Source organism: Schistocerca serialis, chromosome 6, assembly GCF_023864345.2.
Source record: "Schistocerca serialis cubense isolate TAMUIC-IGC-003099 chromosome 6, iqSchSeri2.2, whole genome shotgun sequence".
NCBI classification, from domain to species: domain Eukaryota; kingdom Metazoa; phylum Arthropoda; class Insecta; order Orthoptera; family Acrididae; genus Schistocerca; species Schistocerca serialis.
Window position 1 is genome coordinate 389,203,999 of NC_064643.1, and position 72,089 is coordinate 389,276,087.

General features: G+C 40.6%; 1 protein-coding gene across 1 annotated transcript; it reads left to right on the plus strand.

Annotated features, from left to right (window-relative positions):
* Positions 1-9,573: 9,573 nt before the first annotated feature.
* On the plus strand, positions 9,574-60,236 carry LOC126483799 (farnesyl pyrophosphate synthase-like). Its single transcript, XM_050106977.1, has 8 exons — positions 9,574-9,923; positions 10,965-11,136; positions 20,220-20,360; positions 43,641-43,844; positions 48,735-48,899; positions 53,088-53,165; positions 53,278-53,412; positions 58,986-60,236. The coding sequence occupies exons 1-8, from the start codon at positions 9,727-9,729 to the stop codon at positions 59,184-59,186; spliced, it is 1,293 nt and encodes a 430-aa protein (XP_049962934.1). The 5' UTR covers positions 9,574-9,726; the 3' UTR covers positions 59,187-60,236.
* Positions 60,237-72,089: the final 11,853 nt, after the last annotated feature.

Genomic DNA, 72,089 nt, shown 5'->3' on the forward strand with positions numbered 1-72,089 from the left:
CACTATACCCCAATGTCCTTGGTGAAGAAGCCGTAAAACAGAGGACTGTAACGAACGTGGGACCACGACTCTGGACTGATCATTATCAGAACGCAACAACAAAACACCACGTCGAACAAAAAGTCTCTCCTTGTGAGCAAAAAATCGGCGAACCAACGGATCCTCGATCCGAGACTTTGACAAAGGCCATTGCGTAGCAACAAAACGTAAAACAGTAGCAAGGACAGGGTCAGCAGCTGTGGCTGTAGCGACACGACGAAAATCAATCGGAAACGATTCGACCACTTCATCGGTTTCCGTATCAATGAACATGCAAGCAAGTTCGGAAGAATCGAATGCTTTATCCTCAGCAACAGGCAAACGGGACAACGCATTGGCGTTTCCGTGCTTAGCAGTGGACCGATACAAGATATCGTAGCGGTACTGCGAGAGGAAAATAGACCAGCGAATGAATTTCTGCGCTGTACGTGGAGGTACAGGCTTGGTCGGATGAAAAAGCGATGTCAAAGGTTTGTGGTCTGTGATGATGGTAAAGTGACGACCATACAAGAAATCATGGAACTTAGTAACACCAAACACAAGCGAACGTGCTTCTTTCTCTATCTGTGAATAATTTCTTTGCGCAGACGAGAGCAATTTGGACGCAAAGGCAATAGGGCGATCAGGCGAGCCAACTTTGTGCGCAAGCACAGCACCGATCCCGAAATCCGAGGCATCTACCATCAACAAAAGGGGTTTCCGGGGATCGAATGGCGTAAGGCAAGTATTAGAAAGCAACGCCGATTTCAACTGGCGAAAGGCGCGTTCGCATTCCGTCGTCCAGACGAACGGAACACCTGGACGGCGTACGCGATGAAGCGGAGCTGAAAGAGAAGAGGCATTGCGCACATTCACTCACACCTTGTGATTCTACATTGTGCAATGTTCTTGCGACCTCCTGACGCAATGCGTGGGGAACATTGCGCGCTCTGAAAAATTTCGGTTGCGCGTTTACTTGCAGTCCCAAATGTGCTTCATAGTTTGTAGCGCAACCTAAGCCCGGTGCAAAAATGTCTGCAAATTCTTCACAGACACTAGGAACACTGTCTGAAGGCACAGTCTGATTCACTGAGAGGACCTGATTTACAATAGACATGTTAAACAACTTAAATAAATCGAGACCAAACAAGTTCACTGCAGAAGAAGAACGAAGAACGTAAAATGACACAAGTTTTGTTTGTCCCTTGTATGTTGCAAGAAGGCTGCACTGTCCTAACACAGGAATTGTCTGTCCGGAATATGTAGTTAGCTTAACATTTGCTGAACGCAACGGAGGTTTGCCCAGTTGTTTGTACGTGTCGTGATTGAGCAATGAAACTGCAGCTCCGGTATCGAGCTGGAATGGTATCACTTTGCCTTCAAAGTCTAAGTCCACAAAAAGTTTATTGTCCTGCTGACGACAAGAGCGACTGTTTTGTGCAATGGGAACAGACACTGGTACAGAATCACTTGCTAATTGACGTGATTTCCGGCGACGTCGACGCACAGTTTTTGTGGGACGAACACAGTTACTGTTAGAGAAAGTGTCACTGGACGAAGTGGAATTAACGACATGAATGTCCATAGGCGAAGGTCCACGAGCCTGAGTGTCCTTGGTTCGATTCCGGCGCGAAGCAAAGGGCCTGGAATGATTGTGATTGTCTGATCTGAGCTTTTTCTGGCAAACACTTTGAACATGTCCTTTCTTATTGCAGAAAAAGCAAATAGCTTGGCGTGACGGGCAATGTTCACGCGAATGTCTAGTAGCACACCTCGGGGACGATTTCACTACATTTGTGGGCTGGCGCGGCACACGTGGCTTAGCGCGCGGCGGCAGCTGCGTTTGTTTGTGCGATGGCAGTTGTGCGGACGTGCGCGAGGCCCGGTTACCGGGCCGCGCAGCGCGTCCAGCGGGCCGGTTAATGTTACACACGGCTGGCGAAGTTTCAAAAGATTCCTGAGCACAGTCAAGTGTGTCCTGTCTATCCAATATGTCTATCACTTGTTGAAGGGAGGGATTAACTAGTTTCAAAATTTGCTCCCGTATGCGAACATCAGAAACGTTCTGTGCTATTGCATCACGCACCATTGTATCTGAATAAGAAAGACCACAGTCACAGTCAAAGGCACAGTCCCTAGTAAGTCCTTGCAATGTTGCTACTCACTCCCTATTAGTTTGACCGGCCGTACGTTTTGTACGAAAGAACGTATACCGTTTTGCAACCACATTAACTGTTTCTTTGAAATAGGCATCTAATGCAGACAAAATTTCCTCGTAGGACAGAGTTTCTACGTCGCGTCGGGGAAACAATTTCACTATCACACGGTATGTGGACACACCGACACAAGAAAGCAAAAACGGCTGCCGCTCATTACCTTGAATTCTGTAGGCAGCGAGGTGAAAGTTGAACTGGCGAGACCACTCGTGCCAGGTCTCATCGGCTGCCACGTATGGTCGAAAGGGAGGTGCAACAGCGTTTAGTGGCAGCGGTAGCGAAGAAGCGGCGGCGGCCGCATCGGTTGGAATGGTACGTTGACCCTGGACGAGCTGTCCAAGGGCATCCAGTAACGCCTGCGTCTGCTGATTCTGCAAGCGATAAAATTCGGACAGTACATCTGGAGAATGTGGCGAAGCCATGACACAATTAAATGTAAGCAATCAGAACACTTTAAATCGTCGCCAATGTTGTGTCGGTAGCTGGGCCGACACCGTGAAGTTGAGATGGCTGAAAATGCACGCAAGACTAAAGCAGACGGGCGTGAAGTCTGGAACATGAGAACTTATAAATGAATAAGAAGAAAAGTATGTAGATGCTTATTACTTATCTTTTTATTAGTCCTTGGAATACATCTCTCTTGAATACTCGTAAGCTATAGGCACTGATACAAATGGCGCCTTGCTAGTTCGTAGCCATTAACTTAGCTGATGGCTATTCTGTCTCTCGGCTAATGAGAGAGAAAGGCTTCGTACATCTGGTCGGTAGCTAGGTTCTCGTACAACTGGGCGGTAGCTAGGTTCTCGTACAACTGGGGCGAGTGCTCTCTCGTATCACGAGACCTGCCTTGGTGGTGGCGCTAGGTCTGCGATTACACAATGGCGACACGCGGGTCCGACATGTACTAAATGGACCGCGGCCGATTTAAGCTACCACCTAGCAAGTGTGGTGTCTGGCGGTGACACCACACTGACAATGTCTTTTTTCCGAATTTCCTGTTCCATTTGCATGCTTCACTTTCTGAATTTTATATATATCTTCTCCTTTTGTCAGTTAAATTTACTATCTCATGTGTTATCCAAGGATTTCTACTGGGCTCTGCCTGTTTGTCTATCTATTCCTCTTCGGCCGTCAATGTATCATCTCTCGAAGCTAACCATTCGTCTTATATTGTGTTCCTTTCTCTTTTTTCGGCAATAGGTGTCCAACGCTCCCTTTGAAACCCCAACAACCTCTAGTTCTTTCAACTTGGACTGGCCCATCTCCTTCATTTATTACCTTTCTGCAATTTCCTCAGTTTTAATCTGCATTTCAGAACTGAACAGCTGTAGTCAAAGTTCACATATACCCCTGAAGGTATTTTGCATTTTACAGTCTGTTTTTCCATCTGAACGACCGTAGAAATCTAAAATAAGACGATGAAGAGCTTGCCCCAGACCAGATTTTTCTTTCTGTAGTTCCATCTTGTGTAAGTGGAACGGGACTGCAGCTGGTCGATGACTTAAAGAAAAAAGATAGCGACAGACGTACCTTTGTTTAATAATTTTATTGAGCAACGCGTTTCGGTGCCTCATTGGCGCCATTTCAGGACTCTGTACACGAAACTAGGTTATTCAAATGGATCAAATGTCCCTGAGCACTATGAGACTTAACATCTGAGGTCATCAGTCCCCTAGACGTAGAACTACTTAAACCTAACTAACCTAAGGATATCACACACATCCATGCCCGAGGCAGGATTCGAACCTGCGACCGTAGCAGCAGCGCGGTTCCGGACTGAAGCGCCTAGAACCGTTCGGCCACAACGGCCGGCCTAGGTTACTCCATGTAGTCGTTTGTGCTATTATAACAAGTAGTATATCCAACTGGATTCCACAATGTCTAAAAGCCTCTTCACACCTCTAATGACAGTTGTCGTCGATAGAAGTGTGGAGGGTCCACGTCAAATGAGAATTTTTTAAAATCTACGGAATCCAGTTGGATGAGGTACCCTACAATAGCACAAACGGCTAAATGAGTTACAGAGTTTCGTGTACAGGGGTCTGAAGGTGGTGCCAATGAGGCAGCTAAATAAAACTATTAAATAAGTTACGGCTGTTGGTACCTACAAACATCAAAAAAAGTTTTGCATCATCTCGGTTCCGAGAGTTCTGGAACGTGTACACAAAATTGGAATAGAGATCAACATGAACATCATTCCATTTATTGCTCATGAAAACCACGCACTGCATGCTGTACCATCATACAGCGAGACCTTCAGAGGTGGTAGTTCAGATTGCTGTACACACCGGTACCTCTGATACCCAGTAGCACGTCCTCTTGCATTGATGCATGCCTGTATTCATCGTGGCATACTATTCACAAGTTCATCAAGGCACTGCTGGTCCAGTTTGTCCCACTCCTCACCAGCGAATCGACGTAGATACCTCAGAGTGGTTGGTGGGTCACGTCGTCCATAAACAGCCCTTTTCAGTCTATCCCAGGCATGTTCGATAGGGTTCATGTCTGGAGAACATTCTGGCCACTCTAGTCAAGCGATGTCTTTATGCTGAAGAAAGTTCTTCACAAGACGTGCACAATGGGGGCGCGGATTGTCGTCCATGAAGACGAATGCCTCGCCAATATGCTGCCGATATGGTTGCACTATCGGTCGGAGGATGACATTCACGTATCGTACAGCCATTACGGCGCCTTCCATGACCACCAGCGGCGTACGTCGGCCCCACATAATGCCACCCCAAAACAGCAGGGAAACTCTACCTAGCTGCAGTCGCTGGACAGTGTGTCTAAGGCGTTCAGCCTGACCGGGTTGCCTCCAAACACGTCTCCGACGATTTTCTGGTTGAAGGCACACGCGACACTTATCGGTGAAGAGAACGTGATGTCAATCCTGAGCGGTACATTCGGTATGTTGTTGGGCCCATCTGTACCCCTCTGCATGGCGTAGTCATGTAGTGTTTGCAAAGATAGACCCCGTCATGGACATCGGGAGTGAAATTGCGCTTCATGTAGCCTACGGCACACAGTTTGAGTCGCAACACGACGTCCTGTGGCTCCACGAAAAGCGTTATTCAACATGGTGGCGTTGCTCTCAGGGTTCCTCCTAGCCATAATCCGTAGGTACCGGTCATCCACTGTAGTGGTAGCCCTTGAGCGGCCTGAGCGAGGCATGTAATCGATAGTTCCTGTCTCTCTGTATCTCCTCCATGCCTGAACAACATCGCTTTGGTTGACTCCGAGACGCCTGGACACTTCCCTTGTTGAGAGCTCTTCCTGCCACAAAGTAACAATGCGGACGCGATCGAACCGCGGTATTGACCGTCTAGACACGGTTGAACTACAGACAACACGAGCCGTGTACCTCCTTCCTGGTGGAATGACTGGAACTGATTGGTTGTCGGACCCCCTCCGTCTAATAGGCGCTGCTGATGCATGGTTGTTTACATCTTTGCGCGGGTTTAGTGACATCTCTGAACAGTCAAAGGGACTGTGTCTGTGATAGAATATCCACAACGTCTGTCTTCAGAAGTGACTGGGGTGATGCAAAACTTTTTTTGGTCTCAAGTCTATGCACTTTGATCGGGAAGGATAACGGGAGGGGGTGCGGGGCTTTTGTTATTTTCACGGTGAATGACGAAATAGTTGTGAGATTTCACGGAGTAACTATGGGTGCACGTGCTTCTGGCTTTTTTTTTGACACTAATTCTGAATTGATTCGTCTGTCTGTTCGGTGGGGACAGATACGAGTTTGGTTTGCAAAGTGTTGTTTCAAAAAGGGGGCAGGAGGGAAAATTACTTGCCAGAGGCAAGGAAAACTTTGGTACAGCTCTATGAAATCCTTGAAAAATTCATGAGTCCAGTGTCGTAAGTTCGCCATTTTCTTTCGCCACTACACACAATAAAATAACAGTTCTCACATCCTAGTGACCGAGAGTGCTATTTGTCCACGACAACTTGATGATTTTGCTGGTGCTGCGAGAAGTGGAGCAAATCAGCACTAGTTGAAAGACGCTCAATTGTCTCCGAGCGCTGCGAACTTAAGCCGCCCGTAGACGCGTAGTATTAACTGTACACATTGAAAGACTTGTATCCACTAGCAAATAACTTTTGCATGCGTTTGCAGAGGTGTTTACATCAAAAAGACTTACTCAGATTTACTTCTTGAAACCGTTGGAGCAAATTAATTTCAGGAACTTGCAGTAAGTACTAGTTGCAGAAGTGCTTCCACTACAGTCGTGTTGTCAGATAGACAAGTGGAAGTTTACATTGTCGTGCTTAAAAACCATAGTAATCGCCAACGTTGTTGCATTATTATTAAGGAATAAAAATCGTTATGAAACACAAAAATAAAGAGACAGAAGAAAAGAAACGTTAGGTTGATGAAAATGATGCAGTGGAGTACATGTTGATGTTATCAAGAAATGCTGTTGAATAAATTAAAATCAGAGGACTTTACTTATATTAAAAACTTTCAGAGACTGTCGTATGCAAATTTCGAACATATCTTGTCTATTGTACAGTCACATATTCGATAACAGTAGACTTTCCCTTCTGGTGAAACAAATCTATTGGTAAATTCATGCCACACTTCCGTGGTTGGCGATGCCAATTATACGTGTTTAGGGGTTCCAGTGGTACATTTGTTTATCGTGGACAAATAGTAGACTGACAGTGGAGCTAGATTTGAACGATACGACTGACGTGCGCCAGTATGCACTGAGTGGTCGGCAGTCTTGCATGTCCACAAAACTCCAGCCCATCAATCTTTCAAGCTTCATTGAGTTCATGCAAGACTGTCAAACTTCCGTCTACACGTAACGTTTTATTTCACAAATCTGGCATGATCATGCAAAACTGACGACAAAACGGTGCGTGTGGATAATGCTTTACGTCCAGATGTTTAAAAGACCTGACTGTCAAGCAGGACATTGGGAATGCTGTATCCGAACATTACAGGTTTGATCTTCCTGTTCATCTGCATCTTACATTTTTCCACCTTCTTCACACGAACTAGAAATTTTGTCTATGTCGTCTTGTATCTTCATACAGTCACTCAATTTCGACACGTTGCTGTACACCACGGCATCATCAGCAAACAACCGCAAATTGCTGCCCATCCTGTTGGCGAAATCATTCATGTGCGTAGAGAACAACAGTGGTCCTAGCACAGATCCCTGAGGCACTCCTGACGATACCCTTCTCTCTGATGAGGACTCGCCATCGAGGACAACATCCTCGGATCTATTATTTAAGAAGTCTTCGAGCCACTCACATATCTGTGAACTTATTCCACATGCTCGTAACCGCCTGCAATGGGGCACCATGTCAAATGCTTTCCGGAAATATAGAATGTGGAATCCGCCCCTTGCTCTTCGTCCATAGTTCTCAGTAAATCATATGAGAAAATGGAAAGCCGATTTTCGCACAAGCTATGCTTTCTAGAACCATGTTGACTTGTAGATATAAGCTTTTCAGTCTCAAGAAAGTTTATTATATTCGAACTGAGAATATGTTCAAGGATTCTGCAACAAACAGAAGTTACGGATATTGGCATGTAATTTTGCAAGTCCGTTCTTTTATGTTTGTTGCAAGAGAGTTGCCCAGAAAGTAATGGACCGAATTTTTTTTCTCAGCTGTAAACACTGCTACGAATGCGAAAAGTTACGTATGTAACTATGTCATTTCAAGTCTCCTGAGTGCGCAAGCCAAGTTTCCGTCACTTCCGAGTGATAGCGTAGCTGTAGAACAGTTTCAAAATGGCTTCTGTAGGTGATGTACGCTAGAAGCAACGTGCAGTTACTAAATTTCTCACTGCAGAGAAAGAAACTGTGGGGAATATTCACAAACGATTGAGTAAAATCTATGGAGCATCTGCTGTCGACGAAAATACTGTACAGTTAGTCCCTGGGCACGGAGGGTGAGGTCATCAGAAGGAGGTTTGGCAGAGCTCCACGATTTGCAGCGGTCGGGGAGACCATCCACGGTTGTCACACCTGACATCCCTGACCTAGCCCCCTCGGACTCTCACTTGTTTGGGTCATTAAAGAATGCCATTCGTGGAAGACATTTTGAGGACGATGAGGCGAGGTTTCACACAGTGAAGCACTAACTCCGCCACCAGGACAAGGATTGGTACCGACAGGGCATGCACGCCCTTGTTCCGCACTGGAGAAAGGCCATAGAACGGGATGGAGATTACGTGGAAAAATATGGTGTGTGGATAAAAATACCATTCTTCCGTGTGTGTAATTCTTATTATGTTCAATAAAGAATTGTCGAAGAAAAAAATGCAGTGCATTATTTTCTGGGCAACCCTCGATTAATGGAGTCGCCTGCGCTTTTTCCAAACGCTTGGGACTTTGTGCTGGGCGAGAGATTCACGGTAAATGCAGGATAGGTAAGGGGCTAATGCCGTGGAGTACTCTTTGTAAAATCGAACTGGGATTCCATCCGGACCTGCTTATTTGCTTTCAAATCTTTCATGTGTTTGTCTGCGCCAGGTATGCGTGTATGCACATAACGCTGCAGTGAGCTAATAAAATAAAAGGAAGCTGCTCATAGGGGACCTGAATCTTTTGTAATATTTATTTGCAGCTGAGTAACGGTCTGGCAATTACATCCGATATAGTCAGACCCAATAAACTAGGTGCAGTTATCAGTGTTGTCTGTTTGTTAAGAGCCAGGGCCTTATTACCGCAGAATTATCGACTTTCAGTGGTCTCGGCAACTTTCTAAATAAATTGTTTCTGTCCTGAGGGCGTACAGTTCCTGATTTTGGGAAAAGTGAGTAGCTGAGAGTAAGTGACCATAATTACGCAACAGAATATGTGGAGAACCTTCCAACGCTGTTTTACCAAGAGCATTAATTGCACAAAGGGGTGGCGATGATATTTGTGGCAAAATGGTAACCTCTGTCATTAAAAAGTACCGTTTCGTATAAAGATAGACAGTGAAATGTGCCAAGGGAATGACTTTCACAAAATTGATGAAAATAAAGAAATGAATTGAATGATAATAAGTAAAAAAGCTGGCTGGGTGCGAGTAGGACTTGTACTCTAAAGGTTCCGTACAAACTTGAGTATGTATATACGACACAGTTCATCCATCCCAGAAGTCGAGAATTTCGACGATATTGGCATGTTATCGACATTGATACTGGCACAGTAACTGTTTCAATCGTCAACGTAGTTGTTGCTTCCACCTGTGACGTTGCTTTGATCGATTTGAAAGGCCGCGCTGAAACACAGGAATGGCTGGTTACATCTGTGACGTTCGTACACGCCCATTGGCTGAGCAGCCGGTCTCCACCCAACCGGTGGGTTCATCTTGTAAACAAATGTGCGACAGAGCTAAGCGTCCCTTCAGTCGAGGCGGAGGCGTTTGTTGTGTTGGATGCTAAAGCAGCAGTACTCGCTTATATTAAAACAGTCCGTGCCTTTGTTTATGGTCATTTAAATGCACTCAAATAGTGTGTTAAATTAGTTAGGCCAATATGCTTGGTACATTGCGAAGAAGCTGTGCAGCCTTGTTTAAACAACAAAGCCCAGAAATTGGACGAGGGTTTAGACAGTCTTGCGCTTTCAGAAGTGACGATGGACTTACAGGAAAAGACAGTAGTGGTTATACCTACGGTGCAAGACAGCAAAATGGCTTTCGCCGTAAAACGGAGATTTTGAGAAGGCATCCAAGGTACGTAATTCAGAAAGTGTATGAAGGATGATTTACTATTATTGAAAGAAGGAGCCAACTACACAATGTTTCAAATTTTAGTCACTATATAATGACGGCACTTGAACACACAGGACTTACATTTTTTAGCAGTTTTAAAGATTTAAAATTCCTCATATTTTTTTGCATTGCCGGTACCTACTTTTTATGCATTAATCTGTTTAACTGCAAAGAGAACCTGGCAATGTTGAAGCTGCATCGTCTCATGAAAAACCAGCAGCCGCCAAAACACAAATTTCACTTGCCGAAGTCATTACAGTGAATTAGCAAAAATTCTGTCGTGTGTGTAGCCCCCCCTCCCTACGCAACGGTGCGACGTATATAAACTGCATGGTTATTCCGGCACAAGAATGCAGTGACGCAGATGTTTCGATAACGTTACGCACAGTGTGTGCTTACTCTATAATGTGATATAATGTGAATAAAAGTCTCCCCATTTCCAAACGTTACGGTAGGCATTGCTTTGCGGATGCATTAATGGTGAAACATTGGGCATTCGACTGCACAGCAAGAAAACCTAGTGATAAGTGATTAGGGTGACGAAAGCCACCGAGTATGATGCCTAAATTTACAATCCAACCCGCAATGTGTTTTCGAAAAGACCAAGTGCGATGTTCACCTGCTGTGATTTAAAATCGGTTTCGATTTCAAGAAACCAGGTCATAGGTATTATAATATGATCACTATACAAATCAAGTACGACGAAACAAAATAATTCTGCAGTCTGCACTTTGCAGAACATATAGATACTGACAAAGCTGAGAGCTTTGTTACGTATCTACTTTCTACCAACATTCTGGTGTTCACTGTATGAAAGAACAATAGTTTTCATAGGTTTATAATATTTTGTGATTTAGTGTTCTTTGATTACATCATTCATATAGTGGCTTGCCTCCATATTAAAACTGTAGATTCAATTTGTTAATGTATGTTACAGAACTTTATCCAAATTAACACAGGGAATCCAGTTTCGCACACTCCATCTTTAATACTTAATTTCAGAGGACTATCCACTGCACACTCTTCAACTGCAGTCCCACTTGCAGCTTGTGCAACTGCTGTTACCAAAGATGAAAGCAGGGAGTTCATGGCCCTCTTTCCGGATGTTGTCCGGGATTTGACGGATGCTGGAAGACACTTAGATGTTCCGGAAGTTACAAAATGGTTTGCCAAGGTACAATCATTTTAACTTCAAAATCTTGTTATTTCTCACACTTTGTAACTTAACACTATATGCTGAATTTAAGAGAAGACCATATACTCAGATCCTGTAGAAGTGCCTAACTTCGGAGTTAAGGAGATATCTTTCTCCTAGTCATGTCCTGTTGTTTTGTAAATATGCTGATTGTGCAGGGCACAGACTGCTGTTAGTTACCACTGATACTGAGAGGCCTTGAGTGCTGCTGTAATTTTTTATCTGACTGAGCCAATGTAGTAGACAAAGCCAACAGCCTGAATTACTGTACATTCATCGTCATTCCAATACTGCTGGGAGATTTCATGGTGACTCATGTTACATTTTGAAATCAGTGTTTTATCATGTTGACCTGTTATCAATCTATAAACCCATATTTTCTTTTGTAAATCTTCGTCATAAATTGTGTTATTTGGGCAAAGATCGTGAACTGTTATTTAAGCAGGGACGAGCATTAAAATTAAAGAACAAGAATGTAATTTATGTTGTGACTCATATTACAAATTTGGGACATCCTATTCCTAATGTGCATTTTAGGTCAAAAGTGTCCTCAAACTATAACGAGTATGAATCTGGTTTTTATCACAGAAAATGCGTATTAGGTAGGCATTCGAATGACAGAGTTACAGATTTCTAAAAATATTTATACCATGTGAAATATTGTAATATATTGAAAAAGGTGCGTGACTAATATTACGTGACTCATGTTACTTGCTACTTCTTGTTGGAAAACTTTTATCCTGCAAGCAGAGAAATGAAAATATGGCATTATGTGCCAAATAATATAAACTTGACATTAACATTTCACTTTTCAAACACTATGAAAAATTATAAGAGCATGACATATGGGAAAATGAATTGTAAATTCAAGTCAGAGAACTGGAAATATCCTCTTGCATTGACATCATCATTTATAATTTCATCACATTTTACAGGTCATTTCCAATAGTGACCAGCACATTCAGTTGTACTGATTAAGTAAGAATTTCGAGAAACTGCATGTACTTCTCCAGCATTGAATTTACTGTCATATTCTACTTTGTACCAGTCTCCAATATTCACACTTTCTGTAGTTTCTTCAGTATGATGATCTGCAGCAGCAAAATTCTTTAGAGACAGCAGATATGTTTGTAGTACCCCGTTCTTGCACTGAAAGCAGTGAATGCATTTTATGTTTGGTACTGATGGTGCTGAAGGAAATATTTGAGCCAGATTAAGTTTCACATTGATTCGTCGAATTCCATCAATAGATACATGAAAAACGTGCATAGTTGTGATACTTGCAGCTATCGGAGTGAAAATTGATGCATCACCTACTATGAATTTTCGCTTTTTTACTGCATTCCGCACTAACTATTCTGCAATTGCACCAATTCCATCTACGGAGCTCCTTGACCATGGGATGTCGCAAGTAAGTTCCAATTTTCCACATTATGAAATGATTGAAATTGAGGTACAGCAGTAGTAATATATTTGTTTTTAAACTGTGAGGCACATCCATCTGACCAAATTTAAACTACCTTCAAATTTCCAGGTATAGTTGACAGTACCTTGCTTATGTTGCCTATGTTTTCTAACACTCCCAATTTTTAGCTCTTCTTTCTTCTAATAACAGTCCTTGCTTAAGTTGACTCAACTGTAGAAACTTTTGTTTCTGCTTCTGCTGGGTTTTTTTAACTTCTTAAATTCTTCATATTTTCCTTCACTCTTTAACTTTTCACTGCAAGAAATTATGTACAGATTGATCGAGGAGAACAGAGTGCTAGCTGATAAGCTGGGAAATTAAAAATGTTAACAAAGAGGTAAGTGCCCTAGATTTTATCAAACCAGGTGCTCCCATTGACCAAGTACTTTAACAGTAACAGGTACTTCTCAAAAAATAACCAGGGAAGAGTACATTGTGATCTGTGCTGTGTCAATGGACACTGCACAAATGAAGGTTTGTATGCTGCTAATGTGTTTAGAACAGCTCTAAATCACCTGAAGCATTCTAACGGCATTGTAGTTGTTCTTCAACACATGCATGACTTAATACAATTCTCATGTGTAAGTAAGCAGGAATGGCTAAAAATAGGCATTAAGCAGAAATATGCAGCAGTTTTGCAAATATTCATAGGATTAAAGCTCAGAAATTTGTAGAGAACTTTACACCACTCATGAACTTCACCTCAACTGGTGTGGGAAAAATCATGTAGCTACAATAATTTAGTGATGTAAGTGCAAATGCAAGGAACAAAGGACTATCAGATTTGAATGAGGAGTGTGCCACTACACAAGAAAATTGTAGGACTGGGTATAGGCAGACTATTTTGGACAACTGACTGGTAAAAAAAGAAAAGAAAAGGTAAACATGCTTCTTCCAGTCTTATCAGTGCGTGGAAACAGACCAAATTGGAGAAATGGGCAGTGGAAAATACCGTGCACAGGCCTTCAACTGAAACTTATTTTTTAGAGAAAACGATGTAACTGCTGCTGCTACACAAAAACTGGCAATTTATCACCAGAACATTAGAGTTCTCTGCAGTAAGATCAATGGACTTATAATCAATATCCATAAGCCATGAGGTATAGATTATACCCATGTTCTGTGCTTTAGTGAGCACCATAATAATTCTAGTATAGAAAAACTTGAGCTAAATAATTATTGCTTAGCAATATCATTTTGTAGAAATTTTAAAGAAAGAGGTGGTTGCCATTTATGTTAAAAGACCATATCCCATGTAGAGCAATTGATGTGCAGAATTATTGTTTAGAACAACATTTGGAGGTGTGTCCCATAGAATTGTTTTTGAATAACTCCCATATATTAGTAGTAACAGTGTACAGATTACCTTCAGGGAACAATATAGAAGAAGTTAGATGCCCTCCCTAGGTGATACAACTACCAGGCAAATCCTGAATGGTTTCTATGACCATAGCGAATAAAGTTTCACTATAAATAGTGCAAGTATCTATGAGAATGATAGTGGCCCCAATTGGAAAACAGATAGGACAATTAATGGTGAAACTATTTAGACTTCTAAATGACATCTCCAAGCCACACACTGGAGACCACTGTATAATTTTAAAAATACCAATGCCGAGTACAGTCTTTTCAGTAATGAAGTGGCACTGATATTTGATAGTACCCTCTCAAAAAATATATAAAACCCAAACCACAAAACATACCAAAAGCCCTGGATACCCGCTGGTATTAAGATTGCACGCAAAAGCAACAAGAGCTGTACATTGCCACAAAAAATTCAGATAACCACAACCAGCTAAATCACTATAAAAATACTGTAAAATACTATAGGAAGTTATTCAGAAGTCAAAAAGTTTGTATCTGTGTTCCAGAATTAATAAATCTAATAACAAAGTCAAAACAGTATGGGAAGTGATAAGGAGTGAGACTGGCAAAAATTACCTCAGTAGACAAGTACAAAATCAAGAGACTGTGGCAAAAACTATTAATGAGCACCTTTTGTGTTTCTGAGAAAACAGGACACAATGGCTCCTTAGAAGAGGCCTTAAAAATACTGAAAGGTCATTTCCAAATTTCAATAGAGCACATAGGTATAACCCCTATAACAGTACAGGAAGTAATAAAAACCGTTATTTCTTTAAAAAGCAAAAATTTAACTGGTGTCGACAACCTCTCCAGCAAGCTGCTGAAAGTCTGCAGCAATCAGTTCTGTCAAATCCTAGCTCATATATTCAACGCCTCTCTGAAACGATATTAAATGTCTCTCTGAAACAAAGTATCTTCCCAGATAGGATGAAGTACGCTATTGTGAAGCCACTCTGTAAAAAAGGTGATGCCTCAGATGTACAAACCATCATGCTGTCTCTCTTTTGACTACATTTTCTGAAGTCGTCAAAAAATTAATATATGCATTTTCAGAGAAGGTATCTGCACAACCAAAGCTATATTTTCATTTACCAACAACATTTTGGAATGCCTTGAAAAGAAGACATTGCCTGTGGGCATATTCTGTGATCTGTCTAAGGCCTTCAACTGTGTCAGTCATGCAATACTTACAGAGAAAGCATCCCACTATGGACTCTGAGGACAAATGGGCAACTGCCTCAAATTGTATCTACAGGGCAGACAATAGAAAATAGTAGTAGATTGTAACAATACGCAGGTAGGAGGGGTAGAGTCAGACTGGGTAACAGTAAGTTATGCGATTTCACAATGTTCTGTCCGTGGTCCACTACTATTTCTCATACATATCAATGACCTACCTTTGTCCTCTAACAAAGCAAGCAACTTTACAATGTCTGCAGATGACACAAGTATTGTGATAGACAGCAAGACATCCCCTGATCTAGAATTAAATGCAACCAATTACTTGAGGACTTTCTGAATTGGTTCACAGTAAATTCTATATCAATAAAGATCAGCAGACTCAATTACGTTCATTTCCATTCTGGTCACAAAAGCCCACAGGAGGTAAACATTGGACACAAGAGGCAGCAGCCACACAGGGTAAAATTTTGAAATTCTTGGGCATACATATAACAAGCTTAACTGGGAAAACCACATCCATTAAACCTTGAAAAGGGTTAGTTCAGCAACATTTGCCATCTGGATAATCGCCAAAATTGGAGGCATCAGTATCTCAAAATTTGCATGCTTTGGCTACTTCTGTTAATTTATGTATTGTGGAATAATCTTCAGGGGCAATTCACCACTGTCGAAAAAAGTCTTTACAAGTCAAAAAAAGGTTGTCCGAATTTTGTGTGGAGTGCCACCAAGTACCTCATCTCGCAACATTCTTAAACAAATTGGAATACTAACCACTACTTCACAAACTTCTTTTCAATCATGACATTCATGCTTCATAATTCTTCTTGGTATTAAACAAATGAAACTGATCATCATCATAACACAAGAAGGAAATGTGACATACACTGTGACCTGAAAAATTTGTCTCTGGTGCGAACACGCATAAAATACATGACCACAAAATCTTCAATGCACTTCCAAGTAATATTAAGTGTCTATAAGGTAATAAGGTACTATTGCTCATGATTTTAATGTGGATTTATTGAAAATGTCTGTCAGGGAACAATTATTGCAGTCGTAACACTATCATTTAATTTAGTTCCTACTGTGAACTTTGCAGCTAGGTTACATAAATGCTCTGAGACTGCTATTGATAATATTTTTGTAGACAAATCTAGGGGAAAAAGTCATATCACAAAATCAATAGTAAATGGACTATCTGATCGTGGCATGCAGCATCTTGTGTTAAATGTTGAAACTTGTCAGGATAAAAAATCTATTAAATCTGAGTACAGGTGGGTAATAAATAAGTCAAAAATTGAGAAATTCAGGAAATTGTTCAAAGACATGAACTGGATATAGATGTTTACAGTACTTCTGACTCAAATGGAGAATACAAAGCATTCATTAATAAAGTTAACTCCTCTTTCAAAAATTGTTTTTTCATAAAGGTAACTTAAATCACACAGAAGTCAAAAAGTAAACCGTGGAATACACAAGGAATGAAGATATCATGTGGGACAAAAAGGAGACTGTTTCTACTATCTAGGAACAGCTCTGGTGTTAGAATTGTAAAGCATTACAAAGAAAACTCTAAAATATTGAAGCAAGTAATCCATAAATCAAAGCAGCTTTATTATGAGAAAAAGATAATTACATCAGGCAACAAAATAAAAACTGTTTGGGATATAGTGAAGACAGAGGCAGGTGGGACTAAAAAGAAAGAGGAACAGATAGCTCAAAAATAAATGAGACATTGGTTACAAATGCATGTAGTGTTGAAAACTCTTGAACAGGTAGTTCATTTCTGTCTCTGGCAACTTGGGGTTATCAGGTTCAGTGAACAATGCAATGGAGTATCTGAGACCAGTCCTTAAAAATAACTTCAGTAAAATGGAAATGACACGTCTCCCAAAGAAGTAGTATCCATCATAAAATCTTCAAAATGTAAATATTCCTGTGGATATGATAACATATCAACAAAGTTAATTAAAGAATGCTCAAGCGAGTTGAGTTCAGTCTTAAGTTATTTATGGAATCAAACTCTTATCAGCGGAACATTTCCAGACTGGTCAAAATATGCTGAAGTCTCTTTACAAGAAGAGGGGTAAAGAGATATCATCAAACTATCGACCAATTTCACATTTGCTGGCTTTCTCAAAAATATTTGAAAAGGTTGTGTTCAAGCATTTCCTTAAGCATCTGACTGAAAATAATATATTGTCCAAGTCACAGTTTGAATTTCTTAAGGGTTCTGATATAGAGAGAGCTATTTACACTTAACAGTGAGAATGTACTTAATTCATTAGATAATAAATTAGAGGCTACTGTCATTTTCTGTGACCTGTCAAAAGCTTTTGACTGTGTGAACCACAACATTCTCTTAAGTAAATTAGAATATTGTGGTGTCACCGGCAATGCTGCAAAATGGTTCGAGTCTTATCTACCTAACAGGAAACAAAGGGTGTTGTCGCAAAATACCTGTGCAGTAAGCAGTCAGTCTTTATCTGACTGGGAATTAATTACATGTGATGTTCCTAAGGTTCCATCTTGTGTCCATTGCTTTTTCTTGTGTACATTAATGACATCTCATCTGTTATATTACCAGATGCTAAGTTTGTTTTGTTTGCAGATGATTCAAACATTGCAATAAGTAGCAAGTCAAATACAGATTTAGAAGTAGCTGCTAATCAAATTTTCACTGTCATTAAACTTTGAGAAGACCCACTATATGCAATTCAGAACTTGTAAGAGATTTCCTTCCAGCATGTGTATAACATAAGAAGGCATGCAGATCAAAAAGGTTGACAGTCTTACATTTCTGGGATTACAACTCAATATTAAATTCAGTTGGGAAGGGCATATCACAGAATTGTTTAAGTGCCTAAAGAAGTCTGTATTTGCAGTGAGAATGATGTCAGATGTAGGAGATATAAATATAACAAAACTTGCATACTTTGCTTACCTTCGTTCTTTTATGTTATACGAGATCATATTCTGGGGTAACTCATCAAACCGAGAAAAAGTTTTTAGGGTGCAAAAGCATATGATAAGAATCATTTGTGGTGTAAATTCAAGAACATCATGTAGAAACCTGTTCAAGGAACTTGATATTCTAACCACTGCTTCTCAGTATATTCATTCCTTAATGAAATTTGTTGCAAATAATATATCTTTATTTCCAACCCATAGTTCAATACATACTTTCAATACTAGTAATAAAAACAGTCTACATAAAGATCTAAAATCACTTGCCTTGGTCCACAAAGGGAGCCACTATTCAGGAACACATAATCTCAATAAATTGCCAGCAACCATTACGCACGTGGTTTCAGATAAAGTGTGGTTTAAACAGAGTTTGAAAGACTTTTTGATAGGCATCTATTTCTACTCTACAGATGAATCTGTAGGGACTGCTAAGCCAGCTTAAGTAAAAATGTCTATTAGATTTCAGTTTTGACAGCACTTGGTCACAACAGTCAAGAGTATAGTGTATAACAATGTTTCATTTTGACAGATTGTTAATTCTGCAAATATTAGCTGTTCCCGTTTACCACATTGTATTCACTTATTTCAACAGTCTCCTGACAAATGATCAGGGTATTGAGTATTATATTCAAATGTTTTATGTTTTTATGTTATACTTTCTGACATGTTCCATACCCACGAGAATCAACTCATTTTTTGCGTCTATGGAATGAAGACTGAACCTAACCTAACCTATTTAAAAGTAAGATAAAGGAGTTCTTGCTTGAAAAAAGTTTCTACTCTCTGGAAGAATTGTACAGCAGAGATAGCCAAGATTATTTACCATGTATTGTTGTGTATTCCTGATTCAATATATCTTGTTGCTTTAATTAGATTAATTGGTGGTCTGTAACTCAAAAAGATGGTCATTTTTACTCTGTAAAAATTTGTTTAGACAAGATCTGAAAATTGTATCTTTACCTCTGTCTGTGAGTGTAATTATAGCTTAGTGATTGTGTTACTTTATTATTATTTTCAATGTGTTTTCTTAGTCTTTTTTATTGTCCTGATGAAAACAAATGTAATAATGAACTAAATGATTTGACTTACTCTACCTTCATGTGTCAACACATAAAAATGGGTCTATGGACACACATACACACACACACATGAATGCCAACTGCAGCAGCTCAGATCAGAATGCCATCGGCATTGTGGCTTGAGCTGCTGGAGTTGGTGGTCATGTGTGCTTGCTTGTACGTATGAATGGTATGTGCTTCTCTTTTGCTGATGAAGACTGTGGCTGAAAGCTTTGTATAAGTGTCTTTTAATTGTGCCTGTCTTCAACTTACTGCGTCTTCTTTCCAATAAGTAGCAAGCTATCTTTCCCTACTTTGTTGATATTCCTATCTGGAGTTTTCAAGTTAATGAAAGTTTTACATAAGAGACATGAAGACTTCTGTAACTGTACTGTAACACAGGGATTTCTTTGCTTTCAAGGAATGCAGACTTTTACTTGCAAATTAACTAAAAATAATTATGAAACATTATTTTTCTGAGATGACAATTAAAACTTTATGGCTTATCCCTCATTAATGATGTATGTTACTCATTATGTTTGTCCAAATACTTTTCAACAATGTATTATTCTGAAACAAGCAAACACTTGTGAGTAAAAGCAGCATATAGCTAGTGGACAATCTGTCAGGATACACTAATCTTATCTGTCTGTTGTTCTCAGTTTTAAAATTTTCTATGTAATTCCTTACTCCATGGTGTGGATTTTTGGAAGAGAAGTCTGATGTATATAAAGTGCTCTGAAATCTTACTAGTAAATATACCATAATAATTACATATTTAGACTTGCCATCAAAATGCTTAGTGCTTGAGATAGCCTTGCATATTAGTCTTTTTTCAAATGCTGTTTTTTATTCTATAAACTGCAGGATTCCCGAATATGTGATGGGCTTGAATTTATGCATAATGTTTTATTTTTATACAGCATTAATTAACTGTAATTTTATGTACAGCAGGCAGTAGTTTCATATACACAACTGCACTATTTTATTTTTCCATGCACAATTCTTTTTTCATATAATTACAGGTTCTTCAATACAATGTTCCTGGTGGAAAGAAAAACCGTGGACTGGCTCTTGTGTATTCTTATCGTATGCTTACTCCAGAGAGTCAACGAACTGAAGAGAATATTCGTCTTGCGCAAATTATGGGCTGGTGTGTTGAAATGGTATGTATCTTTGTTCTTGTTAGTTCTTTAGAAGCACCATACTGTCTGCTGGATTATTTAATGCTTGTACGATAAGTAAACTGAAATTAGCTGCAAGTAGTTGTTTACTGTTATCTGTATAAGATTACCATACCTAATTTACAGACAAGAATCGCCATATTCCTTTGCTTAGACTGAATGTGCATTGGAAATTAATTTAGACGTGGCCTCTCAATCACACTTATGAATCACATTTAAAGACAATGTCAGAGGATAATGAACAGATGAAAGTTTCAGCTCAAGAATTCACAGATTTAACCTGCCTTCTGCAACATTGATTGCATTACCTGATTTCGCAACAGCCATGTTGAGATTGTTTTTGTATTTGTTTCTATAGCAATGCAATTAGCATCATTTTGCCTGTGCCACAATGATGTAATGGAATGGAAATTACATATAAATAATTTCCTTTCAAAGAATAAGGAATATAGAACTTGAGCTAACATCTATATCTACATCAAAATACCCTGCAAGCCACTATATACTGCCTGTGTTGATGGACTTTGCACCATTATTGCCCAACCAATTTTTTTACTTTATATATAAATTTTACAAATTTCCTTTAACTTTCTGGCAGAATGCGGGAAAAATTGCTTGTCTCTATTCATCCTAGCACTTCTCTTGAGTTGTTGCATCATTTAACACTCTTTGACTAAATGACCCAGCTGGTTAGAAACCTAGCAGTACGCATGTGATTCATTCAACATCCTTTGATATGACCTGGTGGTGATGCCGAATGGTGGAGCAGGATCTAAGAATAGTTTTTATGAGAACTTTCAATTCAGGCTCCTTTGATTCTACACATTTTTTTTTTCCAGAATTCACCAATAAATCGATTATCCATTTCTGCGCCTTTGACTGATTTTGTGAGATCTTCCCACAAGTTTATATCGGTTAATATACTGACACAACTACAATGAAAGCCGTTGAAATCTGCTCACATACACAACCCTTTTTCAGTATGACTCCAAGTATTCATGACGCAAATTTTAATAATATGCAATAGTACAGCAAACAAAATAGTAAGGCAGATTTTAATAACATGTTATAGTACAGCGAACGAAATAGTCAAGCATAATTTTTTGCTCTCATTTCCTTATCTTTTGTAAATTATTATATATGTTATGAAAACATAATATCCCTTGGACACAGATAATGTTCTCATAGATCACATAATTTTTGCTGCAGCTGGTGATGAATGAGGCTGCAGTGGTGGGTGATGAATAAAAGTGATGTTGCTCCACTTTGCTCATCAAGAAAACACTCAACAAAGTACAGAAACTGGGCGTAATGCACATTTTTTTGGTAGTCCATGATGTAAACATATCACTCACTCATGTCCTTGCAGTATCTATTCATAATAACACCAAAATGTGTACACAGTATAAAATATTACATTGCATAATAAAATAAATAAAGTGAATTGCATCTCTGTGTATGCAAAAACTAGTAGGCCTGCCTTACTAACCTTTCTCTGCAGGATCAATGTTAACGCCATTTGATTGTCTCTCTTCCGTTTGATGTTGTGATGATCACTAGGACAGGAATTACATTATTATTTCCTTCACATTTGCAAATTTTTCAATCACTCTTTCAACTTGTGCGTTACTAAAACGAGTTCTCGTTTTGTAGAGAGCAATGTAATCCATCAAGCTCATTGCTCTGCACATACTTCTGTAGTCCTCTCTTCCATACACACACTAAAGAGTTTCATTTGATGTTTCTTTGCTTCCATAAGAAGCTTCAGTAGCAACACTGAGAGAAGTTTCTGGAAAATAGAGATGTTTCGAACTCGTTCATTCCAGTGAACTACTTCATTCATTTCACTCTTTGCCGTGAAGCGTTCAAATGAAGTAGTTCATTCGTGAAGTACGGAAGCCTGTCGAAGTTGCCCAGTTCGCCGCTCAGCCGCTGCTACGCTCGCTCATACAATGAAGCTTCGTAATACTTCATAATTTTACCAACAGATGGCCGAACTATGCAGTAACGTGCACGCAACATTTTACGCTCTTACAGCGTCTGAGTTAACTTAAATAGAGCATGGTCGAAGGGGACAAAGGAAAGATAAACAGAGAAGCCTGTCACATATAAAGAAGGTGTTACATTTGATCTTGCTCGAAATTTTCTCATGAAGCGTCCAAAAAAGTCTTTATCTGCCAAATGAAATATTATTTGTTGTATGACAAAATGGTAGATATCGAAATAGACGACAGAGGGATAGAGAAACAATTAAAATCGCTCAAAAGAGGAAAGGCCTCTGGACCTGATGGGATACCAGTTCAATTTTACATAGAGTACGCGAAGGAACTTGCCCCCCTTCTTGCAGCGGTGTACCGTAGGTCTCTAGAAGAGCGTAGAGTTCCAAAGGATTGGAAAAGGGCACAGGTCATCCCCGTTTTCAAGAAGGGACGTCGAACAGATGTGCAGAACTGTAGACCTATATCTCTAACGTCGATCAGTTGTAGAATTTTGGAACACGTATTGTGTTCGAGTATAATGACTTTTCTGGAGACTAGAAATCTACTCTGTAGGAATCAGCATGGGTTTCGAAAAAGACGGTCATGTGAAACCCAGCTCGCGCTATTCGTCCACGAGACTCAGAGGGCCATAGACACGGGTTCACAGGTAGATGCCGTGTTTCTTGACTTCCGCAAGGCGTTCGATACAGTTCCCCACAGTCGTTTAATGAACAAAGTAAGAGCATATGGACTATCAGACCAATTGTGTGATTGGATTGAGGAGTTCCTAGATAACAGGACACAGCATGTTATTCTCAATGGAGAGAAGTCTTCCGAAGTAAGAGTGATTTCAGGTGTGCCGCAGGGGAGTGTCATAGGACCGTTGCTATTCACAATATACATAAATGACCTGGTGGATGACATCGGAAGTTCACTGAGGCTTTTTGCAGATGATGCTGTGGTGTATCGAGAGGTTGTAACAATGGAAAATTGTACTGAAATGCAGGAGGATCTGCAGCGAATTGACGCATGGTGCAGGGAATGGCAATTGAATCTCAATGTAGACAAGTGTAATGTGCTGCGAATACACAGAAAGATGGATCCTTTATCATTTAGCTACAAAATAGCAGGTCAGCAACTGGAAGCAGTTAATACCATAAATTATCTGGGAGTACACATTAGGAGTGATTTAAAATGGAATGATCATATAATGTTGATCGTCGGTAAAGCAGATGCCAGACTGAGATTCATTGGAAGAATCCTAAGGAAATGCAATCCGAAAACAAAGGAAGTAGGTTACAGTACGCTTGTTCGCCCACTGCTTGAATACTGCTCAGGAGTGTGGGATCCGTACCAGATAGGGTTGATACAAGACATAGAGAAGATCCAACGGAGAGCAGCGCGCTTCGTTACAGGATCATTTAGTAATCGCGAAAGCGTTACGGAGATGATAGATAAACTCCAGTGGAAGACTCTGCAGGAGAGACGCTCAGTAGCTCGGTACGGGGTTTTGTCAAAGTTTCTTGAACATACCTTCACCGAAGAGTCGAGCAGTATATTGCTCCCTCCTACGTATATCTCGCGAAGAGACCATGAGGATAAAATCAGAGAGATTAGAGCCCACACAGAAGCATACCGACAGTCCTTCTTTCCACGAACAATACGAGACTGGAATAGAAGGGAGAACCGATAGAGGTACTGAAGGTACCCTCCACCACACACCGTCAGGTGGCTTGCGGAGTATGGATGTAGATGTAGATTATATGCTAGCGGAACAAACACTGGTAGCAGTTACTTCTGTAAAATATCTGGGAGTATGCGTGCGGAACGATTTGAAGTGGAATAATCATATAAAATTAATTGTTGGTAAGGCGGGTACCAGGTTGAGATTCATTGGGAGAGTCCTTAGAAAATGTAGTCCATCAACAAGAGAGGTGGCTTACAAAACACTCGTTCGACCTATACTTGAGTATTGCTCATCAGTGTGGGATCCGTACCAGATCGCGTTGACGGAGGAGATAGAGCAGATCCAAAGAAGAGCGGCGCGTTTCGTCACAGGGTTATTTGGTAAGCGTGATAGCGCTACGGAGATGTTTAGCAAACTCAAGTGGCAGACTCTGCAAGAGAGGCGCTCTGCATCGCGGTGTAGCTTGTTTGCCAGGTTTCGAGAGGGTGCGTTTCTGGATGAGGTATCAAATATATTGCTTCCCCCTAGTTATACCTCCTGAGGAGATCACGAAAGTAAAACTTCGAAAGATTCGAGCGCGCACGGAGGCTTTCAGACGGTCGTTCTTCCCCCGAACCATATGCGACTGGAACAGAAAAGGGAGGTAATGACAGTGGCACGTAAAGTGCCCTCCGCCACACAACGTTGGGTGGCTTGCGGAGTATAAATGTAGATGCAGTCCAATTTTATGTTCCTTGTAAAATTTAATCCAAAATAGAATGAGTATGTTTACCACTGTCACAGTCTATATACCTACGTTAAGTAATTATTCAGAAGTTTTCCTGTAGATTTTATTTTTGTTGAGAATAATAACCCTCCAGATTCAAAATGTAAACTGTCACCTGTAGTCATTGGTACGATTTCAGGTAAAATCCCTCTTTCAGTGTTATTAACAAACCTTTTATTTTCATGTGGGCTGTGCGTGCTCACACAGCCAGCCCCTTCGTTTATATCTTTAATATTCATTTGTCTGCAAGCGCTGCCAACGGTAGGCTACCCGTAGACGCGAAGTTTAACTGCACAAATAGTCACAAGTAATGTCAGCACTGCACGTAGCAGCTGACGCTGCCTTCCCCTCGCCCCTCACCACCACAACCACTCGTAAACCTATCGTTCCCCACAAACCCCTCGCGATTCGTCGACAGGCAGCAGAGGGAGGACTGAAGTGAAGGGAGGATGAGTGATGTAGCGCCAATGTAGTGGGAGAGGGAGAGGGGAAGAGAGTGAGTGAACTAGAAAAAAGTGTGGAGTGTGCTATATGTGAAGAGTTTGAAGTACCAGTTCATTGAAATTGCGTGGTTAGTTCACACTTCACGGAAGTGAAGCATTCATTTGAACGACTCATTCATGAGCTCCCCATCACTACTGGAAAACTAGAAGAGTAAGTGGTGAATTTCTCTGATAGAAAGAGAGAGGTTGCAACTAGGTGTCCAGTAAATTTAAATCTTTCTCTCGCTTTGTAACCTACAACATCCACACTTCTTTTGCATCCTGCAGTAGATTACACATCGTCAGCTCTCACTCTTTAATGATACTGTTGAATTTTCAGTCATTCCATCCCTAATGTTTGTAACGTCATCCTCAAAAGTTGATGGCTGATTTTGTATGTAAGTGGGTCAATATTCCTTTTCTGTAGCTTATATATAAAATATCGGCATGAATCATAATTTTATGAAAAAATAAGAGCCAGGAAATGAAACATTGTCCAAAATCAATGCTAAGGTGCTGGCTCATACGGTATTCTCATTACGCAGTTTTTCCCCACTGATCATATTCTTCAAGTGCTTAATAATATCTTCTCTATATTTGAAAATGGTATTGACACCCCTTGATTGGAAATTCCAATGAGTAGACACTCAGTGTGGCAATCGTTTTTGCTATGGTGCCCAGGGACACCAGCTGCAACACACAACAGCTATAACATCTGAGCATCAGAAAGCAAAGTTCATGCGGTCCATAGCAGCCACATGGTATTTTGGAATATGCCCCCAGTCCGCCAGAAGGTGCACAGATTTTGTGGGATAAAGAATGCTGGCTTTATCTTTTTTGCCCTTAACTTTTTGCCTAATTTCTGTGAAATCTTGTTAAGTACGGTACTCTAAGGTAACCAATGAACTCATATTCCCCTCTGTAGTAAGATTTCATTACCTTTTGACCTCTGTGTATTCCCTTGGTCCACCTCCTGTATTGTGATTTCATTACCATTTGACCTCTGCATATTCACTTCATCCACCTTCTTAGTGCGATTTCATTACTATTTTACCTCTGCCTATGCAACAGAAAACTATTTGTAACATGTTCAAAATGTTATTCACATAGACCAAAGAAGGTTTTGTTTTCTAATTTTGTCATGGATGTGTGGAATGTCACGGACTCGTTGTATTGTTCACAGGGACTCCCCTCCAAACGAGAAACAGAAGAACAAAATAAAGTGTTTTTCTTATCACAACCACACAGTAATTCATGCTTTCTGTACAAATCAGAGTTAAATTTTCTTATGACTGTCTGCAAAATTGTTAAAATAGGAGTGAGCCTATGTAACCTTGATTTATAACTTTTTTTCAAACTTTGGTTAAGTTGATGGGTTCATAGAGCAAGGAAATGACCTAATTCATTATTTCACATATTGATTTCTTGCCTCAAAATTCTCTATAGTCCACACTAAAACAAAGGATAGAATGCACAGAAAATAATTACTTTGCTCACAGCTCACATCCGCTCTATCGGGCCTAAGGTTCTAGCTGCATTGTACTGTTTTAGTGCTGTTCATTTATTTGTTGTGTTAGGAAATTATTTGGAGAGTATTAAAGGTGACATCTCCAACATTTGCCTTGCTGTCAAGGGAAACTAACAAAAGCCTCAATCAGAGCTGCTGATGTCGCCACCATTGGTTGCATTTCACGCAGTCACCTTAGTGTCGCAAATTGAGACCACAAACTGCTCCATCAGTCATGCCATGGTAGCAGCTGCCAGTGTTGTGATGTGATTGTGCAGCTTGTGCCTGCACCTCCAGTCATCCTTGTGACGTGTTGAGGGCTTGTCTCATCCTCTTCTTGGGGACAAATGCTTGTCAGCTTGCTCCTTGCTTCCCCCCTCACTCCTGGATGGCTCACCTGGGGTGTTTACATACAATGCTCGTATATGAGAACAGTGTTGTCAAGCATTGCCACAGCACCCCTCACATCCCCTGAGGTACTTAGGTCTGCGTTTGCAAGCACAGCACAACCAACACACCATCAGCACTTTTTCATCTGATTTGGCTGCACTCATCACCCAGAGCTCGAGGGTTTCAAAAGAGATACATGGTATGCTACTTCATCACTTGTATAGAAAGCACAAAAAGCAAAGCCAGTTTAACAAAATTACTTCTGGGGTTTAGTGCAAACCTGAAAATCTATACAGGAGCCATGTCTTCGAGATTGCAGACTGATAATGGAAAAGCCTCGGAGGAATACAGTCAATGGAATCTGTAAAGACAACACTGTATGGTTTGCACAGTGAGCGAATGTGTTCAAAAAAAGTTTAACACTGTAATTCAGGCAAGAGGAAGAACCGAATAAGAGAAAGTTATACCACAAAGTGATAGGAGTAACTGCTTACCAAATACAGCAATACAGGGATTGGGTCAGAGAGATAAATGGAAACCACTGAGAAAATAGTGTGGATAAGAACCCATAGATACATAAATCTAATACAACTGGGAGAGGAAGAAGTAGAATGGGTAGAGTGGAAGTTGAAAACATGGATGGGACAGAGACAAGTGTAGCACATGGATTCAGGAAGATGTAGGTTTTGCAGAAACCAAGGATGTAATGAAGAGACTGTTTCTTCTGTGCAGCTCATGCCAGTTAGAGGGAGGTTGTGAAGCAGCAGCCAAAGTCAAACTGTGTTGCTCTAAACATTAAGATTCACAGATAACCCTGCCTCTGATAGGATGATGGGCATCACTGGCGGAACTTGAGTCAGTGTGCTAGATGGATGCATGGAGCAAGTCTTGTACCTGGGTCTTTCACATAGATGTCACACATGAGAAAAACTGGGAGCAGGACTGTCATAAGAATGGTTCAGAATATTTTTTAGGTTGGAAGGGCAATGGAATACCACTTTGAAATAAGTGAAAAGGTTTTTAGGAGAATATTCCTCATTTTGGAGCAGTTGAAGACATGGTGGCGGGTATGGTTTAACTTAAATTTTTTCACAAAGTAACTAGAAATGTAGTTAACTAAAATTGAGGCAACCAGAAACTACTATTGTGGTCTAAACACTGCCAAGTGGGGCTCTCATGCCAGGTTCCATCAGTATATTCAGCAAGAAGGCAGGCCTACACAACATTGATACAGAGTCAGCTATGACAGTGATATATAAAATTTTATCCTGAATTGGTGTGTTTCATATTTTAGTGAACAGTTTCATGGAAATCACTATATAATCAAAAGGCTTAATACAAATGCGAGCCACATCTGGCGATGTGTACACTGTGACAGCCACTCCAGTCACCCTGCCTTTCAATTTTAGCTAATTTCTTGGACAATTCTGTCAAAAGTTCTATGCTAACTGTAGTGTGTCATAGCGAGCTTAGATTTACTTCTGGAGGAGGTCGAGTGAATACTACAATACACACAAAATATTAGATCACTTTATTAAAATTTGAACAATCTTAAGACTTGACTTGGAAACAGTCCATGTCCACAGGAGAGTCACTATGTATTTGTTATTGTCATTTAGCTCTATACTTTTATCACTTAATACAATACAGAATGATAGTGACATCTCAGTGTATAGTTGACTGTAAACTTTTACACACAGATCTGACTAATAATTCTGTTAGGTCACAGCCAGATCTGCTCTAAGACAAGTCCGTCGTTGTAGGCAGTGATTACAGAGAGGGGCTGAGCAGTGCTGCATTCTAACATAACAAGCTTCCAGCAGCAGCAGAATATGGAAATTATTGATAGTGTACCTATACCAGCATCTCTCATTCATTGCTGCATCTGGCAGCACCTCTCTCTAGCTTTTGGTGCCATTGTGTGGTTGTGGAATATGGAAACTGTTGAGGGCGTGTCTACACCGATTTCTCTCATTCACTGCTGCATCTGGCAGTGCCTGTCTCCGGCTTGTGGTGCCGTAGTGAGGTACCATCTGTAACCTGGGACCTAGCAGGAGAAGACCTGAATGCAGATGCAGATGAGGAGACAAGGATGGCAGCTCACTGCCCGCACCCCGGTATCCATCTTACGAGCGACTAGTGACATTGGGCAGAAAACGGGCCACGGGGTGCACTCCAACTTCCAGGCGCACAGACAGTGAGGGCAGATGGACAGCAGGCGTAACTCCAGGGGCATCTTGATGGCTGTGCAGGTGTGCCACCTCCATGGACATAAGCTCAGACTGCAAGACTGGTCATGACGACATCAGCGACATCTACAACAGTGCAACTTTGACCTCTATCAGCTCTGCTCTGGATGGCACCGACTGCAATGGACAGAGAGATGGAGATGACTGTTATTGCAGACGCCAGCAGTGTGCTGGGTCTGTAAGCAAAATTTCTGTGGCAAAATCACTGACATAGGGACAGAATCGTCGATATAAGAGTGCAACAGCTGATTCTTTTGATGCAGTTGCAGCCCAGAGAAACATATAACAACGTAATATGAACAACTCAAAGTCTGTGTGATGATACTGTTTTCCCAGTGCTGTTTCTTGCCAAAAACTTTAAACAAAACTTTTTCCTGCAGCTGAAACTGTCCGTCCCAGCAGAACAAATAGTTTCTGCAGTGGCTGTAGAAGATGCAACAAGGTATGGTGATGACAACTGTGTAATAATTCTGCCAGCAACTACCTGTCATGTGGCAAGGAGTGGTAAGAAGAAAGAAAAATGTTTACATTACAGGGCCGGTGTTATTCTGATGACGATGCACTGCGACGACCACAGCCTTTACTAAACAGGTCAGATGAATTCGCAATTGCGAATAGTGACTATTATCAGGTGTGGAATGGAATGATGACTATGAAAATTTGTGTTGGAGCAAGACACAAACCCGGATTTCCCACTTGCTTCCATGTGTGGAAGGAATAGAGTTTCTCTGTGTGACTTTTAAATGTTCAAACAAACTGTTCAGCTTCACCATTAGACCGAGGGTGAAAAGGGGCAGTAGCTACGTGGTGTATGCCATTGTCAGCACAAAACTGTTGAAAATCGGATCACGTGAATTGTGGTCTGTTGTCAGAGACAAGAACCTCAGGAAGATCTTCGATCAAAAAATAGAGGACAAAGTCGATACAGTACCAGCAGTACTGGTGAATGTCAAGGGGTCTACAAAAGGAAATTTAGTGTAATTGCCGACGAGTGACAACCATTGCATGTTTCAGACTTGACCCATGAAATCAATGTGTTCACATTGTCATGGTCTCGACAGATGTGGAAGAAGTGTTGCGGTGGTGCAGATCGAATACTCTGCACAAACATTACAACAAGAGGCCATGTGCTTAATATGGGCATCCATGCCCTGACAAGTACAATGATGTCAGGCAAATTGCTTTGTTGAACTATGCCCAAATGACCTTGGTGCAACACTGATCAAATTGCCACTGGAGGAAATAAGGAATCACTATCTGTGGATCGTCATTCTCTATGCAACAACAGAACACCTGACCACATGCATAGTGCATAACGGTGCAAAAAGTAGAGATGCACACAGGGTGGCGAATTTCTTTCAGCATATGTGGCCACCCATGGCACATGTGTTGTGAAACTATCCGAAGAGCTGAGTTAGAAGCAATTGCTCCAGCAACATGCTGAAAGGCAGGAGGAAAATTTTGAAGAATTTCAAAACCATGTGTGTTAGTTTGATAACATGATTTCGCAGATGAGTCCAATCCTGTTTTGGTACTGATTAGTAAACAAGACAAGGATTCTGGATTCAAATGTTATGCATTGGGCCTGTAACAACTCTTATTGACAATGTGACAATAATAGCACAGTGTTGCAGTTTTTGTGCTGCCTGCAGCGGGACAGGCTTGGAAGGATTGAACAAAGGCATTAAAGACCAATGATCTGTAATAAAATAGAACTTCCCACTGTATACTGATATTGATGGAACTTAGTAATGCCATAGATAATAGTGGGCACCTTTTTTTTGAGTTGATTGTAATTGCACTACTATTTGTTGCGAGTTTTCAAGGCAAAAGCAATGGGCCTATCAGATGAATGAATTCTATGGGAGAGCACAGTTCCAATCCTGTAAGAAAATGCATTCACAGCTGAGATAACGGGCTTAGCAGTATCAAAATAAATCAGACAGTGACTTTAACAATGGGTCCTTTAACCACTGAAATGCATCCTGACATTCTTGGGAACACCTTTCCAGTGCAGCCATTCAGTGAGCAGCAATTTGCACAGCGTTCGCAATAAACTTAATGTCATATGTTAACTTCCCCATGATGGCCTGCAGCTCCTTGATGTTATGAGGCGCCAGCAGCTCTTTAATCGAAGACAGGTGTGAATGAGTAAGGTGAATAACCTGTCCTTTTGTAACATGACCTAAACATCAAAGTTCTTGGAAGAAGGAGTGCTTTTCCTATTACGCATTCAGCCAGCTTCATAAATAACTTGAAACAAACAATCTAAATTTGCCAAATGTTTAGCAGGCATCGACCCACGACAACAATGTCCTCCAAATAGTTTGTACATGAAGAGACTTTGGCAGCTAATTGTTCCCGGACACGGTGAAAAATAGCAGGAGTGGAAGTGCTGCCGAATGGTAGCCTATGGAACTGGAGCAGTCCCAGATGAGTGTTGATCACAGAATATTGCTTCGACTGCTTGTCCAGTGGTAACTGTAAGGAAGCCTCACTAAAATCAATCTTGTTCCAATGCGTCACTAATTCCTCCAATCGTCAGAGAGGAAAATCCATCACAGTTCGTGGGTTTACTGTGGCCTTGAAATCAGAACACAGACGTAAACCTCCTGATGGCTTTTGGAGTATGATCAAGGGGGATGCCACTGACTTGCAGAAACGAGTTGTAGCACACCGCTGACATTTCATTGTTGCAGTCCCTGACCAACTTGCTTAAGTAAGCATGAGGGACAATCCTGGGCCGCGCGGTTAGAGAGGCGCCATGTCACGAATCGCATGGCTCCTCCCGTTGGAGGGTTGAGTCCTCCCTCGGGCATGGGTGTGTGTTGTCCTTAAGTTAGTTTTAAGTAGTGTGTAACTTTAGGAACCAATGACCTCAGCAGTTTGGTCTCTTAGGAATTCACACACAATTGAACAAGTGACAATCCTGGAACGATGAAATCATAGTTGTGCATTGTCTTTAGGAGTAATGTGCACTTCAAAATCTTTAGTCCTTCCTGGTCCTGGTCCTGGTTAATAAAGTTCGCTATACTTACTGTACAAGTCAGAGACATCAGTATGAGGCAGTGAAATCCTGATTTGTAACACATTGTCTTGTATCACAAGTTGAACAAATCTAAGTCTAAATCAAAAATGTTTGCACTATTTCTAGAATAGTACATGAAATGGAACACACTTTGCAACGTCATGAAAAGTAGCTGGCAAACTGCACTTGTCAAGTAATGGAATTTTGTGCCTGTTATAAAAGGGCAAAACAGAATCAGGGGCTTTTGATCATTTCATAGGTGCCTTTATTGATTAGGGAAACAAACACACCTGTGTCTAACTAAAATTTATCTTTTGAACCACTCGTAATTGGACAAAAAGTTTGTTCCTCTGTCGGTGGACTACAGCAAAAGGGGTTTCTGTGAAATAGAAAAGAGAGCCTTCGTTGGTGCCAGCTGTAAAGGCAGTGCCAACACAACATTCACTCGCTGAAAGCCATGCTGTAGTTGTGCAGTGCCCCAGTGTCTGTCCTGGCTGTGTTGTAAACAGTTGGTCTGGATATGGCCTTGTTTATCAAACTTAAAACACTTTGCGTCACAACAATGGTAAGCTGTTCTATCGTGATTTGAAAAACACCAAGTACAAGACTTCCTCACCTTTTTCTGAAGTTCACCTCATGTACCACATGGCTGAAATGTTTACTTTTACTGTTAGTTTGAACCCTGTTTTAATTCACTTTATCATGAACTTGAGGGCCTTGTGTTCTGTGAACAAGAGAAATAGACAGAGCCTCAGAATAAACTTCAGTCATGTCCACAATACTTTGAGCCTCTACAGCAGATAAAGCTCTCTTCAGATTCTGACAGTTTTAGGCTACTAGCATCTAGGTGTACGTCTTGGAGTGTTACAGGTTAGGTTTTCGGTTTATGGTGTGTTCTACTCCATACATACTCTGTCACCTGGTTGTATGTATGTACCAACTTTTCCTTGCAAATAATTTGTGGTTGCTTTTCTTGTTCTTGGAATTAATTGCTTCAGAGGACCTGCTATGCCGTGCCACTAGACCAGGCTGTTCCAGCTCGTGGGCTCCGTTGTGAGCCGCGGAGCGCTCACTGCTCCAGGGAGCCGTGTCGCTAGCTGTGATCAGTCAAGTGGGCCGGCACGTGGCACGGCTGGCTGAGGCAGGCGGCAAGGCAAGCGTTTTGATGTGCCAGCTGCGTCTTACAAGATCGACAACCTCACACTCTTAGCTGCTAAGACGTGGTGACGTGCTACACCAGGAAATACGATCTTCAGGAAATAAATAAGAAACAAATGTTTTACAAGAAATTGCATACTAAATTTATTGGGCCTCTGTAGTTTGAAATTTTCTTTTCATTGCAAGATCGGAAATATCAGGCGTCAAAGTGTTCGCAGCGTTAATGCGGAGGATGGCCTTCATTGTTGCATCCTGAAGAAGCGATCGTTCCTAACTTTATAACAGTTTTCATTGCTCAGAAAAGCTGCTCACATCAAAACGTAGATCCGAACATGCACATGATCTGAGCGGCATTGTTGTGAAGTTTGGGAAATGTTTTTTCTGTAATGAACACTACCATCGTGACAAATACAACGTGTTGTAGTACCTCTCTTTCAACACAGTTGAATTTTGCAAATCAATAATCTCCAATTGAAGTGACGATGACAAGTCATCGGTGGAAACTGAAAAAGGAGTGCTGAGCACCTTAAGTTACATTTCCAAACTAGTGAGGTCTCGGAATCGTGTTTCAAACGACGTGATGAGCTGCTTTAAGTTTGCTTGGTAATCGCTGAAAGTAGTACCTTCAGGTAGTTTTAAAGAAGCAAGATGATTGAAGAACGTTAGATGTCCATTACTCATCTGCCTCTCAAATAAACGTAACTTTTCCATGAACACTTTGATCTGGTCGTGCATGTCAACGATTAGCTGCCCTTTGCCCTGCAATGACAGATTTAAATTATTCAGATGCATAGTTATGTCAGCTAGGAACGCCAGGTCTGATATCCATTTTATATCTTTCAGACAACGCATTTCTTCCCCTTTCATTTCTAGAAAAGGGGTATTTCCTCATTAATGGCAAAGAAAACATCAAGAACTTTTCCACGACTCAGCCAATGAACTGTACTGTGGTAAGATATATCCCCATACTCCGCTTCCACATCTTTCAGGAATCCTTTGACGACGCACAAAATTCACACACTTCACGACATCTTTCATTACGCCACCTAGCTCTACTGTTTCAGCACACAGTGCCTCTTGGTGCATTACAGAACACGAACTGTGTTGCATGTTTTGATACCCTCCATATTACGAATCCGTTTTTAAACATACGTCTACTGGTATGTCGTTCTTAAGCCTGGCTACCAGTTCTCTGCGTGTAACGCCTTCTACCTGACTGTATTTAATTCTGTATATTGTACCTCTTCGCAGAATTAAATACTTTATGACATACAAAACACTGCGGTCGACCATGCCTCTCAATGAATAGAAAGGTATCCTCCAACAGAGGTACAGGGCTCCCGCGGCTAGTCATAGCTGTTATTGAGCACAGATTATTATGGCTGCATGCGGCCAGGGGGCAGAGAGTTCGCTTTCCCCCTCCACGCGGGCTCCGAGCTGCCGCAGTGAGCGCTCCGGAGTGCTCCGGCTCCCTGGAGCTCGGTTGGAACAACCTGCACTAGACCATACAATGTAACTCCAACTTTTGCACGTAGGGTGGATGGTGAAGGAGAGTCCAATCTTTTCAATCCACTAATGAAAACAGTTATATGACAACTCTTTTGTATTGTAATTACAGTATCTTTTCTATACAGTTACTTTTATAGTTGCAAGTGATACAGATTGGTAAAATGTCTTATATCACAACAGATAACTTGCTGGCTGGACAGTAGATACTCAAATGACAGTTCTCTTCTTCATTTGTTTGGGTGTTTACATTCTTGCCCAGGCACTTTTCTCTGTGACTTCCTAGGCACTGCCAAGCTGCAATGCCAATGCATAAGTGAGCCTCCAAAGCAGGCGGAGATGCACATTCACCGTCATGCCTTTTCAGTATGCTGAGATGACTTCATTTTTGCATTCTCCTGCACGTACACCAAGCCAGTGTGTGCATAGTGGGATGTCCCACAACTGACAATTACATAAACTTTGTTTCTCGTTTCCACAAACATTTTTCATCAGCTTAGGTGGGTAGGCAAATGTCCAACACATTCTTTCATGGCTGCATCTCATCTCATAACATAATATCAGTATAAGTTAGTCCACAAGAACACTTGAACCTGCAATGTCTTGTTACCACTTTGAGTTGAACAATCCACTATTTAAATGACTGTTCAAAGACATATATCTGTACAATGTTTGTCGATTTTATGAATGAGTTCCTCATAACCAACATCTTCCAGACGACAGTTGGGAAACAACTTTATGCATAAACGGTGCACATCAGCTCTGACAGTGATCAAAAAGAAAGTAATTTGTGCTATACCTTTAATGTCATATGCTATGAAGTGCACTTCAAGTTGGACATGGTATTTGACCAGTCCTCTTTGTTACTCTTCAACTGGCAGAACATCGGAGCAGCAACCGGTCATGAAGCTGCCTGATGACAGTAAGATCATCATCTGTTATACACTGTGCAACAGTCATTCTATCTGCTGTGCCTGAAACTGAAAAGTTTTGTTTAGAGACAGTACTTGTGGGGTTTCAGAAATGCTTAAACACTTTAGAGGGGTACACAAAAATGTTAGAACATTATTGCCGCCATTTCTAGCAGTACACCAAGCACCTGTAGTGAGTGTGGGCACCATATTGTAGCAATGCGATATATTTGGCAGATAAGACAACACACTGAAGTGCAGAAACGGCTATCATTGTCACATTGTAATATGTTGTAGCAAGCCTAGATGTATTTATGGAGGAGGTCAATCAGATACTACGACACACACAAATTATTAGATCACTTTATTAAAATTTGAACAATCTAAAAGACTTAAATTGGAAACAACCATGTTGACAGGAGTGTCACAATTGTTATCGCTTGATACAATAGAGAATGATATTCACTTCATAATGTATAGTTGACTACAAACTTTTGATACACAAATATGCCTTATACATTGAAGTGCCAAAGAAACTGGATGGGACACAGCATCTCAAAGGTAGTGATGAAGTGGGGATTTTCCCATACGACAATTTCAAGACTGCACCACGAATATCAGGAATTTGGTAAAACATCAAATGTCCAACGTCACTTTGGCTGGAAAAAGATCCTGCAAGAACGGGACCAATGACAACTGAAGAGAAACTTTCAGCATGACAGAAGTGCAACCCTTCCACAAATTGCTGCAGGTTTCAGTGCTGGGCCACCGACAAGTGTCAGCGTGCAAACCAATCAACAAAACACCATTTATATGGACTTTTAAAGCTGAAGGCCCACCCATGTACCCTCGATGATTGCACGACACAAAGCGTTGCACCTTGCCTGCGCCCATCAACACCTACATTGGACTGTAAGGGTATGGAGACACCTCAGGAATCCATGGGCCTTGCATGTCAGCAGGGAAATGTTCGAACTGATAGAGGCTCAGTAATGGTGCGGGGTGTGTGGAGTTGGCATGATATGGGACCCCTGATATGTCTAGATACGACTCTGACAGGTGAGACGTACATAAGTATCCTGTCTGATCACCTGCATCAGTTCGTGTCCATTGTGCTTTCCGACAGACTTAGGCAATGTCATCAGGACAATACAACACCCCACACGACCAGAATTGGTACATAGTGGCTGCAGGAACAATCTTCTGAGTTTAAATGCTTCCGCTGGCCACCAAACTCCCCAGACCTGAACATTATTGAGCTTATGTGGGATGCCTTTTAATGTGCTGTTCAGAAGAGATCTCCACTGCCTTGTTCTCTTACCAATTTATGGACAGCCCTGCAGGATTCATGATATCAGTTACTTCCAGCACTGCTTCAGGCATTAGTTGAGTCGGTGCCACATTGTGTTGCGGCACCCTGGTATCCTCACAGGGGCCATACACGATATTGGGCAGGTGTACCAGTTTCTTTGGCTCTTCAGTGTAGTTCTGTTAGGTCGCAGATTATGCTTTTGTTGTAGGCAATGATTATAGAGTGGGGCTGAGCGGCATTGCGCTCTCGACTTAAGTAAGCTTCTGGCAGTGGCAGCGTATGGAAACTCAAGGGTGTGTCTATGATGATGTCTCTCATTCGTTGCTGCACCTGGAAACGACTATCTTTAGCTTGTGGTGCTGTTGTGAGGTACCAACTGTCACCTAGGACCTCACTCTTTGGACAATTCTGCACTAATGTTAATACTTATAGTACAAATTTGTATTTGGAATTTCAAAATGTTTTTAGCTTTATTAGACTTTATACTTTAAATACATGTATTTTACCATTACTAATGTTGAATCTGAATACACAGATGAAACTTCAGTTTAAAAATTGAAAAGGAATTATAGTACCCAAATACATAAGCAAACATACAATCTTTCAGTTTTATTTTATAGTCATTTTACATCCTGAAGAAAATAAAACACAAGATTGAAGCAAAATTTAGCATTCATTGTGCAATACAGTGTGGAACAAATTGAAACATGGGAGATATCAGTCCAACATACGCTCAGATTCATTTCTTGACATACTTGCAGGAGAATCATTAATAGCAACACAATCAGTGAAAATAATGATAAACATATGCAGCAACTCATCTTTTAACCTTCTGTCGGGCGCGGTGTACCAAATTGATCACACCGTTTATTCACGTGATCATTTATTAAATTCTGTTCATAAAACATATTATAAGTGCCATATATATTTAAAGAAACACAAAGATAGCATACGAGCACAACTGCAGTAGAAATATTCATCATTCAGATTTCTTATCGTCAATGTTGGTCTTTAGTAACAAATGATAAAAAAGTCGCTTTTTCATTTGCTTCTTTATTATATTTCACTAATAAAACACATCACAAATGACAATTATCTTTACAGGAGGCTATTATGACACTGGAGCAGAACAGCAATGATATTACAACTCATTCATTTGTTTCATCCTCACTTTTTGACTGTGGTAACAAATGTGGAATTTTTCCGCATTCAGAGCAAAAAGGTTCAATGTGTATCAAACAGATAGGCTTCTGACACATTTGCAACAATATTTTGTCAGTCTATTTTTTCAGTGTAGGTATTACACCTTTTCCTCTTGATCCCAGTCCCTTGTTCTTCGTTTCTGCTTGTGTCTTCTGCTTCTTCTTCACACGTTGGCCTATATTGTTGTAGCCGCAGTTGAAGATCTCTGTGAATTCCTGAGGTGTCCAAGCATCTGCGAACCAAGTGAGGTAGAACTAACGCATGTGAGAGTTGCTTCAGGAATCCTTTTCTTCGGATAAAATTCTCGTTGTTGCCATAGTAAATTACTTGTGAATTGATTCCACTCATATTGATCATCGCAAAAAATATGACCATGGCCAGCGGCACACATTTCTTGCTACATTGTATGAAGCGGTCAACTTATCTGTAGTGTCGACTCCACCTTTGGTTTATTGTAAAATGTTACAATGGATGGCTTCTGTTTATCTCCAGTGTCTTCATGCAAACTTGATGCCAAGATAACACACTTCCGCTTTTGAGGAACGTAGGTAACTAGAGTACAGCCTTTCTTGAAGCCAAAAAGTGAACTATGGACAGCCCTGCCTTTCCTGGTAGCAAACTCAAAAGGAATCTCACGCTTGTTGTTCTTCATCGTTCCAACAAAAGAAAATTTTTTTCTTCTTAGCTCTTCTATCAAACCAATTGTCTGCTAGTAAACCAATTGTCTGCTGTCACAATTCGACCTGACTGATAAATTGGTTCACATAGTCGCAGAACAACATCTGAAGGTTTATTGCTAACGTGGTACAATCCTTCTGGCTGCAGCCCAGCGTATATTTCCATATTATAGAGATAAAATACTTGGGAATCCACAAGAGCATATATCTTAATTCCATGTTTGTTTGGTTTGCTAGGTATGTATTGGCGAAAACTGCACCTTCAAGTTTCTCATCTACTGTAACGTTTTCTCCAAGGGTGTAGGATTTCTGGCAATTCCGTACAAACAGAGAAAATATTTCCCGAATCACTGTTATCTTGTCTAATTTTCTCCTTTCATCGCGAGTCACACAATTGTCAAATATAAGGCACTGCATGATGAATTTGAAACGTTTTATGTTCTTAACGAGACGAAATTTTTCAATTCCATCCCCATCACTTCCCCACAGATCTTCTAAGCTTTGTCCGTTACTTTTGTTAACACCAGCCAAAAACAGAAGACCAATGAAAGCGTTTAATTCAATAATATCTATAGGTTTTACGTCTCTCTCTCGCTGAAAAGAAGCTTCGATGCTCTCAATATACTGATTTGTATACAGAACTATAATTGACAAAATGTCGTCATCTATGAGGCAATTTCAACATTCCAAAGGCGTTCTCAATGCTTTCGCCGCACCTATAGGACCAGGTAACTTTCGAATAATATTGTGGGCCCTGAAACGTACTCTCTGCGATGGTGGAACTTTATTCCATTTTGTCTCTTTGTCCCTTCCAGTATAACAGTGCTGGCTTTCTTCAAGTACTTCCTCTTCGTTTTCACTGTCGTTTTCCTCTGTTTCTGAATCTTCCTGCTGAACTTCAACTGTGTCATCTGTGTCTACTTCATCTTCAAAATCCTCTTGAACTTCATCATTATCCTCTTCGAACAACATTTTTTGTATTTCTGCAACATGATTTGGGTCAAGGAGGTTGTACATCTTACTGTAGCCTGCCATGATCAACTGTCTCACACCTAAAATGATAAAATTTCTATAAAATAACGCAGTCAGGCGCAGTGTATCAATTTGATACCTGATACTCAAACATTCTTAACTGACGATTAAATGGCCCAAAAAGAAAATAACTGCATTACACATTGTATATTAACATTGTACTACTTACTAAGTTATGTTGATAACCAAAGAAATGAATTGTTTAAATGCAACACGAATGGGCGCAGTGTGTCAAACTGATCAATCAGCACATATATCGACAACAGAGCAGTCGTATCGACAATGAAGCACACAACAATGACAAGCGTTCGGAAAAGGATAGCTACTAGCGAGTAGGCGTCAGTGGTGCCACTCATTGACAAATAATTTACAGTAAACTTCGAGGTGTATCAATCTGAACAGCCGCGCCCGACGGAAGGTTAAAAAATCTACAATTACTATTTTCATTTCTCCTCTTCACTACACATTTTGAACATAGAATCAACACAAAATAGAGAGAACTCAAATATCAGCTAACACCTATGAAGCAAGAGAGAATAACAAAGGTTCAAAAATGAAATGTTGCCACAACTATATCGTTCAGTGAAACACACACACACACACACACACACACACACACACACACACACATTTATTCAAAATTACTACGGTATTTCACTTACACTCAACAAAATTATGTATTTCAAACTTTGTTTACAAAATATCTGGAAAATTTCGTGCTGTCACATACCTTTTGTTGTGGGGTGATTTGTTTCTCTCTCATCTCTCTTGTACCTTGAATAAGAATCTTTATTTAATAACTGCCAACAACAATATATTGCCAGCAGCTGATTATATTTTTAAGTCTCTGAACTCTCATTTAAATAAGTTATTTGGTTCCAAACATTACCAAATTCTTTTCAAAGGACAAATACTTCTACATGGGGATATCAAACAATGGAAAATCCAGGATGGAATAAAGACAGAATTATGAAAAGGATAGATTGCAACTCACCATTTGGAGATGTCAAGTCAGACAGGCACAACAAAAAACCAGTAAACACATAAGCTTTCGGTCAGAAGGCCTTCTTCTGAAATGGACAATATACACACACACACATTCATGCCAACACAGCCCCCCCTCCCTCCCTCCCTCCCTCCCTCCCCCCTCCCCTTTCCCCCCCCCCCCCTCTCTCTCTCTCTCTCTCTCTCTCTCTCTCTCTCTCTCTCTCTCTCATACATACACACAAACCACTGCCTCTAGCTGCTGGTGTCAGACTTCAAGCATCTGCACCTGTGGTGGGAAGCAATCTGGGTGGTGCCAGTGAGAGGGAGGGGGGGAAGAGCAGAGTACAGGTGGGGGACAGTAAAGTGCTCTTTGTCAGCCAGATGCAGTCAGGAGGTTAGACGGAGGGTGGGGCAGGGAGAGCAGAGAGGAGAGAAGTAAAACGGCTGTAGGTCTCCTTGTAGAATAGGAGACTGTGGAGTGGGAACAGGGTAGGGTATAGGTGGCTGAAGGACAGTGACTAATAAAGGTTGAGGCCAGGAGGGTTATCGGAATGTAGGATATGTTGCAGGGAGAGTTCCACCTGCTCAGTTCAGAGAAGCTAGTGTTGGTAGAAAGGAGTCAGATGGCATGGGCTGTGAAGCAGTCATTAAAATGAAGAATGTCGTGTTGGGCAGTGTGCTTCATTTTAAAGACTGCTTCACAGCCTGTGCCATATGGCTCCTTCCTACTAACACCAGCTTTTCTGAATTGTGCAGGTGGAACTCTCCCTGCAATTTATCCTACATCCCTTTAACCATCCTACATCCCTTTAACCCTCCTGGCCTCAACCTCCATTAATCATTGTCCTTCACCCACATATCCCCTTACCTGCTCCCACCCCACAGCCTTCTGTTCCACAAGTACACCCACAGTCTTTCTACTTGTCTCCTTTTCCTCTCCCCCTGCCATCTGTCTAACCTCCTAACTGCAACCCCTCTCCACCTCATTCCTGTATTCTCCCATAAACAGCACCTTACTGTCTTCCATCTGCACCCAGGTCTCCCTCACCCTTCCCACCCCAGCCTCCTCCTTATCCCCACCACCCAGATTGCTTCTCGTATCCTGCGGAGTTACTTACAATCTGGCCCCAGCAGCCTGAGGCAGTGGTCATGAGTGTGTGAGCTGTGTTTGTATGAATGTGTGTGTGTATGTTGGCTATTTCAGAAGAAGGCATTCTGGCTGATAGCTTATGTGTTTAGTAGTCTTTTTGTTGTGCCTGTCTGTGACATGACACCTCTACTATATGGTGAGTAGCAATCTACCCTTTTCATAATATTGTCTGGATAGTGATGGACTTATATGAGTGGATAATGGATTTAAAGTTGGCAGGACATTTTGAAAGTTAGTCTTCTATTGTAGCAAGGTGACAGGTGTGTATTTATCCCTTTACAAAAGTATGCACAATATTCCTCTTCTTCTCTGAAGTATTTCAAAAATTACTGATTGACTGTACCACTTAGAAAACATAATGACTAAGAATGAAATTATAATGAAAAGATCTTAATCTGCTTACAGGCGTTGATAAATATCAACGGGGACAGTTGAAAAATGTGTGCCCCGACCAGGACTCGAAACCGGGACCTTGTGCTTACATGGCAGACGCTCTATCCGACAGCCACCGTGATGCAGACGATAGTGCGACTGGGGACTTATCTCTGGCACGCTCCCCATGAGACCTACACATTTTCAACAGTCCCCCTTGACATTTATCAACACCTGTAAGCAGCTAAAGGTCTGGATTTCATTATTCGAGAGCTGCAAGATCACCAATGATGTCTGCATAGATACCAGTTTCATATACATACGGCTTACAGTCCATTGATCGCCTTCAGTTTGGATGCACCCAAATTGCCCGAACTCCTATGGAAGCAGGAGGTCCCTGGTTCGAGTTCCGGTCGGGGCACACATTTTTCAACTGTCCCCGTTGAGATTTATCAACACCTGTAATCAACCAGTGGTTTAGATTTCATTATAATTTCATTCTTAGAGAGCTGCAAGATCACCAATCATATCTATACAGATACCAGCCTCATAATGATTAAGAATCGCACTTCTGATAGCTATCTATGTATGCTTCCATTCATTGAGATTTTTTAAAAAATTTATTATGTAATGAAGCATTAGAAAAGCATTCACTTGCCTTTTAAACCATATTTACCTTTCTCTTTCAGTAACATGACAATCTTTTCACTGATATAGATAATATAAATTTAATTATGACATTAAGTACAAAATTTGGAAACTCAGCTAGGTTTTGTTGCTGTTCACATATCAATGTACTGAAATAACCATATTCAGTTATGTGAATAATTAGCATTTAATTAATTTAACTATTGGCACTGTTCTAGCTCCAAGCCTTCTTGCTTGTAATTGATGACATAATGGATGGTTCATCAATGCGCCGAGGAAGACCTTGCTGGTACCGCCAAAATGGAATTGGTCTGGCAGGTATTAATGATGGTTTGTTATTGGAGATGGGCCTGTACCAGTTGCTGCGAAGATATTTTCAGAACAAACCATACTACATGCAGGTTGTTGAGCTTTTCCATGATGTAAGTATATTGGCATTTCATTTTCGGTGGAGACTTGAGGATGTAAATTTGGTCAAAAGCACAAAAGGAAGAATATTACTAAGCCATTCTCTTAAGTAAAAGACACTCACTCACTGTGTGTTGAATAAGAGTAAAAATATAACTGCTATTAAATTTTTGTAAGATAAAGGTTGTTAACCCTAACTGGGGCCCCTTTTCTTAAAGTTCCATTGCTGTGACTGCAGCTTGTGAGGTGTGCAAAAAATGCACATGCTGATATTATTTTGTTCGTTGCCTGCCTATTGGTAGGTGTTACCAATTAATGAAGAGATACCGATTTGCACTGGATAGATAAGAGCTTCATGGCATAACATGACTAAAAAAAGAGATCAGTTGATTGCCCACGTCCTGATGCATCAAGAAATCACCAGTTTGGTTATGGAAGAAAATGTGAAATTGTAGGCTTAGCTACAGGAACATGCTCCAGTGGAGGTAGGTTGCAGTAATGATGCAGATGTGAAGAGGCTTTCACAGGGTAGACTAGCAGAGAGAGCTGCATCAAACTATTCTTCAAATTGAAGACCACAGCAGAAACAACCTTACTGTCTTGAAACTGATTATTAAATGCAATAATCGATGAAAAACTAAATGTCTCTAGCCTCTCACATTCTCTGCCATTTCTTTTTTTCCAAATGTGTTAGTTCAGCATCAAATTAAATTACCGTAAGTTGCATAAATACAGAACTGGTCTCATAAAATTTACAGTTAATGTACCCAAAAGAGGGCAAAAACTGTAATTTAGGATAAAGTTGGAATAGTTTAGCCAATAAATAAGTGAGGTGATAAGCTTGTGAGTTTGTGACATGGCGGTTATGTTCGCAATATGATGGGTCATCATTTTCGTAAAACCATTACGTCTGTATCCCTTTGAAATGCAATGACAAGAACCGAGATACCAATTTCTGGAATCAAATTCCTTGTTATGAAACAGCTGTGGCAGTATGATGATGTCGTACAGTGAACACTAGTGATAGTCAAGAATTTCATATTTAGTAATTTTTTTATACACAAAGTTTGTAAAATACCACCCCCCCCCCCCCCCACACACACACACTGGCCTATATTTATGTAGGATATCTACTGAAATTTATAAAACAATGGAAACAGTTTCAGGAAAGATAAACTGAATATATGACCAAATAGAGCAAAAAGTATTTGTATGTAAACAAAATTGATTAAGTCAGAAAGCAGAGATTGCTGAAAATATGTTCAGACCATAAAGAAGAGAGCTATGTAATGGCTTATAAATAAATATATGTACAGAAGGAGAGCCAAAATTTTTTAAGTGGTCTCACACTACTTTGGCATCACTATTCCTTCAGATGGAGCTGAAAATGAAATGTGTGTATGGCATATTTGGCCAGAAGTTGCCTTCCGGGGAATTCGGCTGCCTGGTGCAAAGTATAGTTACCTTGTTCAAACTGTGAAACTGTCCTCAGTCTGTGACCTTTTTACTCTCATCTAATGTGGAGCATATTTTTTCACTTAATTCATTGGTGGCACTTACAGCATATTTTCTGTGTTGGAACCCAAACTGGTTTTTAAATATTATGCCATTTATAGTAAGAAATTTTTGAATTTGTTTTGCTATAGTCTTTTCAAAAACTTTAAAGAAGACCGGCAGAAGAGAGATCGGGCAGTAATTCCCCATATCTTCTGTTGATCCCTTTTTGAATAATGGGTTTCATCTCAGCATATTTCAGTACATTTGGAAAATATACCCCCTCAAAAGATTGGTTTATAATGAGTGACAGTGGTTGTGAAATAATGGTGTGCATGCTTTTGGTTACAGGAATGTTTATTTAGTCCCAACCGTATGAGGTTTTTTTTCCCCTTTGGGTGATTTTTCTCATACTCTTTAAAATGTGTGTTCTGGTTGTTTTCCAATTTTATGAAATTTGCCTTGTCGAGATAGGCTGCCATATCTGCATCCAATATTGCTACATTTAAGACTAATTCATTGAAACAATTTGACACCTGAGCTGGTTTTATTATAATATCATTTTCAAATTTAGTTTTCAAAATCTCTTGGCTTTTGGCTTTGGCTCATAATTCTGACCGAACAACTGACCACATTGCTTTTGTCTTATTTGTGTTTTTGAGAATAAAATGTATTATTTGCTATTTTTTTTAGTTGCCACTACAACATCCCTGAATACAGCTTTATAATATTTTATACATATAACAAAAAACAGGATTTCTATTTGATTTTAACTCATAGTGTAGTTTATTTCTGGCACTAGAAATTTTTATTTCTCATATAATCCATTTAAATTTACTACATATTTTCTTTTGACAAGATCTAGGTTAAAACATGTATTAAATATATCTAAAAACAATTTTAAAATTTGCCGAAGTTTATGTTACTTGAACTGTAGTATTCTACAGGCAAGCTTACAATACTTAGTTTAGTGCAGAATAAAAATGTATTACTTTGCCAAAATTCCTTTCTGTATATACTCCTGTAGGCTCTAATTTATTTGCTTTTGGGAACTCAGTACACAGAATGGAGTGATCCAATATACATAGGTTTAAGCAGTATTTATTTGCATTTTCTAATTGGTGGACTATAATCATGTTACCAATGCAGGTCACTGAACATGAAATCAGATTTCTGAATTAAGTAAAAAATTTTTGCAGGATTACTGCTTCCAATTAACATATTTATGTCGAAGTCTGCTGCAGTTACAACTTTTTTTTCTTATTTTCTTTCTGAAGTTTTTTTAGGAGACTTTGAATTTAGCTAAGAATGGCTTTGTTACAGTACATCCAGGGATTCTGTAAACTGCTACAACCACTGTGTTCAGATCTCTTAACTCTTATAGAGTAACTGTCAAACACATTCTCTTCATTTAAAAATTTTAAATTTTGTCGTACTTTTATAACTTACTGAGGAGCCAACTGGAATGCATGAGCCTCCATGAGATTTGTTTCTCCTACAAAAGCTGTTTGGTACCTTAAAATTATTAATACCATTTAAAACATGTCTACAGTCTTCTGTTAACCATTGGTCATTTAAGTAGATTATTTTAGTATCTGCACATTCTGAAAGTAGAATTTTAAGTTCATCAATTTTAGTATATATAAGGTTTGGTATTTCTGCTGATCAGCTATTGATATTCCAATGTATGAATAGAGAATGTTTGTTTTTGACAGTAATTTCATTTGCATCCTCTCTTGATTATCTGTAGTTTTTATTTTCAGTTTGTGTCTTTACTTTGTCACTCTCATCAAAATGTATGTTTCCCTTCCTTTTTAGTATTTTACAGACGTCCCTGAATACTGTAGTGTAAGTTTACAGAGCCTAACCTATTGAGGCATAGTCAGTCTTTTCCCACACATTTTTTGTGTAAAAACTTGTTTGGGCAATGAATTGCTGCCCTGCACGTGTCACACAGTTCCCTAATGCCACTGTTTATTGTGTTGACTTAAGCATCACTTGCCTGTCTTCTGTGAATAATACCACTAATAACAAGCCTAGAGGTTGTGTACACAGTTTGTGCTGATCTGATCGGATTTCTTGTTTCACTCATGATTTCTTCCACATTGCTGTTGTGGAGGGAGTTGGTGCCCATGTGTATCAAAACACGTTTTTAGCTAGTGGTATGTCTATTTTTAGTTTCATTAGTGTTTTTGGCTGTATTCAATTTCACACTCTTTATGTTTTAAAAATATGTATTTAGCTGATAAGCTCGAATTACAGATGGAACATCAACCTTCCAGTCCATCACAATAACATTTTTAGCATAGAATCACCGATTAACAGGAAATCAATATTTATCACCTCCTTTCTTTGTTGCACGTACATGTTTGTCTTCTTTATTATAGGTAACTGTTATCCATTTATATTTATCACTTGCTATGTCACGGACAGAGTTTTCTGTAATGTTATTCACTACATTGCATAAATGTGAATTTTTGCCACTTTGCTCAGTAATTGATTGTTTTTCACACACAGTATTTTCGTTCACTAATTATTTTGGCATTCTCTTGTTTTAGCATTAAAATTTCCATTTTCAGCATTTCTGTGTCACTTTGAGGCAACTTAATAATTTCTTCCTTCGAGTTCACTGTACTAGTGTGTTCAGCTATTTCAAAATGTAAACACTATGGACACAACCATGGAGGATCATCTTTTGAGTTTTAAACTCACTTTCGTACACTGTTTATAGAGCCAGTAATTACACTTAACACAAAACACATCTTTCATGGTGTATTGTGAACATTCCCTACATGATGAACTACTTAATCAATCCATTTTTGACGACTGAGAAGTGTCATTGCATTTTTCTCTCTGTGTCATCTTGCGTCCACAGTACAACAGTGTTTCTTTCTTAATGCCCAAATTTTTATTTATTTATTTATTTTCCACATTTGTAGATTTATGTGATGAAAAACTTGTACCCAAAATTTCTGACTGTCTTCCTCAACAGAGAAACATGCACCACTGATACAAATGTCTGATAGAGACAGAGGTCATCGACATTCTTTGAAAACACTCTCCCAACAAATTTATTGCTCTGATGAAATAAGACTTTTTTTGTCAAGAGTTCGTGTGTGTGTATCAACAAAGTGAAATTATTGGTAATACACTGTGTTCTGAAAGTTTGGCATACTTCATGTTAATATGAAATCAAGGCTATACTCAATTGATAGGCTGAAAACATTTTTTTCATATCAGCTCAAAGATAAATTTTCTGTTACCATAAAATCAATATTTTGTCATAAGAAATTTGTACTTGGTATTTATGATGTCTTACAGTAATAATGGTTTGTCGAATGATACCTTTAGTGAGATGTTGTTGCAATCATATAATTCATGGTTTAAATAATGTCCAAAATCTGTTTCAGGTCACTCTGAAAACTCATATGGGGCAAGCTCTTGATCTCTCAACATCACAATCAGGAAAGAAACCAAATTATGCAAAATTCACCATGGATCGCTACAATGCTATTGTGAAGTACAAAACTGCATATTATTCATTCCACCTACCAGTTGCACTTGCACTGTATATGGCAAGTTACAGTTTTCTTGTTACATTTTTTAAGTGACTGATTGCGAAACATTATTACTTAGTGTAGTATGTATTGTTTTACCAGTGAAGATGTTATAGCATTGAAATATTGTATGATGATTAAATTTTTCATTAGAGCTAGTGTTATGTTTTCTAACTATGTCCAGTGCTTATGAGCAATGAGAAAGGTGTAAGTTATCAGACTAGCTGAAGAACTACATGTTGACAGACTTTAGTGTAGTAGCAAAATGTAACAGAAAAATGTTTGGCTGTGTAGTGTAGTGGCTTGGAGCATTGATATACTTCGGAGATGAAGCCCAAGCCTAGCTTGGGCCGCAAATTTGTGTTAAAAGCACTGAGCCCGAGTATAGGTCAGGCTGCAATTTTTTCAACTCATGAGCCCTATCACTCAAACTGGACTCATCTTCATATGAGAAAAATACCTGGTCCTTGTCTGTTGCAGCCTTTTGCTGTCAGTTTCTGGAATTATTTGGAAAGAAGCATTAGCAAATGTAGCAGCTGTTATTGTGTCTGACTGAGCCAATACAGTTGCATTGATATAATATTGTGCCTATACTTGTTAGGTTTCACAGTTTCCTATAATTCTGCTACAAGTACAACGTGTTTGCTGAGTAAGCAAGTAATTGCCCAGGTCACACATTTCTCTTGGGAGGATAATTATATTTTCTTTCATCATTATTTTAAAATTTGTACTCTATCAGAGAACTAAAGTAAATATGAAAAATAAATCTTGAAGCTTGGCCCTTTTTTAGTATGTATTATTCTTGAAGATACATCAATTACACATGTGCCAATAACACTTTACACAATGGCATAAGTGACTGGTTTCCTAGGCCCAATATTCTTCTAAGTGGCCAGACTCCAAAGTATTAACATTAATAAATCGATCTAACATCATAGCTAACATACTTGTCTTATGTGAACTGTGATCCTTACATTCTGTGCTATAATTTTAATCAGCACAAAGTAGCATGAATACTATATCACAACAGGATTGTAAATAGGCCAAGAATGTTACAAATTTTGAACATTGGTATTCACCACCTAATAATAATTTCGAATGGCTCAATAGCCAGCTACAAGTCCTTAAACTGGAAACCACTTTTGTGAATTTGGTGTCCCTAATCTACCCCAGGTATCCATCTGGGGAAGAAGGCCTACAGTTTAATACGGAATCTAATCCACATGTTGTTCCTGGCAACTGAAAGTTTCATGGTCCAATTGGAATTAGATCCCATGACCTCTCAGTTTCCAGGCACTTGCTTGTCCATTAGACTGCCAGGCCTGACATCCGGCAGCTAAAACCTTTTTATCTGCAGTGGTCATATTTCATTTCTCAAGTGACATGTAGATGTTCATGACAGTACCCTTTATTTTACACGTCTAAGAAAAGTTCACGATATCAAACTTTACAAATTCAAAAATTAGTAAATCTGCTCCTGCAGTTCTGTAAGAAAAGAATGTTTTTCCATGAGATAAATTCCTTGTTCTAACAACAATTACAGTGCTTGTTACTAAGCATCTCACTTGACCAATGTCAGTCATGCATAAGATGTAGAGAAAAGTTAGATTAAAATCACATACACATGCCCAAATTTGTATCAGTAGTGTCATACCACACTAATATTCAACAAGCCTACGCTATTACTAGAAAATACAGCTGAATATACGCAGACATTTCAACTGTTCTCCAATAATGGTCCTCCTCCCCCTTCCAGACAGCTTCCCCCTGGTAAGCTTCTTCGAATTCTTCACCTCCAATCTGCCTGCACCTTCCTCCTCAAACAAAGGCTGAATTGCAGTTGCTAAGTGATTGTGGATCTCCACCGTCTTTCTGACACTTCCACTTTTAGTGCTTACCAAGAAGTCCAATGTGACCTCCAATAGTTCCTCGAAACATTGCATCCATTCCAAAACCTGTCGTGTGAATCCATTTCCCACCTCATAATGACAGCCCCAAGTGTGCCTATATATCAACAGTTCCAAAGCTACACAAATCCAAATCCATGAACCTTCCTAGTGATTGTCCCATTGTACCTAATTGCAGTGCTCTCACAGAAAGATCCCTAGCCTTTCATGACTAACAGTTTTAACCAATTGCCTGTGATCTTCCAACTTAAGTTTAAGACACTAATTACTTCATTCACTGACTTTGCACAGTTTCTGTCTTGTTACCATAAGACTCCTTGCTACTCACTGTGGATGCAATGTTCTTTTACACCAGTGTCTCCACATGCCGATGACAATGCCACAGAGGGCTACTATTCCCAGTATCCTAACAAAAGCCATCACATCATTCCTGAATCTTTTGACCAACCACATTCTAGCCATAAAGTTTTATTCCTTTGAATGCCAGATCTACAGATAAGTGCATGAAATTACCATGGACAACTGCATGGAACCATCTCACATGAAGCTGTCTGGTGGTGCAAACAGGAATTCGTCCTAAATACTCAGCACACGAAGGAAAATAATGCAGTGTTTAAGATACTGGACTCAAAGTTGGGAGGAACAAAGATCAGATAAATGTCCAGCTATTGAGATGTGTTTAACATGACTTTCTTAAACTTAACAATCCAAATTCTGGTATTGTTTCTTCAAATATGATGGGGCTGATCTTTTATTTATTTATTTATTTTCCTCTCATCCTTATGCTATCCAAACTTGGGCTCTGTCTCTGGTGACCATATAGTGAATAAGACATTAAAACGTAATCTTTGCTCCTCTCTTCCAGTCAACACCTTCAACCCCTTGTCTGGCTCAAATTCATTGATTTTTATAAAATGGGCTTATGATAATGGGACCTCTGCCCTTGTCTGCAGAATATTTATTACATGTTGTCCTCCTCAGACATACAAGCTATCTTCCTAGGTATTGTTATACACCTCTCAGATAGACGCATAGAAAAATTTGGCAATTCAAGCACACCTCACACCAACAAGGCTTCCAGTTTGATGTATGTAATCTGTTCCACATCAGAAAGCCCCTACCTCAGCCTTGAGACCCTTGGGCACCATGAAGTATGAGTTAATCACATACTCCAGTTACCTCATCAGAACCCTCAGAGATAGCTCATAACTTCCTCATTTAGTCCACAAACAGATTTCTTGCACCATTTTTTCTTGTGGCACAAAATAAATCAGTCACCTTGATGAACCAGTACCAACCGGTATGTCTCTTGTAATCCAATACCTACCAGGCATTTAGAAACTCAGCCAAATCCTTCACCAGGATTTCATTTACCTCCTGACATGCCTAAATATAAGGAATACTCTACTCAGATTTCTACACTCATAACCCAAAACAGTAGCCTGCTACTCTTTGCCCAGTTTACAGAATATTCTAGTCCATCTCTGTGCTACCTTTGCTACTAATCCTGCACTCCATCAGTCATTCCCCTGAAGAAGACCCAGTTCCCGGTTCTAAAATCTGTCCCATACACCCATTGTCAGACTCCTGACTGCAGTTGACTCACAGAAATGTCCTATCCTGTCAAAAGTTAGAGCCACGTGTAAAAGAAGCCATAACATGTACTAGCTTCGTTGCATTTACTGTACAGTGTTTTAATTGTGTGTGATAACAATCCCAAACTGTAGCTAATGGCAAACTCGACCACCTAGTTACTGAACATGTTGCACACCTCACCAGTTACTTTAGAACCCATGGCACGTGAATCTCTCTACCACCAATATCACCCATGTCCTTTGGGAACTCTTCCTCTAGCACATTCTCCGTTCTCACAATTCCTTGTGCCAAAACTTCTTTGCTCTTAACATTATCTCTCTCATCTTTATTCACTCCAGACCATGTATTTTCTTTTGCCAACATTCTCTTTCTGTTACTCCTTTTTGCCCCATCTGCCAGTTCTGTGATTGTTACCGTGTACTATCCTGATCATCCTACTGTCAGTGACAGCATCCTGTCTCTCATCTTATGCCTCACGTTACTTCCCCACACCATTCTTTCCCTGCACACTCAAAGCCTTCCCATATGTCATTGTTCTTTCAACAAGAGAATAGCATGTGCTCCGAAGCTAGTGAAATTTTGTGTGCTGTTAGCTGTGTCTGTGGCCTATATGTCAATCAGATGAATTTGAGTTGCTGCCTATCTTCATTTTTGTTTCTTAATAATATTTTGTGTAAAGTAAGTAATTTTTCTGTTATTGCAGGCCGGTTACAATGATGAGGAAATGCACAGACAAGCAAAAACAATTTTGTTGGAAATGGGTCATTTTTTCCAGGTTCAAGTAAGTTGACTTGTATTTATAAATACTTTGAAGTAACAGTGTAATAATTGAATTATATACATTTGCTAGTGTACACACATTGGCCAAAAATACCACCTTTTCTGTTTTGCAGGATGACTTCTTGGATTGCTTTGGTGATCCAGAAATAACAGGAAAAGTTGGAAGCGACATTGCTGATGGGAAATGCTCCTGGTTAGCTGTTGTTGCATTACAACGAGCAACCCCAGAGCAGAGAGCATTTTTTGAGGTTTGATATTACATATACGTTTACTGTTATACTAGCTTAGTGCCAGCTGCTTCACTCACATAGACAGTATGGCTAGCAGATATTTTATTTGCTTTTGTTTAATCAAATTTTATGTTGTTCACGAATTGCAACATCTTCTAACATTTCCACGCAAAATGCAACTCTAGTAGCTGGAGTCCAAAGTCTTTGTTAATCATGCCCCTTGCATTCTTGTGGGGATATTTACGTAGCAGTTTTCATCCCCTAACAAATGTTTCTTTACGAAGTGTGATTGGAAAGTTTTAACAATGTATCCGCTACTGCTTACTGGTTTGGCAGGCAGGTACACGGAGGATGGGGAGTGAGTCATTGCCTTGTCCTTGAACGTCCTCTGACAAGAAACCGCAATTCCTTTATTCAGTTTGTTGTGGCAGCTGGTTGAGTGCGGGTCTGTTAGAGCTTGTTTCCGGATTCTCTCTGCATGAAAATGGACGTAAAAACGTCCAAGACGCTACTCCAGGTGGCTGTAAAATGAATGTGCACAGCGCAAAATAATAAATGCTAAAAATTTGGCCCTGTCTGGCTACCCCCTGAAGCAGATCTTAGGATCTCTTAGTTCTATAAATTACAATCTAAACATAAATGAATGATGAAGGCAACTGATCCTACTAAATGATAAATGTTGTTCCTGCTTATATATTTATTGTAGATTGAAAAAAAAAAAAAACCTTTATATCACAAAGTTTACATTTCCTAAGTAAAATTACTGACAGCTACCCAACTCTGCCCCTTATTATGACTGCACAGTCTAATATAAATAATACAAAATAACTTAAATCGTCTACGTACCGAACACTAGAAGATACCACTTTAAAAGATGATCTACGGTGGAGTGGAACCTCAGTGGAAATAAACTAACATGATCACAGCTGTTTAGCTTTTATAGCCCTAATAAGCTGAAGCAATTTGCGACGTCACCGTATGTACTGCATCTGGTGCATCGAAGTGATGGTTCTCGTACTCGTTCGCAACGGTGGAAGAACTCCAGCCACAAATAAACTCTTTCAAACACTAGGACAGCAGAAGGCGGTCCTCTGACTAATATGCTCTAATACTGTGTTCTCCTCTCTGTGTTCTACAGACGAGAAATGTGAACTTCCAACCACAAGGATGGAGTTCAGATAACGTCTCAACGTAAGTATAGGCAAAGGAAGTTCTCTCAATTACTGAATGCTGTGTACTCAACGATGACTTGCGACCCGGAGGTGAAGTCCAGAATCGTTTAGGTTCGCAACATTACAGTACTAACTGTTCTAACTATAATCTCTCCTGAGAGCAAAGACAGCAAGTCCATCTGATATCGAGCAACCATCACGCACGGGCGCTCAGTGGAAGACCACGTCTCTCCAGCGCTGGCTTCCCAGTAAGACTTGGCTTCTCACCATCGTAATTCTGAAAACTAATCATATTCCCGAAACCATGGAATATTCTCCCTCTCTACAAATTCTTCCAAATGCTGACCAACCATATTTTAGACTTTTGTCGTCCAGCGCAGAAAGTTTGCGAGAAAAAACCTATACTCGTTCAATGGTATGCTTCTGAGTAAAAATCCTTGTAAATAACCCAACCTGCGTGGTTTCCGAAGTGCCTCTTCTTCGTTCCTCTCACCTGTGTCCAAGATTTTCAGCATTCAGTAGTATTATCCGGTTATCCTTCCAGCCCTACTACAGTAGCGGTCGGCCGTCACCCTATTGTGCTCCAGAGATCAGGTGTCACAACGTCCGTCTAGCCACTTCCTGTGTTGAAGCAGGACCAATACCTGTGCGGGCCTTCCATCCAGAGCTTGAGTTCTGCCTCCTGTTTCATTTCCACTGGCGTTCCAACCTCTACTAGTATAGGCAGTCATTCATTACGCCATTTTTATAATAAAGACACTCTGTCACCTTTCACGCAATAAGCGTTAACAATTATTTACAAGACGTACGTGACATTGTCAGTCTCCTTTATATATTCATATATACGATGTACAACCTATCACATGATACCTAATTGTGTTTGTAGATCACGGCAAAGTATGTGGATGAGTTCTTGTAAGGTCCAAAATCATAGCCACCTTACAAACGGAGCGACAAGTTTGTGTGACATTTTATTTTAAAACCAGGAAATCAGCTTCTGAGACTTACAAACTATTAAAATGAACTACGGTCCAGCCATCCTTCCACCTCAAAAACAAATGAAAATGTTGTGAAAGTTCACGACGTAGTGCGCTCTGGTCATAGACTTACAATTAGGGAAATTGCTGATGAACTTAATTTAAGTTTCTATGCAGTTCAGTCAATTTTAACTGAAGATATGAACAAGCATTGAGTGTTCACAAAATTCATTCCAAAGGTGTTGTCAAGTGACCAGAGGCAATACCGACTTGAAGTGTGTCAAGAACTGATTAATCAGACTAAAAATGACTCAGATTTGTTAAATAGTGTAATTACAGGTGATGAATCATGGGGGTATGGATATGATCCTGAAACCAAAGTGCAGTCTACGCAGTGGAAGACTCTAGGTTCACCATGATCGAAAAGAGTACGGTGAAGTTGGTCAAAGACGAAGACAATGTTGGTGATTTTTTTTTTTCGATTCTACCAGTATTGTGCAAAATGAATTTACACCTGGAGGACAGACAATTAACCACAAATACTACAAATATGTCCTTGAGCGTTTGTACGAAAAGGTGCGGAAGGAAATGCCTGCATTGTGGAAAGACAGGAGTTGGGTGCTACACCATGACAATGCTCTGGCTCATTGTGCCTTCTCCATCTTTGAATTTTTGACCAAATTTAAAAATTCGTGTGCTTCCACAACCCCCATATTCCCCTGATTTGGCCCCTGCAGACTTCTACCTGTTTCCTAAACTGAAATTTTCACTGAAAGGGAAGCGATTTGACTCGATTGAAGACATCCAGGCAAATACGGAGTGTGTCCTTAACACACTTCAGAAAAAAAATTTCCAAGGATGTTTCCAAAAGTGGAAATACTGTTGGAGTCAGTGTGTTCAGTCACAAGGGGACTACACTCCTGGAAATGGAAAAAAGAACACATTGACACCGGTGTGTCAGACCCACCATACTTGCTCCGGACACTGCGAGAGGGCTGTACAAGCAATGATCACACGCACGGCACAGCGGACACACCAGGAACCGCGGTGTTGGCCGTCGGATGGCGCTAGCTGCGCAGCATTTGTGCACCGCCGCCGTCAGTGTCAGCCAGTTTGCCGTGGCATACGGAGCTCCATCGCAGTCTTTAACACTGGTAGCATGCCGCGACAGCGTGGACGTGAACCGTATGTGCAGTGGACGGACTTTGAGCGAGGGCGTATAGTGGGCATGCGGGAGGCCGGGTGGACGTACCGCCGAATTGCTCAACACGTGGGGCGTGAGGTCTCCACAGTACATCGATGTTGTCGCCAGTGGTCGGCGGAAGGTGCACGTGCCCGTCGACCTGGGACCGGACCGCAGCGACGCACGGATGCACGCCAAGACCGTAGGATCCTACGCAGTGCCGTAGGGGACCGCACCGCCACTTCCCAGCAAATTAGGGACACTGTTGCTCCTGGGGTATCGGCGAGGACCATTCGCAACCGTCTCCATGAAGCTGGGCTACGGTCCCGCACACCGTTAGGCCGTCTTCCGCTCACGCCCCAACATCGTGCAGCCCGCCTCCAGTGGTGTCGCGACAGGCGTGAATGGAGGGACGAATGGAGACGTGTCGTCTTCAGCGATGAGAGTCGCTTCTGCCTTGGTGCCAATGATGGTCGTATGCGTGTTTGGCGCCGTGCAGGTGAGCGCCACAATCAGGACTGCATACGACCGAGGCACACAGGGCCAACACCCGGCATCATGGTGTGGTGAGCGATCTCCTACACTGGCCGTACACCACTGGTGATCGTCGAGGGGACACTGAATAGTGCACGGTACATCCAAACCGTCATCGAACCCATCGTTCTACCATTCCTAGACCAGCAAGGGAACTTGCTGTTCCAACAGGACAATGCACGTCCGCATGTATCCCGTGCCACCCAACGTGCTCTAGAAGGTGTAAGTCAACTACCCTGGCCAGCAAGATCTCCGGATCTGTCCCCCATTGAGCATGTTTGGGACTGGATGAAGCGTCGTCTCACGCGGTCTGCACGTCCAGCACGAACGCTGGTCCAACTGAGGCGCCAGGTGGAAATGGCATGGCAAGCCGTTCCACAGGACTACATCCAGCATCTCTACGATCGTCTCCATGGGAGAATAGCAGCCTGCATTGCTGCGAAAGGTGCATATACACTGTACTGGTGCCGACATTGTGCATGCTCTGTTGCCTGTGTCTATGTGCCTGTGGTTCTGTCAGTGTGATCATGTGATGTATCTGACCCCAGGAATGTGTCAATAAAGTTTCCCCTTCCTCGGACAATGAATTCACGGTGTTCTTATTTCAATTTCCAGGAGTGTATTTTGAAGGAGATGTATCACAGTAGCATGTAAGTACCACCATTATACGATTACAAGCCCTTTCTTAAAACTTCCCCATCACACCTCATACACCTAATCAAGAAGTAAGACACCAATTTTCATAAATTTACCTTTATAATTTCTTTAATATAATGAAATATTTTCTTAAAAATTTTCATCCTCTATTGCACTCTCTTAGAGGTTGAAGTTCCAGAAACATTCAAATATGTATTTTTTTAAATTTCTGATTGAGAAGTCAAATACCAATTGTCTTAAATGTGGCCTTAAAAATCCTTTAGTAGTTCTTCAGGAATTATTTATTTTGAAAACACTTTCACCCACTGGTTTACTCCCTCAGTGATTGAATTCCCAAACCTGCTGAAATACATATTTTTTTATTTTCTGACTGAGATACCAAAATTCCAGTTTTTGTAGTTCTATCTTCAAAATTCCTTTTGTAGTGACATGCTTTAGAAAAGGCTTTCATCCCTTTTTTTCACCCCTTAGGAATGGGATTTTTGGGCAATCCCTTCTTAAACGATGCCTACAGTATAAGATCCATACCCTGTCCAACCTTCAAGTTTCTGTCCTTAGCAGTTTGGGCTGGGCGATGATGAGTCAGTCAGTCTGTCAGTCAGGACTTGCCTTTTATATATAGAGATTAAATTATTCATACTGAAACAGATATTAATTAGTGACACTTAAATTATACATAGACAGATGATAAGCAACAGCTCTGAATGTAAATTGTTGGTAGAGATATTAAATTGCTGAAGACATAGCTTGTTAAGCTTTTAAGACTGTTCACTTATCTATAAGCCAAAGGATTCCGAAAACTAGTAAATTTTGTTTCACGTGTGACACTGGACATAAAGAAAGAAAATTGTTGACTCCAAGTGCCTTGTGTTGATATCAGCCGCTCTGCAAGTGCTTCTATATTTTATTTGACTTTCATTCATTTGTATCTCCGTTGTATTTTCATTTTCACTTTTATGTTTGGAGTGTTCAGATATGGTTTATTTGTGATTACACTTTATTTTGATATTCAACTATACTGAAGATCTGGTAGATCCAAGTAATTTTACTGTCACTGTTCCTTTGTAGGAATGTTATGCCTCCAGAGATCCTGAAAAAGTAGCTGCTGTCAAGGAATTATATGAGCAACTAGGAATACCAACAACCTATGCTATTTATGAAGAAGAGAGCTATAACATTATCAGCACACACATTCAACAAATGTCACGAGGACTGCCTCACCAGTTATTTTTCAAGTTCATGGAGAAAATATATAGGCGGGAATGTTAAAATAATCATTGTAAATGTATTGTTGAAATAAGCCTTTGAGCACAATAATGAGAAACAATGTGATTGTAAGAGCTATGTACAGTAGCTTTTCTTTTGCCTCACTCTCAAATATAAGATAATACTATAATGCTGGTATCTAAATTTATAAACCATTAGAACTTAAATATAACTGGAGTAAGCTAACAATCTTAATGTTGGGCACCCTGCAAACAACTTTTGTTGTTCAGTTTTAAAAAAAAATTGGAGAATCGTGTTCCAGCAAGAGACTGCATCCGTTGTTCCTATTTCACTGTTTCACATTTTGTGTAATAAAGTACTAAGAGTGAGTATCTGGTACATTCAGAACTGTAAAGTATTTATCTTGCCCCTTTATTGTACAACTGTAAGTGCTTGGATTTAATTAATAATGAAATTAACGAATATTTAAACATTGCATGAGAGCAAAGACTGGATGTTTTTCTGAAAATTACGATTGCCTTGCTAACATACAGAAACATGAGTCAAACTCTTGTGTTGTGTGTGAGTTTTTGAGTTTCCAAAACAGCTGCTAAATTTATAATTGTAAATATGTTTTATAACAAAGTTCTCGTTATGGCTGTGTCAACAAGATGCACATGAAACATGACTATTGTTAGGGCTAAAATGTCTGGAGTTTAGGAAGTAATTCAGATGCAGCCAATTCCAGGGTCAGATTTTGTTTCCTAATGGTATTCCAGTGATGAACGCTAGATTGATATGAATTTTGTTTCAGTTGTTTCATTTTCTCTGTTCTATTGAGTTCCGTGGTCCTGAAAATTCACACAGGTGCAGGTGATTGCTGGAACAGCTTGTTTCAAAGTTTGACTTAATTATTTCTGTTTTGAAATACCGTGTGTGTGTTCTTTCTTAGGTGAATGGTTCAGCTAAATGGACTGGAGCCATTTAACAAGTGAGAATGTTTATAGCCAATGAAGAAATACAACAGTATTTTTGTAGTAAATGTGCTGTAGGTTCTTGCGTGTTTTGTACTTGTAAATAAAATTTTGTAATAAAAACTGTGTTTATAGAAAATATTTTTTTGGCATAAATATTTGAGAAAAATAACTGTACAAACATAGTTCTTAATTAAGTGCATTGTGGTGTAGATATGGACCTTGTATGTGTACTGTTGTACTGGAATCTTGAAAGAACTACACAGAATAATTTGCCTTAGTCGATCAACTTGTACAGTTGCATCCTGCCAGTAACTAACGGACACCTGAAATTTATGCCTGTTTCCTCATACCAAATGCATGCTTTCTTACTGAGAACACCATGTTCCTCTTCACCATTATTGCACATAAAATGCACATCTCAAAAGTGTGGGTTTATTGCTTCTCTGCAGTGGTAAGATTGTACAATTAGCCAAAATTCTTCAGATAGCGGTTGGTTTCTGTATGTATAACAGTAAATTAAAATATGTGCAAAAATAAACATTCAAGCCACATATGAATTCCAGTCAATGATGGGATTGAAATATTCACTGAACTAGGTGGCATGTATTCATCTTCAAGAATGAGTGAAGGAAAGTGCAGCAGTGGTGTCATGCATTTAGGAAAGGCTGGATCAATGTACAGCACACTGAGGGTAACAGGATAGGACAAGTGAAATCTATTCAGTGAAAATAAGAAGCAGATACCTCTTTTGTGTCTGTGCGTTTGAAGTGGAATTTATAATCTGAAATATTGTTGGTTTAATGAGGACTGTTACCTTTACCAGCCATGAAGATTTGCATTTTCTAATCATTCCAGAGAAATACTGAGACGATTTCTAATAATATGCCATGCACCTTCCAAATGCACTGACTCTTATCAACAACTTTAAATTAACCTCTTACCCAGATACATTATTTTTAGATATATTTCATTATAATTCACAATATTAGAGAAGGAAAGTTGCTACTCTCCATATAGTGGAGATGCTGAGTCGTGATAGGCACAACAAAAAGATTCACACAATTATAGCTTTCGGCCATTAAGGCCTTTGTCAACAATAGACACACACACACACACACACACACACACACACGCAAGCAAGCAAGCAAACACAACTTGCACACACGTCTGCTCTCAGATAACTGAAACCACACTGCCTCAGTTTGGTTTCAATTATCTGAGACTGCAGACGTGTGCAAGTTGCGTTTGCTTTTGTGTGTGTGTGTGTGTGTGTTGCTAACAAAGGCCTTAGTGGCCCAAAGCTATAATTGTGTGGATCTTTTTGTTGCACCTATTGCGACTTAGCATCTCCAGTATATGGTGAATAGCAACTTTCCTTCTCTAACATTGCTACATTCCATCCTGGATTTTCCATTGATTCATTATAATTCACCTTATTTAAGTATTATTCACTCAGTACTGCCAAATACAAAATAAAATAAGCCTTGCTGGCAAGTTGATAAATTACGACTGTGTTTTGAAACATGTCTGTCGCCCTACTTGGACACACACCTCCATGATTCCAATATAACACTAATTTATTTCTCCCTAAAGGAATGTATGTCATGGAGTAGGTAATGCAGATCAAGTCATAGATAATCAATATTGTAAGTGTGTGTATAATTATGAGCATCAACCCGAAACATCCTCCCAACACTGGTCAGCTTCTAGAGGGATAACCAGTTGAACAGGATGCAAGGTTATGGACTCTTCTGAAGCTCAGGGGTTTGCATTTGTATCTTTCCATCTCTTTCCTCACGAAGATCTGTGTGGACAAACATCCTCCTATGTAGAATAATAACACAACCCAGCTGGAGTCTTACTGAATCTGTTCTTGATTAATGAGCTACATGGAAGTTATTAAGCAGGATTAGGTACTCTTCTTCCACCTGTTTCAGAAGTGTTTTATCACCTACTGTTGTTGGTGAAACTCGTTCAACAAATTCCTCCTGGTGATTCAGGACCTGTAGGCAGTGTTGTGACTCGATCACCTCCAACTAAAGGTGCTTGCATCAGTGGCTGATTCCTCTCCCCTCGTGTAATTGGTCTTGAATTTATTGCTGCTTCTATGCTAAGAGACCTTCTCCATCCAGCTGCAACTGTTCTAAAACCTTCGCTGGGCAGCATTTGACAGATCCTAAGACCTATTCCCACCAAGGCGCATCTGGAGCAATGAATTTCTATGCGGTAGCTTGCTGTGTTAGATAGTTGTGCCTCATTTGCCACGAGAGCCTGCTAGAGCTCCAGCTCTTTGTGCATGGAATGGAAGGTGGTAGTGCTGTCAGCATAAATTGTGCTGTGCACTCCTCATCTTCCCACAAACCTTTGTAGTGCTCAAGGAAAGCTGTCAGCTGACATTTCTGAGCATAGTCCCAGGTACAAAGCACATGTGTATAGAGCACTATGTGCCTTCTTCCTCATATGTCCATACTCGAGTTATAAAGGCCAGAAAATTTGGTCCCTTTGACGTAAAATAATTTCAATGGTGCGACTTTTTCAGCTGGTAATAAAGCCTCTGTTGAGCAAAGTGAGCCTCCATTATGTTGGAAGGCAGGAATCAGTTTAGAAGATTTTTAATTGCCTGTCAAGCTTTAAGAATCCAGAATTCTGTTCTTCGTTTAGGTAACACTATGTTCAGCCCAAAATGTTACATACAAATGTGAGTCTGCTGGGTCAATAAGTGGGTGAAATGATGCAGTACTTTGAGGAGAAATGGGGGGTGGTGGTGGTGGTGGTGGTGGTAATTCCATGAACCGCAGACGGCCACCAAAACGAATAAGACCATAATTCAAAAGTGGGTTGAAATGGATTTTTGTGGCAGAGGCAAGTTGTTGCGCAGAGCATGCAGTTCAACCATGAAATGTTTTTGTTGAACAACCTGAATCCAGTTAGTATGTGCTTCATGGAAGGCTGATACTGTCAGTTCTTTAGGTGTCCTGTTTTGTTAACTGTATTGTTTTTACCGTGATGACTTGGTCTCTTAATCTCTTTTCTGATAATGAATTGTCTTTTATCTGTGTGAATCATGGCCACTGTGTTCAGTTCTTCGTTAACCAAGCAGACCCATGCAAGAATATACTAGCATAGTAAAGTTTGCCGCAGTTGTACTTCTGAAGAGTAGATGTGATGAGTTTTCCTCATCCAGGCAGTGTCTTCACTAAGATGGATTCGTTAGTCTTTGTGTTTCCAAAACATAAGGTGTTCCACTGATTACATTCATGTTGTATCCTTCCTAAGGCTTGATGCACACAGATGAGAAACAGCCACACATGCTCGTAGCGAGATCACAGCATCAAAACTATTCCACTGCACACATGGCAACATCGCAGCGATAATCGCGCAACAGGGAGTGAAATTTCAAGTCATCCAATTTTCGTTAAAAAAATTGTTTTATGTAGATAAGCAAAACTACATCCATATCTGTATTTAGTTTCTCAATAAAACTTTTACTTTTCATGTAAAAAAATAAAAACCACTCCTTTAGAATTGCATATGTTCTCTGCTACAGAGTCTTTCTCAGTCGATTTTGAGAAAACTATTTGGTAAAACAAAATGACTTTTTCGTATGTTATAACCAGAAATCTCAGCTTGACAATGAACTGGTTTTCTTTTCAGTATTTCTCATAACTATTGTGATACTTAAAAGTACAACACCGCACAAATTTTGAAAAGTTTACAGTGAAAAATGTAGTCGCTGGCCAGTTTGCGTTTGGGGCATTTTACGGCATATAATGCTGCATAAGAAATATAGCTTACATACCCAAATTGTTTTTAATGCTGGGAGGAAAGCCGTACCTGTTTCCAGTCTCAAGTCTTGTGACCGCAACGAATTACCACGCGCCATACTCGATGCTATGACTGCACGCAGCACTATTCCGCAGCAGTACTAACTAGATTGGGAGCCAACCAATATGGACGTATGCAGAGGAAAGCAGGCAATGTTTGCTTATTTTGTTTACAAATACATCAAGCAACGCAACAGGAGGTTTTGGGTTCACATCTACATCTACATTTATACTCCGCAAGCCACCCAACACTGTGTGGCAGAGGGCACTTTACGCGCCACTGTCATTACCTCCCTTCCTTGTTTCAGTCGCTTATGGTTTGTGGGAAGAACGACTGTCGGAAACCTCGGTGTGCGCTCGAATCTCTCTAATTTTACATTTGTGATCTCCTCGGGAGGTATAAGTAGGGGGAATCAATATATTTAATACCTCATCCAGAATCGCACCCTCTCGAAACCTGGACAGCAAGCTACGCCACGATGCAGAGCGCCTCTCTTGCAGAGTCTTCCACTTGAGTTTGCTAAACATCTCCGTAACGCTATCACACTTACCAAATAACACTGTGACGAAACGCGCCGCTCTTCTTTGGATCTTCTCTGTCAACCTGACCTGGTACGGATTCCACACTGATGAGCAATGCTCAAGTATAGGTCGAACGAGTGTTATGTAAGCCACCTCCTTTGTTGATGGACTACATTTTCTAAGGACTCTCCCAATGAATCTCAACCTGGCAACAGCCTTACCAACAATTAATTTTATATGATCATTCCACTTCAAATCGTTCCGCACGCATACTCCCAGATATTTTACAGAAGTAACTGTTACCACTGTTTGTTCCGCTATCATGTAATCATCAAATAAAGGATCCTTCTTTCTATGTATTTGCAATACATTACATTTGTCTATGTTAAGGGTCAGTTGCCACTCTCTGCACCAAGTGCCTATCCGCTGCAGATTTTCCTGCATTTCGCTGCAATTTTCTAATGCTGCAGCTTCTCTCTATACTACAGCATCATCCGCGAAAAGCCGCATGGAACTTCCGACACTGTCTACTAGGTCATTTATATATATTGTGAAAAGCAATGGTCCCGTAACACTCCCCTGAGGCATGCCAGAGGCTACTTTAACGTCTGTAGACATCTCTCCATTGAGAACAACACGCTGTATTCTGTTTGCTAAAAACTCTTCAATCCAGCCACACTGCTGGTCTGATATTCCGTAGGCTCTTACTTTGTTTATCAGGCGCAGGGTGGAACTGTATCAAACGCCTTCCAGAAATCAAGGAAAATGGCATCTACCTGGGAGCCTGTATCCAATATTTTCTGGGTCTCATGAACAAATAAAGCAAGTTGGGTCTCACACGATCAGTTTCCAGAACCCATGTTGATTCCTACAGAGTAGATTCTGGGTTCCCAGAAATGAAATGATACGCGAGCAAAAAACATGTTTTAAAATTCTACAACAGATTGATGTCTGAGGTATAGGTCTATAGTTTTGCGCATATGCTCGACGACCCTTCTTGAAAACTGGAATTACCTGAGCTGTTTTCCAATCATTTGGAACATTCCGTTCCTCTAGAGACTTGCGGTACACGGCTGTTAGAAGGGGGCAAGTTCTTTCGTGTACTCTGTGTAGAATCGAATTGGTATCCCGTCGGGTCCAGTGGACTTTCCTCTTTTGAGTGATACCAGTTGCTTTTCTATTCCTTGGGCACTTATTTCGATGTCAGCCCCCCCCCCCCCCTTTTTTTTTAATTATTTTCGAATGACTGTACAGTCGTTTGATGAATTAACAGTGAAACTGCAGTCATTCATAAAAAGCATGACTCTGCGATGAGGCTTTCAGTTTCACCTCAAGAAATGTTGGCCGTGACTTTGAGGTAAGCAGAAAGTATATAAGTATTCACACCATGTAAATTATTTTAATCAAAAGCTAAAATATAGTGAAATGGATTATAACTGTAAATGGTATTCTTATATCAACGATATTGTTATTGTATTACTGTATATGGGATATTACTAATGTATTTTGATATAAAGCATCATAACTAACATCAGTAGATTAGGAGTACCAGTAGTCGAAATATTTTGCATAAATAGTTGTAAAGTAACTTTCTGGCAGGTTAAAACTGTGTGCCGGACCGAGACTCGAACTCGGGGCCTTTGGCCTTTCTGGTTGGATTCGAGGTACTGGCAGAAGTAAGGCTGTGAGGACGGGGTGTGAGTCGTGATTAGGTAGTTCAGTTGCTAGAGCACTTGCCCGCGAAAGGCAGAAGGTCCCGAGTTCGAGTTTCGGTCCAGCACACAGTTTTAATCTGCCAGAAAGTTTCATATCAGCGCACACTCTGCTGCGGAATGGAAATCTCATTCCAGTTGTAAAGTAATTAACAACGTTGTGCAGAAACTTCAGTGCAATACAAGAATACGTAAAGTGCAGTCGAACAACACACACACATCTCAAAACAAAATATTTATTCGAAAAATAATTACAAACACACATAGAAATACTGTTCTTTTCTATACTTGTTGAGTATGGATATCAAAAATTTCTACAGAATCCTCACTTCCTGTTGTCACATATATGCTGCTGTAGGACGAAGGGCTAGCCGTGGTGTTGCTGGGAACTGGCATGTGCGTGAGTCCGGATAGGCGAACCACGAGACAACACACTCGCTTGATTGTTGCAGTGTGCAGAACGATCTTTAGATTGCCTTTATTTAGGACATTGCGGAGCACTAAATTTGAAAGTTTCAGCCATGTTTCTGAACTTTTGCAATAAATTCATCACCTCGCATCTAAACTCCAATTTAACGTCAAATGGCAACGCTTTAACTGCAGAAACCAGTGACTCAAAACATAATTTGTCCTCATCCAGTGCTCTGGGTGAATCTAACGGTACTGGAATATTCATGAATTTTAATGAAGAATCTTCAATTATTCTGAGTCGTTTGGAAGCAGGTGCATTATCCAAATTTTTCAAAGGCTCACTCTGTGCAGGTGATGGTGTTTCTGCTGTCAATTCATCCGCAGTTTCACTACCAGCCACCCTATCATCATTGACACTAGTTTGCATGGGACCTGGATCTAATGTGGTCGTAAGGAACGACAGTTGATGGGCGTATATATACCTTAAAGACGAAATCCTCCTTGCCCTGGTTTTGTGCGTTTCCTTTCACATTTAATGAAGGAATCTTTAATACCATTCCACCTTTTCATGAATTTTGAACCTGTAACAAAACACAAACTTCTGAGTAATGGGGTGCTACTAAAAACACAGTATTATTATTATTACTATTATTAAGTTAATATTGATCTTTTGCAAATATCTGGGTGTGGTTGCAATCTAATTGACCTACATTATCAATATAGAATCGGTCACACAACACTGTGTACAATAGTAAGGAAAGTTTGCAAAGCTATGTGGGAAGTCTTGTGTGAAGAGTGTACACCAAAATTTACAGATGAAAGGTGACTGAAAAATGCCAAGAGATTTGAAAAGCATGCAACTTCCCGAACAGCTTAGATGGTAAGCATGTGAGAATAGTTAAACCAGATTTCAGTGGTTCTCAGTTCTACAACTATAAGGAATTCCATTCTGTATTTCTGTTCATAGTTTCAGATGCAAACTACACTCCTGGAAATTGAAATAAGAACACCGTGAATTCATTGTCCCAGGAAGGGGAAACTTTATTGACACATTCCTGGGGTCAGATACATCACATGATCACACTGACAGAACCACAGGCACATAGACACAGGCAACACAGCATGCACAATGTCGGCACTGGTACAGTGTATATCCACCTTTCGCAGTAATGCAGGCTGCTATTCTCCCATGGAGACGATCGTAGAGATGCTGGAAGTAGTCCTGTGGAACGGCTTGCCATGCCATTTCCACCTGGCGCCTCAGTTGGACCAGCGTTCGTGCTGGACGTGCAGACCGCGTGAGACGACGCTTCATCCAGTCCCAAACATGCTCAATGGGGGACAGATCCGGAGATCTTGCTGGCCAGGGTAGTTGACTTACACCTTCTAGAGCACGTTGGGTGGGACGGGATACATGCGGACGTGCATTGTCCTGTTGGAACAGCAAGTTCCCTTGCCGGTCTAGGAATGGTAGAACGATGGGTTCGATGACAGTTTGGATGTACCGTGCACTATTCAGTGTCCCCTCGACGATCACCAGTGGTGTACGGCCAGTGTAGGAGATCGCTCCCCACACCATGATGCCGGGTGTTGGTCCTGTGTGCCTCGGTCGTATGCAGTCCTGATTGTGGCGCTCACCTGCACGGCGCCAAACACGCATACGACCATCATTGGCACCAAGGCAGAAGCGACTCTCATCGCTGAAGACGACACGTCTCCATTCGTCCCTACATTCACGCCTGTCGCGACACCACTGGAGGCGGGCTGCACAATGTTGGGGCGTGAGCGGAAGACGGCCTAACGGTGTGCGGGACCGTAGCCCAGCTTCATGGAGACGGTTGCGAATGGTCCTCGCCGATACCCCAGGAGCAACAGTGTCCCTAATTTGCTGGGAAGTGGCGGTGCGGTCCCCTACGGCACTGCGTAGGATCCTACGGTCTTGGCGTGCATCCGTGCGTCGCTGCGGTCCGGTCCCAGGTCGACGGGCACGTGCACCTTCCGCCGACCACTGGCGACAACATCGATGTACTGTGGAGACCTCACGCCCCACGTGTTGAGCAATTCAGCGGTACGTCCACCCGGCCTCCCGCATGCCCACTATACACCCTCGCTCAAAGTCCGTCAACTGCACATACGGTTCACGTCCACGCTGTCGCGGCATGCTACCAGTGTTAAAGACTGCGATGGAGCTCCGTATGCCACGGCAAACTGGCTGACACTGACGGCGGCGGTGCACAAATGCTGCGCAGCTAGCGCCATTCGACGGCCAACACCGCGGTTCCTGGTATGTCCGCTGTGCCGTGCGTGTGATCATTGCTTGTACAGCCCTCTCGCAGTGTCCGGAGCAAGTATGGTGGGTCTGACACACCGGTGTCAATGTGTTCTTTTTTCCATTTCCAGGAGTGTATTTGTTCAACTATGTTGAAGTTGGATCTCATGGTAGAGAATCGGATAGTAATATCTTCGAAAACTCTAAGCTGTATAAACTACTAGAAAGTGGCCAAGCAAGCCCACCAAAAGGACAACCTCTATCAGGAACTACAGAACTTTCTGTGCCCTTTACGTTATTGGGGGATGAAGCGTTTTCTCGTTCTAATTTCGTCATGAGACTGTACATTGGAACTTTCCTCTCCTACAAGAAACGTATCTTTAACTACTGTTTAAGTCGTGCTTGGAGATATGTGGAGTGCGCATTTGGTATTCTGTCGTCCACATATCTCCGAGCACGATGAGTGAATATTTCACAGATCTATCAATGTTGAGCTGAACTTCACCGTTAGCATCATCAAATGTTGCTGTGTCCTTCACAACTGCTGTCGTTCCAGAGATGGCTTTAACTTCGAAAATACTTTAAGTATACAGGGCCTATGTGATCTGGCCAATGAAGTCCCAACGACCCAAGTAGGAAGTTCACTTAATTCTAGAAGAAATGTTTTCGCTGATTACTTCATAAACAATGCTGGAAAAGTACCATGGCAAGACGAATGTGTTTAAATCTGGTCGGTATCAATCATAGTGAACAGTGAAGCAATGTATTGTCGACTGTGAAAGACGATTTCATTTATGTCACTATTGAAATGTGTGAAATTATGTAGTTTGTGAAAGCAATACAATAAAGCTGAAGTAACAAAATTTATTTTAAACTTTCATTATTAACTGGAGATTTGTTTATTGAGTTGATGGGCTCTCGCCAGGGAGCACAAAGCATTTGTTGCTTAACGCTATTTCAAGTTTTGAATGCCCACATTCGAGCAAAAGCTCCACCACTAGCACACAAACACAAAATAGTTTAACGATGATACTTCCTTATATCATTTTCCTCCTGATCTGGTTTCGCAGAAAAACCCTCACAAAACTCTTCACACACTTGAAACCAAACGGCTTTCTTCTTAACATGATCGTGATACTCTTTGCGAGAAATATCCCAAGTTTCTGGGTATTTTTTGCCTCTCCAATAAACAATTCGACGTTGAAAGCGGTTGCATCCATGGCAGGCTAACTGCAGCTGTTGGTGTGGTTGCGAACACGTGTGTGCTGCCCCATTCACATGCAACGGCTGCTGCTCCGCGACGATCGGCGAGATCGCTGTGACACAGCAGTGGATGGCGAGCGCAATTCGCTCATCGTAATCTCGCTGCTATTTCGCATCACTACCGCCGAAGTATGCGCCGCTCCATTGTTTCACATGCACTGCTGAAACGCGCGAGAAACTAACGCTGCGATCGGGCGATAATAAATCGATCGTGTGCATCGAGCCTAAGGCTACATTTGAGTTGGTCCATAGTGTTGCACAACTTAAGTCTTAGCTCACAGCCTTAGACAAATCATGAAGTAGCCTTGATCCAAGAAGCTTTGCCAAAAGTTCCAGCCATAGAAGAGGTATCCGCTTGATGGGAGTTAGTCTGTTTTCACTGTGTACTAAAAGGACAGATGTCATAGTGAACACCTGGTACCTCTGTATATGTAGCGTTTATAACACATTCTGACTGCCATATTGCAATCAGATGGCTTGAGTTTTTGACACCATTGATCAATCATCAGGTGCCACACAACATCGGAGCAATGAGATAAGCACGTGCCTCACTAGTACAGTTCGCTGTGTGCTGGGAATTAGGTCCTCCTCTTGCTGCTCCGGTGCTGTGTGGCACCCAATGATGAAGCAATAGTCTCTGAATCGAGTCAAGCAATAAAAAATGTAGCATTCACAGTTGAAGTGGATTTATCAATCTCATCCTTAGTTGTGGTTGTTCTTCAAATCAGACTTTTCCTTCTTCCTCAATGTAGTGAAATGTTGCAAAACCTTGCAGTAAGGCCAGTTCCTTCAGATTCTGAGTTTTTGTTTGGGCCCACATGATCTAAATTACAGAAATGTTGTAGAATATAATCTGTTGGCGTCATTTTCTCTAAACTGATGTAGTTTCTCATCACAAGGTGATTGACTTACTCCTGCTAAGAATCCAACCTAGAGCAGAAGGTACCAGAACACTGGATGATGATAGTTGAACCGGAGGGGAATCTTTAATGATTTTCCAATAATAATCTGCTCCCACAAGGAACTCAATGGGAAGATCTTCTGCAGCATCCTCTGGGTCTGCTAATTGAAGTCTTTGGCTGCGCACAAGTTTTCTTATATCGGAAGGTACAGTTGTGTGTATGGCAAATGAGTGTGTGCTTTCAAATGCAGTCACAGGCAGTGCAATTTGTCCAGATCTCCTTTACAGTGAATTCTATGATGAAGTGAAGTTGCAGATGGCATTTCAAGGGCACTGACAGATAGGTTGCTATGTTCCACAGTTTCTAAACCCTATTCACCAATGAGAAACTCAGAAATGAAGCTCGATTGACTACTGCTAGCCAGAATGCAGCGAGTTAGTCTGCTTAATCCTAATTCTCCGGGTCCACTAACCCAAAGTCAGGCTGTGTGAAGATAAGTAAAATCTGCTGAACTTACTACTAAAGTGGTGGTAACTTGCTGAGAAAACACACACACACACACACACACACACACACACACACACACACACACACACACAACACTAGCACTGTGAACTAAGGTGTGAAGTACCCCTTCACAACGAGCTGGATGGTTACAACTACTGGAAAACTAAAGATGGCGGCTCGTGCAGAAGTTTTGGTAAGTGGTTCCGTGAAAAACGCCTATAGTGCGAATATAAGTGCATTGTATGTAGTGAAAGACTTTTAAATGGTATTAGACTATGCTCAGTGTGCCAAAAATGGATTCATTCGAAGTGTATCTCACGTTTTGACGAAGAAAATACGAAATGCGCCTGTAGCGTAATTAACTGCTGTTCGCGAATGGCGTATTTACAAATACATGGTAATGTACACGAAGGAAACGTAGTGTCTACATTAGAACAGGACTTATTGTTTGCAAAACAATATGTAAGTAACCTGGAAACAGTAATAAATGAACTCAAACAAGAACAAAAAGTGGAAAATGAGCCATTTATTAGGCCAACAAAAAGCTGGCGTGTGAAACAAAACGAAAAACATTTCGAA

Coding starts and splice junctions, on each gene's coding strand:
- LOC126483799 (XM_050106977.1), top strand. CDS start 9,727: ATGCTTGGTACATTGCGAAGAAGCTGTGCAGCCTTGTTTAAACAACAA. Junction 9,924..10,964: donor ATTTTGAGAAGGCATCCAAG/GTACGTAATTCA, acceptor ACTTAATTTCAG/AGGACTATCCACTGCACACT. Junction 11,137..20,219: donor TTACAAAATGGTTTGCCAAG/GTACAATCATTT, acceptor ATATAATTACAG/GTTCTTCAATACAATGTTCC.